This window comes from Camellia sinensis, chromosome 8, assembly GCF_055761805.1.
Source record: "Camellia sinensis isolate YWXY chromosome 8, ASM5576180v1, whole genome shotgun sequence".
Taxonomy (NCBI): Eukaryota; Viridiplantae; Streptophyta; class Magnoliopsida; order Ericales; family Theaceae; genus Camellia; species Camellia sinensis.
In genome coordinates, this window is record NC_138968.1 from 7,505,007 (window position 1) to 7,577,095 (window position 72,089).

Here is a 72,089-nt window from a genome sequence, read left to right on the forward strand (position 1 = left end):
TGTGCGCTTCCTCAAAAAAAAAAGAAAAAAAATAAAAATAAAGTATTACAGTCAATGACTTAAAAAAAGTATTACAATCACTGTATGCCTTATCCAAAGAAAGAAAGTTTGAAACTTTAAAATATCACGATCACTGCATGTCTCATCCGCATATTACAATCACAGCATGATTCATCCACATAAAGTATTACAATCTGTGATTCTTAAAATATAATAACAATTCAAACCACCAGAACCATAAACAGAGCAGTAGTAGAGATTGTATGTCTCTGTATTGTTATATCTACATATGTTTTTGAAAACAAAAACTAACCAGCATATATCATATTTTCTATTTATTATTTTTAGAGCTAGATTTAAAAATCAAAAAATATAGATAAATAATACATTTATTTTTTTCAATTCAAAAAATATATTCAAGTTGAAAACTTTTTTTCAACAGAATATTTAAACTCTTTTTCAATTGAAAATACAAACATAATATTTAAACAAATTGAAAATACAAAGTCTTATAAATTACTAGGAATGCTCGCGATTTGGCGGTTTGGCGGTTCGGTTGCGGCCAAAGAAATCTCAAATCCGCCATCCGTCCGCCAAATTGGCGGATTGGAGAAAATCAATCCGCAACCGTCCGCTCGTCATCACGCATCCGTCCAAAATGCGACGGATCGGTTCGGTTCGGTCGGTTTTGACGGATCGATATATCCGCTGCTCACCCCTAAAGCCAGGGTCCTTCCCAGTACTCACGCTGACAAGCATGATTTCATTCATTAAAAGATTTAGCATGCTTTTCTTTCTCTCATAATGATCAGAATTTTGCAAAACTCGAGGAATTCCTTCCTCTTCGTTTTTATCACCGCACTGTTAAAAGGGGTTTTTGAAAAACTTAGGTTAATGCAATGAGTTTGGCGCACAAGAGAGCAGGCGAGATGTACTGTTAGCCCATTCAAATCCTCTGGCACTTGTATTGAAAGTAAGCACGAAAGTGAGATAGCAACAGCTGTTTCATTCAGATTCGTTGGTGTAACCGGCCCCTCGGCAGAAACAGACTAAAAACAAAAACAGATAATTACAAGACAAAATGGTGTTCGGGACAACAACCCCAGAATCACCTGGTATTCTATACAAAGGGGACTGACTCAATACAACAAGACAGACCCTTAAGCGAAAAGACTGACTCAAAACAAAGAGACAGACTCAAAACAAAAGACTGACTCGACACCCAAGCCAGGATTTACAAAACTCGGTTTCACCGATGCTCAAAAATGCGTGCCAGACGCCACATCCAAAACATACTGAATGCCGCCCGCAGGTGGTTCACTTTACATACTCGCAGTATCTGAGCCCTCAAAATCCAACAACTGGGTGGTAACGGACTTGGCTGAGGTGGGTGGGAGGATAACCTTGTTATCAATCAAATCTTGCACCTCATGACGGAGGCGGGAGCAATTGTCGGTTGGATGGCCTGTCTGCTGGTGGTATGCGCAGTACTGAGCAGCATCATGCGTGGCTGGGAGATTCTTTGGGAGTGGCCGAGGCTCCAAGGGTTTAAGGTGCCCCTTCTCGGCAAGGATCTAGAGTGCCTTGGACAGAGGCATGTAGAGAGCATGAAAGGCCCTGCGCCCTCGGGGCAGGTACTTCGGAGTCTGAGCACTTTTACTAGCCGCACAGGCAAAAGGGTCGGCAGGCGCCACCTTAGCTTTCTGATCTTTCCCAGGTGCAGGGGCGGGAATAGGAGGAACTATTCTGGCATGACGGGGCCCAGCCCGATTTTCTGACTGACTTGAACTACCCTCAGGTGGAGTGGGGAAAGCATCCTCCACAGTTTTTGCCACAACTGCGGATATCTGTTGCTTGTTCATCTCCCCGACTTTCAAAGCCTCGACTGCCCACAGCAGTTGTTCAATGGGATCGGCGTCTACCATTGCTTTGTCCTTTCTTTTGGCCTCAGCCTGATCGAGGGTTCGGGTTGATGTTGGCAAGTCATTGCCATAGCTGGAGGCCATCTCCGGTTGACTGAGTTCGATCACAATTCGCCCCAACAGCGGGGGCTCCTGGGGTACAAAACTCCCGACATATGGTGCGGCTGGAGGTGAAGCTGACATTCCGTAGGCAAGATCCGCCACAGACCTCTGGAGATCACCTATCATCCCCATGAGTTCAAAGGTGGTGGGCTCACGAGCCTGATACAACTGGGGGGCCCAGACCGGGTGCACAACAGGCGACCTGGGTGGATGTGGCATATCCACGTTGGTCTCACTTTGCAGAGTGATCCCTTGATCCAATGCAGTCGTCATAACCATGAACTCTTCTGAATTCTGCGTCGCCATAAGTCCTGCCTCAGCAAGGGGGAACACTGGCTATTCTGTATCAACTCTCCGACTCTCTGAACTGAAAGGAAAAACAAGCAGCATTTCAGCTCCAAACGGATCAAACACAGGTGTAGCCGAACAACTGTACCCCACTACTAATCACTATTCCCCAGAATTACTGTCCCCAAAACTGAATCCGGATACCCGCAGATAACTGATTCTCAACAACACTGATACTAGTGCCCTCAGGCCCGATACTCAAACTTGCAAACTGATATGTACGTTCCAATAGAGATACACTCTAAAAGCACATAGCAAGTAAAAAGAGCCAAAACACTCCTATGTTGGGGTAGGGTTTCCCTGTCCTATTTTGTCAGGAGCTAGGGTTTCACTACGCACGCAGCGGTTTCAAACAACCTATAATCGGGTAAGCAGCCTGTCCTAACTTGGAATGGTCACTATGGATCCGAATATGCACTAGGTCGAATGGTCAAAAAGGGTGCCCCGGTAAAACCGGGGTTTATGTTCCCATACTGTCAGAGCCCATAGCCGGTCAGCCTTATGGTCATGCCTTGACAAGACAAGCCTCCGGCAAACCGTTCAGGAATGGCAGATGGCAAACACTGTGTTCCTAGGCGCACCAATGCACATGAAATGCAAAGAAACACATAAGCGAAATCAAAACAGGATATCACGAGTTCGAGTCAAGCTCTCTAAATTTTCCCAGCAGAGTCGCCAGAAACTGTAGCAAGTCCGCGAAGGGGACCCCGTGCTACAGTTTGGACTCGATTTGTGTCACGGTTCTTAATCTGAACCAAAGAGTCCAAATTTGGCAAATCGTTTTGAGAAACAGATTTTTGAAAAGTAGTGCCAAACATGGACAGCTTTGCCAGATATAGAGTCGCCACCTAAATATTTAAAATGGGAGAATTTAGGAAACCCTGACTCGGTGCCAAAGGCCACGTGTCCGTCATCACCGGAGTTGACTCGGCTCGGGAGCTTGGTTACGATCGGGGAAGGTCAGCTATGAGCACCCCCTTTCGCCCGGTCCGAAGACCGGCCTCTACTAACCATGATATCCGATTTTGAAAATGTTATGTATTCTTATTCTAGTTATTAGCCTAGAATTACTATGTTATGCGCGCAACAAACAAGTATAGACTAGATTGCCTGATTTGGAAATAAGCATCGCATATCCATTTGTTTTGAAAAACGCTTTGGAATTTGCTACTCGCAAGTAGGCTAAAACACGAATTTCAATGAGTTTTCCCAACTCAAACAATCCAACCTTCACCCACAGGCATTCAAACAGTTTATCTCACGTAAGCATCTAGCCACATGGTAAGCATGCTGTCATGATAGCATTCACACTCATGTAACATGCTAAAGCGAAAACACTTACATCGTACTCCGTGTCAAAACAATAAACTAGTTAGCAAACATGCATGTCCTAGCTCATGTTAAATTGCCTAATGCAACACATACAGGGTGCAATCAAAGTAGGCTCGGCTAACCTAAACATGGCATATGAAATGCGATCAATTGATGCACGTATTCAATTTGGAATTGAAATACAAATGCAGTTAGCGTGATGTACCGAGCCTGGTGCATGTAATACGAATGCATGAATGCACGCATGCATAGCATAAGGTATGCTAATCTTAAAAATACCCTAGTCTACCATCATAAGCGGGTAAATAAAAGGGAAGAAAGACGTGAGGTTGGAAGACATACACACACTCACGCACACTTATTACATAATTGCCCTCGCTCGGAGGGACCGAATAAATAATACAAATTAATTAACTACGCAAGCTAATTAAATATTACAAATTGCCTAATCAACTAAGCAAATTAACTAAAGCTAGAAAAACAGTAAGCCGCCTCGGGAGGAGAGCCTGATGCAATGAATGTTCGATCCCACTCGGAAATGCACCGCCATGCATAGGCTGCCTCTGTTTTCCTTCCTTCACTCCTCTGGAGGTTGTCAAAACCTCAGGACTGCTTCCCTGGACATTGGGGAACACCACCGACTGAATGGAATTGCCACCGGCAGTGGCATGTGGCCACCGGCCATTAATGAAGCTATCGGCAGAGAAGGGATTACCGGTCGGCACTTGGCACTGCCGGTCGGCAGAGTGTTCCTGCAGAATCTGCAATTGACAGCAACAGAGGGCAAGGCAAAGCATGGCAGCACAATTCAAGGCATATATGCAACAATCATGTCCCTTATCATAGTAATGACTCAAAAGGGCATGTGTCTCGATTCTCGGACCACCAATCACGCATTTCCATGCGTGATGGCCCAAGTGATCAAGTATGCAACTTTCATGTCAAATGAAATGCAAGCCAAACAAACAAACAAGGCCCAATTCCTATCACCAAGTCAAGGAATAAGGCATGCATGCAAGATGCAATGCAACCTAGACTTACAAGCTAAGGATGCAACATGGCATGGCAAGGTACTTATGCAAGCATACAAGCACACATGTGGCAATGCAAATGGATGGAAAGATGGACTTAGACATGATTTAGGCAGCTCTAATAAGGCCCAAAACAGTGGCTAAAGTGACCAAAACAAGGGACCAAAATACACATACACGCATGCACATGTTAAGGGCCAACACTTAGGCACAAATTGGACAACTCTCAAGCACACTTGAACGAGGCATAACAATGGACAATGAGCATACAACATAAGCTCTGAAAATCATGAATTAGAGGTGCCAAACCAACTAATTAACACAAGCAATGCATGTTAGCATGATCAAAAACTCAAGGCAAGCTAAAGAGAGTATTGGACCACACTTAACAGAACCAAACATGGCAAGAAAGGAATGACCAAAATCAGAGGTTTAGCATATTAAAACAAAGCTAAGAGCACAATGACATGGCATCCTAGGGGCCTAATCAAGATGGCATACATGAAGGCATGAATATGAGGCATGAGATGACAACCCTACAAGGCATTAAAGGGACATCAAATGCGAGCATATAAGCACATCATGAGGTCTGAAATAACATGTTAAGTGGTCCCAAACCACCGAAACAAAGCAAGGATAGCATGCTAGAAGGGACAAAGCTTAAGGTATACAAGAGGGATTACATGGTAGCTATACAAAGCAAAGCATGAACGACTCAAATGACTTAAAACAGTCCCTTAGCACATCAAAACATGCATATAAGCTTCACAAAGCTTGGCCAAAACACAAAAGCATGGTAGTCTAAATGCTATGCATGTATTGAGGCAAATCATGGCATTACAAGGTAGGTATGCTAAGCATGCATGGAGTAGCAAAACCAACACAAAACAGAGGTATATTATGACATACTAAGCATGGAAAACAACCGAGACATGATCAATACACACTCTAACATGATGCTCTCTCAAGAGGCAAAAAATGGTCCATTTCAAGGACAACAAGGGAAGGGGGTGGCCCTCCCCTTTTGGAGACTTCAAGGCACCATCTTCACCACTGAAATCTCTCAAGATTTCAGTGGTGAAGAGGCCCAAACACCAAAGTCTCGAAACTTGCACAAAATAGCACAAAATGAGGCCTTTCAAGGCCTAAGAGGGGTCAAACACCTCCAAACCACAAAACACTCTTAATAAACAACCAAGAGGGCTAAAAAACAGAACTTTTTTGTATTATACACTAAGCTCAAAAACGATTTTAAGACAGGTAGAAATACAATGCAAGATTGGGGTAAAAAGGGGTAAGATTCTTACCCTTGAAGACCTCTTCAACAATGATGCTCCAACGGCCCTCCTTGGCTTGAAACCAGCTCCAAAACTTCAAAACAAACCCCTTAGAACCTCAGTAGCTAAGTGAAGGTGAAACACTATGTGTTTGTGTGCAATAGTAAGACATAAACACACTTTAACACACACAAGAGGGAAAAAGAGAGAGATAATGTGTATCAAACCCTAACCCTAGAACTCAAACCCTAACAATGGCTGTCTAAGCTCTCTCAAGTGTCTCAAGTGTCTAACCTTTGCAACAAGAGAGAGCCCCTCTCTTTATAGAACTTCTTGTCTTGTAAAGCTTACAAGACAAGCTTCCAAAGAGGGAGATCCCTCCATACACGTGTATGGAGGGGAGAAAAAAGCAAGACAGTTGTCTTAAAATATCTGCAAAAGCAGATGCACAGTAGTCGGCCGGCCAAAAATGCCATTTTGGCAAAAAAGAGTGCCGGCCGGCACTAAATAATGCCGACCGGCAATATACATTGCCGGTGGCATCAAAAACCAGCCGGTGACCTCTAGCCACTGTCGGTGGTGTGTGGGGATGTCTCAAAAGGCATTCCCTGCCCCTCCAAGGCAAAATGCAAGTGTTTGGTGCAAAACCAGACACTAAACGGTCAAGATCGGAGATCCTGAGGCAAGGCGCATAGCCGAGACCTCCGAGAACTCCAAACGAACACAAACATGGATGATCACCGGGTGTTCAAACGGTGACGTCCAAGTCTTGAGGACGGTAAAAAATGGGGTGTCTACAGGCTTGGGCAGGCAACCTCGGGTTACAATTCGGGCCTGGACAGATCTCAGCATAACTTAGGCTGGGTTTGGACAACCTCCTAACCCATTCGAACCCCTCCGAGTTGCACCCCTAGCTAAAAGTGACATATAACACCTTTTCAAATCTATCTAAAAGAAGTTTGTACTTTATTTACATACTAGCATATGCTCGTGGTGTAAATAATGTTGGGATTATCGGAACAATCTTCTGTGTAAAATAAATAAGTTGAAACCAAATCAAACAAATAAAATAAATTACATACAAAATTTATTTACCAAACTGAATAAGTAAAAAATTAGACCAAGTCGAGTATGTGATACTCTGTCCTTAAGATAGATTCGCCCCGCTCCAGTGCTTACAGTTAAATGGCGTCTATCTCTCAGGATACAATGATCTACATAGACTGTAGTAGCACTCCAAACAATTTGTACGATGAACCAAACCTGTGTTCTATACTCTCAGAATTTTTTCTTAAATAACTAATATGAAGAACAATACAAACAGAGTGCAAAATCAGAGAGAGAATAAATTTTCTGAATGTGAAAAACTGCTGGAAATGATCTCGATTTATAAGCAACTTGGTGACCTTCAGATCTGTCTGAACAAGTACAGATTGAAGTGAACAAGTTCAGAATTCAAACTGAACAGGTATGAATCTATTTGAAACCAGCTTTGAATCTGTTGGAAACTGCTGGCAATTTTAAAACTGTCTAGGAAGAATTGAATCTATCCAGTGCAAAATATGTTGAAAAGCTTATTTAAATCTGCTAGAAAATGGACTGAAAAATGGCACTGTTTGGACAGAAAAACTTGGTGCAAAAATTAAATTAATTTCGTTTAGAAATTCAAATAATTTTGTCCAAAAAATTAAAGTCTGAACCCAACCCACAACTTGCACTTGGCCTGGCCGACCAGATAGACGGACGGGCGGCGGCAGCGGCGCACGCATGTGTGGTGGTTTGAGCCAAGGCTCACTTTGTCCATAACTTCTTCCTTCTACAAACTTGGTGTGTCCCTTGAGGCCCAACCCAAGTGTGTCCAGCTAGAGCTTATATACATACACAAACTCTTTTAAAGTTTCAATATGGGACAACCATATAAAGGAAACCCACATTTACCTCTTCAACTTCCCTTTTCACGAACCCGAAAACGACGTCAAGTTCTCATTCACTTATAAATGGTTTTGACGAACCGCCTTCACCATGTGACTTGCCATGCGGCAAGAAACACGTCACTTTTTTGGACCCATCCTAAAAGACGTGAGGGCCCCACTCAAATTTGGGCTCAAAGTTGGCCTAAAATAAGCCTATAAAACCATACTTTTCTAACAATCCCCCACATGAATGGAATTTGATGGAGAGAAAATGCAACCACATGATCTAATTACAGAGAGTACAAAAATTAAAAATATTCTGCAAATGATAAGTAGTTTTTGGCTTTAAACCTTTCCTTATGAGACATTATCTGATTTACTAGCTAAGCAGTGAACATGATATCTTGAACTGTTTAGCCATTGTGTAAACCAAGACAATAGAACTCACATAGTATATTGCTAGACACAGTTTGGTTTTCACTATTATTTTCATTTTGGCCTTGAATAACTTGGTCTTTCACGAGTGCTCTAGAGAATTATAGCCTTTCATAAATTTCATAGAACCGGCCCAGTTCACACTTATATAGGTGATTCTTATGAAAAGTATCCTGTCATATTCCATCAGGTATTCCTAGATATAAGAATCATTAAAAGTACTACTTAACCTAAAACGCTGCAGATATCACTATTTCATCATAGAAATGGGTAGGAGATTAACTCCCTAGTGATCCTTATGAGTCATACTGTCACGACCCAAACCCGCCCCTATGGGTTTAGCACCGTAACCGGCTGGTAATCCGAGATTACCGAAGGCCTGCTTAACAGTAGAACAGTAATACAGAGTACAGGGGCTGGCAGAAACCAATACAGTAATTAAAGTTGTCCAATGAGCTGTGACAGTCTGCATGCAAAAGGCTTTTCATATATGTATACAGTCAGTACCAAACAGTATGCACAATACTTACAATCTTTCAGGACAGGGACTTAATCCCTATGTAAATAGTACAGTTCAAAAACATTCAGCCTATACAGTATTACAGAATAGTGACAGTTGGGTGAAACTAAGACACCCCAAAAGCAACCTAAGCTTGATCACACTTGGAACCTCGCAGTGAGGCACAATGGTTGGCTGACAAAACAAGAGCCTGCCTGACGCCCCTAGCAACGGTTCGGTGCCTGAACACCTACATATATATATATATATATGAGCAGTGAGCTAAAGCCCAGTGAATAACATATGTGTAAAGAGGTTAAGAATGAATGTCCTTTCAGTATTAAAAACAGTCAATTAAACAGTATATCAGTCATTCAGTTTATGGCTCATATTTCATGCCAACAGTCATTCAGAAACTATAATAGTCATATGTGGTACATCCAATAGCAAAACAGTACAGTAGGTCTTATAGACCGAACAGTCAGTTGATGGCCATCATATCAGTAAACAGTAGTGGTTCCAACATGGGAACCGACAGAGATCTCTATGACAGTAGCAGTACAGTACATAACAGTAGGTTGCTATGGATGCCACGAATACAGTTCACAAATAGGACATCATTCATTCAGTAACAGTATCATTTCAGAAAATAGTACAGTTCAGTTGTTCAGAAGATAATCATTATTGAATATATCTTTACAATATTGTTACTCACAGAGTTCTGGGCTATAGATAAGTTAGAGCGTCTCCGGAATGCCAACCCTACACAGTTACAAATTGAACATACACTAAGCTACACAGTTGAAAAAAATAATAACTTAATCCCTAATTTGCCTCGGTGTGGTTCTACATCAATATCCTCACTAAGATGCCTTAAACTAGGCCTAGGAATGCCTAGAATGAAATGAGGATGCAAAGATGCGCTTTAAAAACATTTTCAGAATTTTCAGAAAACAGAGGTCCCGCTCGAGCGTGACTATCTCCGCTCGAGCGGACATGCAACAAAAGGGTTCCGCTCGAGCGTATACTTACCCGCTCGAGCGGACTGTAAAACAGTCAAAAGTGCTGGATGTGTGAAAATCACGCTCGATAGGCGCTCTACACCCGCTCGAGCGTGAGACACAAGATCCTGCTCGAGCGTCCAATACCCCGCTTGAGCGGACTGCAAACACAACTAAAGTGCTGGATGCACAAATTTCATGCTCGAGCGCCAGTCACCCCGCTCGAGCGTGAGTCCAAAATCTGGAATTTCCAGATTTGAACCTCAAGCTCAAAATCAACTTCAAATGTATCAAATTCGATCCTTTTGGGCTAATTTTCTGGAAAACACTTCAAAACTCATAACATTACATGTTTCAAAGATCCATTTGAGAAATCGAAGCTCAAAGGTAGGTCAATTAAACCCAATTTCAAACCAAATTTCATGAACATGACCTCAATGCAACATGCATGAGTTAAATCAACTTTAAAGCTTCAAATACATGCTCAAGTGAGTCAATTTCTTCAAAGACAAGATGAATTCATGGATTCTAACACAAACATGAACATGCATGCAGGATTCCCATGAAATCCAACCTCCAACTCAACAATGTAAACATGCATGCATGATTTGAGCTACAATACAACATACTAGAGCCAATTCTAGACTTAGCTCTCTAAACTACCATGATCCATGCTAGATACAACTTAGATACACAATTAAGAGAGTGATTTCTCTACCTTATGTCTTCAATTCAAGTGTAGAAGCACAAACATGCAATCAACCTTCAATTTCCTCAAATCACCAAGCTAAAATTGTTGAACTCAAGTTTCCTCACTCTCTCTATCTCTAGTCGGCTAAGGACTCAAGGAATGGCTGAGGAAATGATGCTAAACAATGTATAATTCAAGTCTCAACATATGGTATGAAGTGGGCCACTAAGTGGTAAAGTTGTAAATAATGCAACTTGTGTAATTTAACTTATTTTAATCTATTTAATCATACCAAATCACATTTCAAATAAATGTGCCATAAAATCACATAAATTATGATTAACACATATCACTAATCAATTTCAGATTCGGCCGCCGATAAGGCCTTCAATTTGCAGTTTAAACACATAACATAAACAGATAATTTACCAGTCAAACAGAGAGAAATGCAATTAAACTCATATACTCAATCAATCAGTTCAGACTTTCAGTCAATCAGTTAATTAACATGCTTAGTCTCAATTTAGCAGTAAACAGTGATGAGGGTTGTCACACATACATAACTCGATTGTCCCTTTGAACCTAGATCTTGGGATCTTCAATCAACTAGGTTGGGTTGTCGTTCTGGTAACTCTTATTTGATAAGCTTAAGTCTCATTTCCCTCGATGAATTCTCAACTAACTCTATTGTGAACCCTTTGGTTAGTGGATCCACTATGTTGTCTTTAGACTTCACATATTCAATGGAAATAATTCTATTAGAGAGTAGTTGTCTCACGGTGTTATGTCGATGACGAATGTGTCGTGACTTACCGTTATACATATGATTCTGTGCTCTACCTATTGCTGATTGATTATCATAATGTATGCATATAGCAGACACCAGTTTTGGCCACATTGGAATATCTTTAAGGAAGTGTTGAAACCATGCTACTTCTTCCCTAGCTTTATCTAAAGCTATGAATTCTGATTCCATAGTAGACCTAGCAACGCAAGTTTGTTTGGAAGATTTTCAAAATACAACTGCCCCACCAAAAGTGGAGACATACCCATTGGTGGATTTTGAGTTTCTAGTATCCAATATCTAGTTTGCATCACAGTATCCTTCAAGTACTGCTGGATGTCTAGTATAATTAAGCCCAATGTTATGAGTAAATAGAGATATCTTAGAACCCTTATAATTGTTTTCCAGTGTTCTACTCCTGAATTACTCGTATATCTACTTAATTTACTTACTGCATAGGCTATATCCGGACGAGTGCAATTCATCAAGTACATTAAGCTTCCAGTAATCTAGCATACTCTAATTAAGAAATACTTTCCTGTACATTTTTAGAAAGAAACAAATTAATATCCACAGGTGTTCTAGCAAGATGATCATCTTCTTTGCTGAATTTGTCAAGTAGTTTCTCAATGTAATGTGATTGTGACAAAGTATATTCTTCTAATGTTTTGGTAATTTTAATACCAAGTATTACATAAGGAATCCCCATGTCTTTCATGTCAAAATGTTTATTCAACATTTTCTTGGCAATTTTAATCATGTTATTATTACTACCTATGATTTGCATATCATCCACATAAAGACATACTATTACATAATCTTTGTTTGTATTTTTAATATAAACACATTTGTCATATTCATTAATTTAAAAACCATTTGACATAATTGCCTTTTCAAACTTCTCATGCCATTGCTTTGGCGCTTGTTTTAAACCATATAATGATTTAACCAATTTACACACTTTTTTTTTTCCTGGAATAGAAAAACCTTTTGGTTGCTTCATGTAAATTTCTTCATCTAACTCACCATTTAAGAAAGCAGTTTTCACATCCGTTTGATGAATTTCTAGATTGTACAAAGATGCAATAGCAATTAGCATTCTAATGGATGTTATTCTAGTAACTAGTGAGTATGTGTCAAAGTAATCAAGACCTTCTTTTTTTCTATATCCTTTGACCACAAGTCTTGCCTTGTATTTAGGGCTGCAAACGAGCCGAGCCGAGCCGAGCTTTAATATGTTTGGGTTTGTTTATTAAGATTTTAACGAGCTCGAGCTCGAGTTGAATAAAAATTTAACAAACCGAGCTCGAGTCGAGTTGGCTTAGGCTAGACTCGAGCTCGAGCATGTTCACGAGCCTTAACGAGCCAAAAAATTTATAAATTCATACATGCATGTGAGACTAAAGTTACAATTAAAACTTTGATTATACAATTATATATACAATTTATGTAAACATACTAAAAAAAAGTCCATATTTTACTAAAATAATAATATCTACTACCACTATTATATAAATGTATTATCTATAGTTAACTATTATTTACATTTATATTTTTTAAATATATAAATAGCATATTTCTCTTATTTTTTATACATATTTTTATATTATTTAATAAATAAATAATAAATATTAAACGAGCTAGCTAACGAGCCGAGCTTTAGAATGTTTGGGCTTGTTTATTAAAAATTTAACGAGCTCGAGCTCGAATGCAAAAAAAAAAAAAAAAAAAAAAAAATTAACAAATCGAGTTCGAACGAGCTCTTACCGAGCCGAACTCGAGCCTGTTCACGAACAGCTCTGTTCATTTGCAACCCTACTTGTATTTATCAATTGATCCATCTGTTTTTATTTTTTATTGAAAATCCACTTGTATCCAAGAGGTTTACAACCTGGTGGCAAATCCACCAATTCCCAAGTATGATTTTGCAGGATGGATTTAACTTCACTATTAACAGCCTCTTTCCATAAAGGAGCCTCAGGACTGGACATAGCTTCTTTAAAAATTAAAGGCTCATTTTCTGACAAAAATGTTAGAAAATCTGGGCCAAAAGATTTTGAGATTCTAGCACGTTCACTGCGCGCTTGTATTTGAGGTAGTTCTTGAATTCCTTCCAGCCTTGTGGTAATTTCTCAATTAAGATTGCAACTTGGAAGGATTCACTGAGAGACATGCCTTCTACATGGATGTCATGCAGAATAAGTTGGAGATCTTAAACTTGGTTGTTCATAGTCTTAGAATCAACCATCACAAAATCCAAGAATTTGCCAACTATGAATTTCTTCGAGCCAACATCTTATGTATTATACTTTTTCTCCAAAGACTCCTAAAGTTCTTTTGCTATCTTGATAGGACTATAGACATTGTATAATGTGTTGTCAAGTCCGTTCAAGATGTAGTTCCGGTAAAGAAAATCAGCATGTTTTTAGGCATTAACCGCAGCAACCACTTGCCAGTCGATTTCATCCTCTTTCAAAGTATGAGCATTTTCAAGGAGAAAACGAGCCAGGTTCAGAGTAGTAAGATAGAACAACATTTTCTGTTGCCATCTTTTAAATCAGTTCTTAAGAATTTCTCTGTCTTTTCACCGTGGTTGATTGGCACAGTCACAACAGGAGGAGGGGTTGAAGCAATTGCAGCCACCATACCAGTACTTGTTTGAGCATTAATTTCAGTAGCCATGAATTTTAAATTATAAAACAAAATTATAATTAGAACTTTATACTACACAGAAAATTAAACCATAAACACAAAATTCAAATTCTGTAAAAATAAAAGAAACAAGAATTGTAACTTTTATTTCCAATTAATTTGAAAATAAAATTTTATTTAAACAAATTAATTCCACACAAAAATTATTTTTGTAACACTTCAAAAATTAAAATACTAAAAAACAAAATTTTAATTAATGAAAACTCAGAAATTATTTCTGAAAACCAAAATTAATTTCTAACCAACTTCACAAATAAATATTCTGAATTGTTAATGACTACCAGTATATTACTACTAGTTGTCAAAGAAAATAAATAGTATATTACTACTATTTGTGTTTTCCAACCAGAATATTATTTTGAATAAGCACAGAAAATAATTTCTGTAAGAAGAAGAAAGAAAGAAAAGGAAACAAACGAAAAGTTCTGTATAAACAGAATAATTCGAATTTGTCTTAAGATTGTTGAAACAATCTTCTGTGTAAAATAAATAAGTTGAAACCAAATCAAACAAATAAATTAAATTACTTACAGAATTTATTTACCAAACTGAATAAGTAAAAAAATTAGATCAAGTCGAGTGTGTGACACTTTCCCAATGAGACAAATTCGCCCCGCTCCAGTGCTTACGATTAAATAGCATTTATCTCCCAAGATATAATGATCTACACAGATTGTAGTAGCACTCCAAACAATCTGTATAGCGAACCAAACCTGTGTTTTATACTCTCAGAATTTTTTCCTAAATAACTAATATGAAGAACAATGCAAACAGAGTGCAAAACTGGGAGAGAATAAATTTTCTAAATGTGAAAAATTGTGGGAAATGATCTCTATTTATAGGCAACTTGGTGACCTTCAGATCTGTCTGAATGAGTACAAATTGAAGTAAACAGGTTCAGAGTTCAAACTGAATAGGTTTGAATCTGTTTGAAACCAGTTTTGAATTTGTTGGAAACTACTGGCAGTTTTAAAACTGCCTGGGAAGAACTGAATCTGTCCGGTGCAAAATAGGTTGAAAAACCTATTTAAATCTGCTGGAAAATGGACTGAAAAAGGGCACTGTTTGGACAGAAAAATTAGGCGTAAAAATTAAATTAATTTCATTTAGAAATTCAAATAATTTTTCCGCAAGAATTCAAATAAATTTTGTCCAAAAAATTAAAGTCCGGACCCAATCCACAACCCGTACCCGCGCCCGGGCTGAGCTGGCCAGCCAATCAGACGGACGGACGAACGCACATGTGTAGTGGTTTGAGCCAAGGCTTACTTTGTCCAAAACTCATTTCTTTTACAAACTTGGGGGACCCCTTGCGTCCAACCCAAGTGTGTCTACCCAGAACTTATATACATACACAAACTCTCTTAAAGTTTCAATGTGGGACAACCATATAAAGGAAACCCACATTTACCTCTTCAACTTCCCTTTTCACGAACTCGAAAATGATGTCAAGTTCCTATTCACTCATAAATGGTTTTGACGAACCGTTTTCATCGTGTGACTTGCCATGCAGCAAGGAACACGTCATCTTTTTAGACCCACCCTAAAAGACGTGTGGGCCCCACTCAAATTTGGGCTCAAAGTTGGCACAAAATAAGCCTATAAAACTGTACTTTTCCAACAGGTTCCAACATGGATTAGAATATAATTGTAATCCCAACACTATTTAATAAATTATCAATTATCTTGAAAAGAAAACGTATAGAAAATGGAGTATACTTTCAAAGCAAGAGAGAGAAATAGAGAAGTGTGTGTGAATGTGTCTTTTTTTTTACCTTCCCAAGAAAACATGTGTCAACACTGGGTATTGTCGGTTCACTGTCCTTCATTGACCCGACGACTAACTTTGCCAAACCCTTTGCTTCGTTTGGAAACTTGGATTGGTTTTAAAGTTTTTTTGATATTTTTGGTTATTTTGGTGTTGGGATTACAATTATATTCTAATCCCAACATTATTTACACTGTGCCTTCAGGTACGGGTATATGCTAGGTAAGCTAGATAAGTCCAGCATAATTGAGGGACATTCAACCTTAGACCCCGTTTGGGGTGAGCTAAATAAGCCATCTTTTTGACTTATTTTGGCTAAATAATCAAAAAAGTCAAAAACATGTTTGTCATTAACTAAAAAAAGCTAAAAAGCCACTAAATTTTTGCACTCACAAAAAAATAACTTTTTTGAGCAACTTTCCAAAATGTCAATAAAAAAGCTAATGCGAAACTACTTCAAAATGAAAAAAAAAAAAAAAAAAACAACTCTTAACTTCTAGGGTTGCACACAGAAAATTCAACAACTAATTTTGCAATATGGGCTACCAAAATCAGCCAGTAAAAATTACCAATAATATAAGAGGTCTACAAACTCATTGACTGACTTAATAACAGGCATTAGTAGCCACAATAGCAATCAAGCAGCCCTATATGAATTAGATGTTTGACAGTACAAATGTTAAACATATGTTCCATATCTCCAATAAGCCATAACCAAGTAATGTGGATGTAACATGCAAAGAATGGTACATTGGAACCAAAGTTGCAAAACGAGAGAACTGAAGGCCAAATGCAATTAGAATGCGAGTTACAATAATTAGTCAATTGAAGCGGACACAAAAAAACAATAGGAATATGTAGGGAGAATCACCTAACTGGATGGCCATGTTTAATTATTCCTAATTTTGCTATCGTAATTCTTTCCAAAGAACCCCCAAGTGCAGCCAGATGTTGGGCACCAACCGTAGTTATGACTGAAGCAGCATGCCCAGAGCTAGAAATAATGTTTGTTGCATCCCGTGCTCCACCCAATCTAGCTTGTTCAATTGGGAAAAAAAAAATATTAGTCAAAGTATGCCTCACTTTCACTATTTATGCACATGAAAAGAGAAAAATAAAACTAATTTTGATTTAACAGACGAAACACCATAGACCAACCCCAGGTTCTCAAGATTTACATTTTGCTAGTTACAGAAAAATGTGCATTACACTCAGAAGAGTCATGTAAGAAAGTCAAATTGCTTTAAAGATGTATCGCGAAAGACGTTAACCTCAATAATTGCAATATCAACTATCTCTTGAGCAAATAAGTTGAATGCTATAGCAGTGAAAACCTGGAATTCAATTACAAGTGTAAAAGAAATTAAAAAAATGAAAGCAATTATGCAAATAAGGTTATTGGCGGTGGCGGTGGCGGTGGCGGTGGCGGTGGTGGTGGCAGAGGCGTGGTGTGGTGGCATTAATAAGATTTTAGTCTGGAAGTCACGGTGTCTCCAACAACCAAAAGACTACACCAAACTATTGTGTTTTTCTATTACCATTGTTGTCTCTAGTTCTCTTGCAATAATGGCAGAGACCCATTTGAGAAAATAGTGCACACACACACACACACACACACACCCACACACACATACACAGAGGAACATATAGGCGACGATGAACAGAGTAACAGAGTAAGTCCAGAATCATATGCTTCTGAGGGCCATCATTCCAACTGCTTCTTTGCTACAACTAACTATTTGGTTTGCTCATAGGATACCTTCAATAAAAAACAGCCTTGGTTGTAATTAATTGTAGAGAATGGAATTCTAAAAATGATATAAATAAGTTGAATTAATACCTTACAAGCTTCTTAAAAATGATAACAACCTTCTTAAAAACAATTGCATTAATAGCTGAATTACCAAAAAAACTTAATTAACTGGTAAAAAATGGTAAAAATTAGAACAGGAAAAATACAAAAGTTGAAAACAAATTATTTAAAATCTAAAAACACCCAATAAAATAATAACAAAAAGGCAAAGTTGTAAACAGCAACTTAAAAATTAGAACCCAATAAATAAATAAATACATAAACTGAATAAATAAATAAATAAATAAAGAACTAAAAAACAGATGAATTAAAAGCTTAAAACAACTTAAAAATTAGAATATAAACAAAACTTGAAAAACACTCAAAGTGTTTGCTCATTAAAACAATCATTAAAAACAAAATCACGAACAAAAAATCAATTTTACTTGGAACATTGATCTGAATGAAAGGAAATTTCTCTGCATTACACAATCATTAAAAACTCTAAAATAAACTCCCAAAAGAATCAAATCAGTAACAGTATGAAGCCCAATCTAAATGACCCATAAACAATCTAAAATAACCCTAAAAATGTACAATGAAGATAGCGAGTTTTGGTGTTGAACGATTGAAGCCATTATCAGAACCTTGAAGCCATTATCAGAAATAAAGACGACATTGGGGTTTGAATTGCAACAAGGGAAATTCCAAAGACAAAAACAGAGAGAGAGAATAGAAGAGGCGGAAACAATTCTCAAGCGGGAAAAAAAACTAAAACAATTCTCAATTTTACCTTACGAGTGCGAGTTCTTCTTATCTCCGATCTGTCCCTCCACCCTCAATCTCCCTAGCGTTGATCTACTTCACTTCACCCTTTTGAGCCCTAATTTGCCTCTCACAATCGAATCAACTTCACAAATCATCATACACAGAACCTATTTCCTCCAAATGTGAATCGACTACCCTAAAGGCACGGTATAAATAATGTTAGGATCAAGATTATCCACTTATGAATTCATACTCTCTATTTAACTGTCCCCCTACTCACCCTCACTTTAAATACCCCCCTTCCTTCCATTATTACCACTGCTTGGTTTATATTTGTATATATACATTCGAGAAAAAAAAAAGAAAAAAAGAAAAAAAAAGAGAAGACAAAATTATGTCATGACTTGCTGGTATGCAATTATGAGTGTGAGCTGGTATGCATGTGCATATATTCACCATACAAACTCTTGTCATGAACCTCAAAATATATTTTTCAAAGTAAACAATTCATATATTTTTCAAAGACCTCTATTCCCATATATTCACCATATAAACTCTCGTCATGAACCTCAGAAGACACTCTTGCATATATTTATCAAAGTAAACAATTCATCATAACCACTTAAAATCAAAATCACAATTTTCCATTACAAATCGCACTAGATCTAAGCCGGCTCTATTAACCCACACTAATTCAATCCAATAATCACCAGTTGACCAAAAATTCAAGGCGTAAAAACAAAACCCCAAAAAAAAAGAACTAACTGGTGAGACGGTGACCCACAAAGAACTGAAAAACTGAAGAAAAATCAATAAAGATAATGTAAAATACCTCTATTTTGGGGTTTGAATTGCAGCAAAGGAAACACAAAAACAGACACAACCACAAAAAAAAAAAAAAAAAACAGAGAGAGAAGAAAAGAGGTAGAAATTGAGTGTACCTAGCAAAGAGAGCAGTGATGATGAGCAGCGGTAGTGGTGGACAAATGCGGAGTTGGATAGGTGTCGATAATGAGCAATGGCAGCGTTGGACAGTCACGGAGTCGGATGGGTGTTGGCGACAGTGATGATGAGCAGCGGCGGTAGTGGTGAGCGGTGTCGAGAGAGAAAGGTTTTTTTTGCAATGATCGTAGGTGATCGACGTCGAGAGAGAGAGGAGTATCGGATGATGGTCGTGGGCACCGGTTGGTAAATTATGAAGAAGGGAAAAAGGTAAGAACGGTGGCTTATTGTCGAATTCGCTCCGCCGTTTCTTTTGTTTCCACCAATGATCGTAAAGATCAGGTTCTTTTGATTTTGAACATAAAATGTGTAGAGACGGAGTTGAAGAGACGTAGGATAGAGAGAGAGAGAGAGAGAGAGTAGAGAGTGTTTGGGCGGGAAAAAAATTGATCTCAACCGTTAGATATTGATTAGGAATCATCTCAACCATTCAAATCAAATGTGTCTTTGATACATTTTCAAAAACATTCCCGCTTTATTATTGTGGGGAAGTGGTTTGGAAATACTCTTTTGATCCACTGGGACGCTCGAGATCCTCAACTGACGACCTGAAAAAAAACAAGCACTCCGGTCGGGGGTGTCGGAATTAGCACTCCGACGGTTAAGTCAGTGTATACTCTCTTAGTTACTTGTGTTTTAAGTTAAGTACAATAATTCTCACATACATCTCTCTGGATGATATTCTTCTATTTATATCTTTTCTTTCTTGGGCTTCAAGGTTGGGCCCACCTTCAATTCGTCGTATAACTATTTACTCGGCTCCTTTTGTTGCAAGCCGCCTTTCACTCGGCCCCTTACTCAACTGGTTATTTGGCCGAATAGGGTACCTCTGGATTTGTGTATAAGACGGGGCCAAATGCGATATATGAATTTTGACTCTTCAAATCCAATTATTCGGCCTCTTTACTTCTCCTGATATTCGGCCCCCACAATTACATAGATTATATGATATGTGATATATATATATATATATATATATTGGAGTTCACAATGTATATATATTGTGGAGATCACAATTATAGGGGTTGTAAGATTGGGTCATCATGACAGTAAAGAACAACATGGGTGATGGAGGTTTACCGGAAGTGGAATAAAATTGGAAGATCGCTTGAAGTGGGATTGGATTTGGTGTGTGATGACAACATGAGATGAGAGAGAATGGGTTAAGTGGTCAAGGAAGGAGGTTGGCAGTGATGGGGTGGTTAGTTAGGGTTAGGGTTAGGTTTGTTTGGATAGTTTGGAAATTAAGTGATGGGTGGTTAGTTTGGGTTAGGTTTGTTTGGATAGTTTGGAAATTAAGGTCTTTGATATAGAAGATGAAGATAAAAAGTATTTTGATATTTTTATTTTTGAATAAGAATGTAATTAATTTTTTTTTAATTAAGTACATGGAATAAAAGGAATTGATGTATAGAAATAAAGGAAAAAGATTGGGAGTTCTAAATATAGAGTTTTAAAGGAGCTCTAATGAGCTCGCCCCACTTATGATGTAATGTTTGTGCCTTTTTTTTTTGCTTTGCCACATTACTAAAGCTCAAATTAGAGCTCTAGATTTAAAGCTCTGTATCATTTCTCAAAAATAAAAGTTCCCCATAAAATAGCTTGAATCTAGTCCAATGACTGTTAAAACCCACGAGCGTGACCTTAAATTTTAGGGCTAGGTCAGACTGGGCTTACATATATAACATAGGGCGAATTACACTAATGGTATTTATGGTTTGGAACTTGTGTCGTTTTGGTCTTTGACCTTTCAATTGTGATACATTTGATTCAGAATTTTGAATCTTATTATAAAAAAGAACAATTGAAAACACCGTTGCTCCATTTTAAGGGCAAAATCGTAAATTTGATAAAATATAAAATTGTTTGACAAAAATAAATGTCAAAAAATTATTTTTTAATTTTTAAAAATTATTTCTATCTACCAAAGAGAAAATTATATAAAAATGATATATATTTTTATTTTTTTACCAAATTAATTTTTTAGTATGTATTTGAATGATAATCATGTGATGGATGTTGTTTTTTTAATATTTTTGGATGGTTATCATGTAATAGACAGTTGTATTTGTTTTTAACATATATTTTTTTTGATAATTATCATGTAATGAATGATTATTAGACTTTTAATATATAATCAATATGTTTAATGTATGAAATGTTTTAGTTTTGAATTTTTTGATTTAATGGATTGGTTTAATAATGACATTAAAATTGTCGCAATGTTTGACTTTAAAAAAAAATAGAAACTAATTTAACAAAAATAAATATAAAAAAAAATATTTTAAAAAATTATCTCTACCCTCTCAAAAGATAAAATTATATAAAAATGATGTGTTTTAAATTTTTTTTCAACAATTTAATTTTTAGTTTATTAGAAAAAAAAATTTAAAAATAGTTTCTAAAAATCAAACCAAACCAAACAAAACTTTATAATCAAGAAAGTTGTAACATGATTCATTAAAAAAAAATGTCATTTTAGATTTCAAATAATATACAAGTTAACCAGCACAAAATAAGTTATATGATGATTTTGGCCTTAAAATGGACCGTGTGTAAATGAAACATCTTTGATTGTCATTGTTTAGAGCAAGATTTAAAATTTAAGATCAAATCCATCACAGTTGAAAAGTTAAAAGATCAAAGTCATACAATCTCAAAACTATTGTGACTGTTTGTGTAATTATGTACACGTTTTTTATGTCAGGGCTTCACATCTTATATAGAAAAATTATTGATTGGTTTAAGAGTGTCACATGGTCATGTCCCGCATTAATCACAATACCATACCTCTCATCTTCCCCAATCACCTAACATAAATTCATGAGTCTCACCTCTTTATAAAATCACAACATTATTAGAACATCACGCGACGGTGTCCCAAGACCAAATAATAACTTCTCTGTTACACGATAGAACCGTCCCTATTAAACCATCTCCAACGTAACACCTATTATTTTATCTAATTTAAATTTGATAAAAAAACGTATTTTTTGCTACTTTGATTGTTTTATCAGATAAGTATTAAATTAAGAATATGATAAATGTTTCACCAGAATAATTGGGACCTTTAAACATTTAACTGTTCATAATTGTTGAAGCTATAGATTATTTTTATTACCGAACGGCTAGCCGGTTGTCTTCGAAATGATTAGTTCCTTACAAAATTTTGTAAAAAAATTTACACTAATTAATCAATCGGCCGAATATCTGTCCAATTAACTGATATTTTTTATAAAAATTTAAAATTCTCTATTAAAACACGTAATACCAAATAGAATTTTTACTCAAATATCTACTCAACTTTAATAAAAAAATACAACATTGAAATGCCCTTGCGTCGCTCTCCATCTCCCTCCCCAAACCCCCAAGGAAAGAGCTTGACATTTTTTTTAGCGAAGAAGTCACTCACTATTACCAATACCAAACCTCTCCCACTAAGTTTCTCTCTTCTTATTAGTATTCCTGATCTTTGCCGCCGCCACTGCCACTGCCACTGCAATTGATTTCTGGTTTACTGCAATTTATTGGTTTCGATGTCGGTTAGTATCTCTATTTGAATTTCTATTAATTTCCCCTACACCACAATTTTATTTTCTTATGTTTTTTGGTGGGGATTGAAAACCCAATCATATGCATATGTATATGTATTCAACGGTTTGAAAGCATTTAATTAATTATAATTTCAGTTTTTGGGGTTTTTGTAAGCAGAGTGATTATCGTGTTGTACATCTACTAGGTTTTATTACTCAGAGTTTCTTATTCTCTATCTCGTAGTAGTAGTAGATCTGTTTTTGATTGGACGTTTTCCACTCGATTATCTCATGGGTACTGTTATGTTATGGTGTCCAACCAACACAAAATGTGTGTAAGTAAAAGGCGTAAACATAAAACATGACAGCAAAAGAAAGACGCAAGTACAAGGTGGAAGTTGCACACTTAAGAAAAGTCCTTATCTCATAGTTTTGTTTTGTTTTGTTTGTGCCTCTTAGCTTTCTTTCATCAACTGCTTTGCGTGTTTCTTATCTTATGTGTTCTTCTTGTATTGTTAGTTACTGTTTCATATTTACAATAAATTACAATGCTTTAAGGAAAGCTTTACTAGTGGTATGCTTAAAGTTAAAACAATTACTTTAAATTACTCCTCCCTCGCTATTATCACTTCTTATTTATGACCTGTCTCTGGAAATTCCATTTTTTGCAGCAAAATAATGTAACTCATCAAATTTGAAATACATAGATTCCTAGTGTATGTTTTAAGTTCATAAAATAAATTACCATCACGTTCTGCATATTAGCATCTCATCATTCTTTGCTTTTGTTTGTCATCGTGGTTCACAGATTAGTGAGCATGTGTTTCGTAACAACTTTCTTGATTGTTTCATTCACACATAAGTTAGTTTTCTTCCTCTTTGTAAACGTGTGTGTGTGTATGTTAACATAACGAAGGTGATTACATGGATTTTGTTAAATTTGTGAAGCTTTAGTGTTGGACATGTGACACTTGGATTAATGTATGTGGGATGTGTCCAACATGCCTAGTTGAGCATGCACCCGACAATATATATATATATATATTTATAGTAGAGTTTGTTATCATTAATTCATAATTATCGAGAATGCTTGTTGCTGGGAGCCTAGTATGTACCTTTTTTTTTATGAAAGGGTATGCTTTTCTGTTGGAGAATTCAATTCAAAGTCATGTTAATAACTTGAGGGTGGAACAAATCTTTATGTTGAGTTCGTGATAATATTTGACATTTGAGTAATGTTCATCCATCTTTTGGTTTCACATGTTGTGTTACATTTGTTTTAGTCATTGAACTTGAATGTAATCATCAGAAAGAAGATGAGGATTATGGTTAGCCTAGAACTTCTGAAACACAATTGCTTTTTGTTTCATATACATGATGTGCTTATTTGTGTTTGCAAGCTGTGTTTTTAAATGTCAATGGATTTTGCAATTATGTATAACAACACTGTTAAAATAATTGATTTTTTCTTTCTTACCCACGGTTTTGGATTGGTTCCCTATCATTGCAGGTAAGGACTGTGAAAATCAGCAATGTCTCCTTAGGGGCGACTGAGCAAGACGTAAAGGAGTTCTTTTCCTTTTCTGGTGAAATTGAATATGTGGAAATGCATAGGTTAGTTCAAGTGAGCATATGGAGTTGAGCAATCTTTCTGTAGCAGTCATGGAATTGCAAATTCTACCCCATCCCCCTGCACCTACCATTCTCCTGCACCTTTCTTTTTTCTTCTGGGCAACCTAGTCAAATGATAGTGAATCCTATGGATATCAGTTTCGTACGGTTTTATTTGATGTTATTTTTATTCTATTATAATTTATATATATTTTTTGCAGTGAGAATGAGCGGTCTCAGACTGCATATGTTACCTTCAGGGATCCTCAAGGTGCAGAGACTGCAGTTCTTCTTTCGGTACATTCTCTTCTCTAGGCATTTGGAATTATTTTATCTGTTCTTGGTTTTTATTTTTAAGTCGTATTAGTTAGAGAACATTTGTTTTTATAAAAGATTGTCCTATTCTAACATTCCTATCATTAATTTTATGTTGTTTTCTATAGGCTATTTTTTATGTACCTAATCTTTAGGTGTGTTTGTACATTAGAGCATTTTGTTAAGACAATTTTTTAATGTTCTTCAAGTTTAAGTACTTGGCACGGGATGTTGTAGTAATAAAGAATATGAATTTCTTTAAGTTAACTAGGCATATATAACTTGAGAGAGCAAAATGAAGGAAAAAGATTCATGTAGCCAAGGGTAGATCTATTAAAGGACAAGTCCCCAATTTGAAACGTTTCATTTTTATGTTGTTTTGTATTGTGTTTATTATATTGGTCCACTAATATGTTGAAATTGCTCCCACTGATCGAATCAAATTCCAAATCCAAATCCACATTGACCTCTTGTTCAATTTCAGATCTAATGCCAAAAACGAATCGGGCCTCACATAGTTGATGTTGATACAGTTACGCTTATGTTTCGCACAGGTTTTCTGTGTATCAAATATCAATGCAGAATTTATTTGGGCCTTACACGTCTATATAAGATATCACCTCTCTCATACCACTTGTCAGATTTTCGGGACCAATATTTCTTCTGCAGTTGAGTCATGTATTTAGATTCTGTAGTTTAGAAATGTATAGAAGAAAGTTTTCATATGTTGATCATCGTTTTCCGGCTGTGCTTTAGTTATTTGTAGATCGAGGCTTCTAGTTGTTGCTTTAGTTGAAAAATGACTTGTTTGTGCCTTGCCCTTTATGTTTATTATACATTTCAAGTTCCTTTCATATATTGTAAAGCCGTTTGGGTGTTTGTCAGGGAGCAACAATAGTTGATCAGTCTGTTGCCATAGCTTTTGCACCGGATTACAAGTTGCCACCAGCTGCTTCAGCAACACCTATTGTATGATCTAGTCCATGTTCTTCAATTTTATATTCTAAATGCTTAGTTTCTTGTATGACCAAATTGTTCAACCCGTATAGGCAGCAGAGAACAAAAATGCTGGTGCTGCTGGGTCTGCTGTCCAAAAGGCAGAAGATGTTGTCAGTGGCATGTTGGCCAAGGGCTTCATTTTGGGCAAAGATGCACTCAACAAAGCGAAGGCCCTTGACGAGAAGCACCAGTTTACTTCCACTGCCACAGCCAAAGTTGTTTCTCTGGACCAGAAGATCGGTCTTACTGATAAGATCAACATGGGCACCACTATTGTGAATGACAAAGTGAAGGAAATGGACCAGAAGTTTCATGTTTCTGAAAAGACCAAGTCTGCTTTTGCAGCTGCCGAACAAACGGTTAGTACTGCTGGATCTGCCATAATGAAGAACCGCTATATTTTGACCGGGGCTTCGTGGGTCACTGGTGCTTTCAATAGGGTCGCCAAGGCTGCCGAAGAAGTGGGGCAAAAAACAAAGGAAAAGATGGCAGAGGAAGAACAGGGAAGACATTTGTCAGAGGGTTATGCTCAGATTCATGACCCAGGATCCCCAAAATCTGGTTCAAGTGAGCAATCTTCCAAGCCCATGCCTGCACAGGGCTTGATCCTTTGATTTGCTAAATCTTGTGTAGATATATGCAAAATCTAGTTTGAATCTTGGGAGTTCTAGTGATTAAATGCCCTTTTAAGCCTGTTGGATACTAGTAAATTATATTGTTGGGGATTGTTTGCATTGATGAAACTTCTTTGTCAAATATTATGCATCTGGATCTATACAGTATGCAACACAGTTCTATCTGTCGTCTTCAACTTTTGGCATCTATGTAGTATGTGCAGCTTCAACTTTTGGCGTCTATACAGTATGTTATGCAACTCGGGCTCGAGCTTGGGCAGATTTTTTTACACTTCGGGCTAAACTTGAACAGATTCTTTGCCCGGCCGGACCTGTTTGAGTTGCAGCCCGACAACTACATACTACTATACTAGTCTGCTGAGGGAAGTTTTTTGGCAGTGGCGGGATATTGTTCCAACATCTTTTAAAGGTCATGCAATCAGGCGAGGCTTGTCCTAAATGTAAGGGGCTCATAATGATTGCGTGGCTCCTAGGAGAATTAGGCAATGCTTCAAAAAGCACCAAATAATTTTTTCTTTATTGGACTCTTATCGTTGATTCATTGATTTATGTGAAACTGTTGCACACTTTAAAGTGGTGCATACCATCTACACTCTAATTTCTAGTTATATTTATTTATTTATAAAAAATGAATATGGATTGTTGGTTGTAGCCATTTTAATTCATAACTAACAACATTTTGTCTCAAAATGAAAACTATTTTGTCATAATCAAAACCACATTTTTATTTTTTATTTCTTATCTTGAAAGAATTAATCAGTGCATCATGGACCCAATATTTGTATCTTGAGCCAGGTTGTCCTTTAGGTTGGGACTTGACTTCTACTAAAGAAAACAAGGAGAAAAATCTTCATCAACATTGAAGAATCTTCTAGCTAAGAATGACTAGAGGATAACATCTACATTGACAACAAGAAAAATATTTTCCAAGTAGTTATGTATTCTCCTTCATAAAAAATAATGGGGTAAATATGTGATGTCCATATTCAAGCCAACTAGGTTTGATTAGGTACCAACATGGCTAAGTTTGAGCTTCATGTCCAAGATGACCAGGATAATTAAGAATAAAAAATGTTGGGACTCCCATGACCCTCAAAATGATATGAACTAATCATGTGTTTTTATTTTTTTTGTTTTTTTTTTTTCTTTTCTTCCTGAACCAATCACAGGTGAGTGGGGGAATTGTGAGGGTTGTGTTTTTTGGAAGCCTATAACATTGTTGATTAAGGATATAGGTCAAATTAAAGGTAAGATATAACACTCATCTAATCTCTTGATTTGTTTAAAATAACCTAAAAAATCTAATCAATCAAATTGATCGAGCATTTTCAAATAGATTTAATATTCTCAAGAAGACAACTCAAGATTCCTCAAATGTTACATTCTAAGTTAGGCCTAGTTTGGCATACTAGGAAAAATTTAAAAAGTCAAAAAGTTATTAAAAATGTTAAAAAGTTATCACTATTCACAAATTAAAAATATATAAAAAATTAATTTACACAATATTTTAATACAAAAAGTAACGAGTTGACAGGTACTGAATATATGTCAAAAAGTAGTCAGTCAAAGAACAAAAAAGAAAATTACATATATATATATATATATGTATATATTCATTAAGTTGGAGGGTAATGTTTGGCTCGTGGGGGCCTACCACGGGTCCCTTTTTAAAAATCCGAACCGTTCAATATGTAGAACTTGTCGAGTACTATGGCCCCGTTTGGTGTAGCTGTTAAAACAACTTATAAATTATAGCATGACAGATTATAGATTATGACTTTAATCAGAAGTTGTTAATCTGTTTGGTGTAGCTGTCGAATTATAGATTTAAGTTGCTGAGTAGTGTTTGTTAAATAAGCTGTGAAATAGCTTTTTCAATTAATTTTTATTTTTTGTTTGTCTACATTTCTCATAAAAAATAATAATAATAATCTATAATCCATTTGAGTCTTTTTCTATTTTTAAAAAAATAAAAAATAAAAAAATTTAAGAGTATAACCATAAATTAACATGTCCACAGCAGAAGCTGAATAGCAGAAGCAAGGGGTGAGCAGCTTCTCAGAATCAGCTTTTTTTAGTTAAAATAAGCTGTTAGAATCAGAAACTGTTTGAAATAAGTTTAACCAAACAGTCCAAAATAACTTTTTCAAAGCTAAAAGCCATAAGTTGGCTCTGAAAAGCTGAAACAAACACCCCCTATATATGCTTATGAAAAATCACGTTGATCGGATATCGCTAACTACATGATCAAATCAGTTTTGTAAAAAAAAAAGGATGGTGTTATAGGTAACGGTTGAAAAAAAACTAATCCGATCAGATAGCTATCGATGTCCGATCAATGTGATTTTTTTTTAAGTATATAGTATTTGACGAGTTCTACACATTGAACGATTTTGATTAGCAAAACGGGACCCGTGGTGGGCCCTCACAGGCCAAACAACACTTCCAATTCAATGCCCGAAAAGCATGGAACCATCTCCTAGCCTATACATATCCCACGCGGTCCCTTAATTCATTCAACCGTACAACCTATTATATCCCAATCTTATCCTATACACTAATCTATTCAATTTTAAAAAGTTAAAAAGTTATCCCAAACAACTATTTTTTTTCTTTAACTTTTTAATCTAAAAAATCAAAAAATACAATTATTTAAGACACTCCAAACAACCCCTTAATCTCAAATAATGACCAAAAAATATGGTTCATCTGAGTATCATAATGGTTCTTGAAAGAGAATCTTTTTAATCATATAAGAGATTTAGCATAAAAAAAAAGAGAAGAAGAGGCCATAAAATAAATAATATTAAGGCTTTATTTGGAATGTGTTAAAATAGTACCTATTATTTTAACAAATTACTTCATTTGAATTATAATCATTTTATTTGAATCATATCATTTTTTTATTATGTCACTTTCAAATTTAATTTATATTTTACATTTTTTACATAAAAACTAAAAAAATATACTAATCTAACACACACGTAAAACGCCTAAAAATCCCAAACATCATCTTCGATTAACGTGGTATCCAAAGATTGTTAACTTGACGTATACAATGATTCGATGGTGACAGAGCTTCGTCGTGTGTTATTATTAACTTATTATTATATTGATGGCTCCCCTTCTTTAATTTCAGGAGTGGAGGTAGACAAATTTAAACTCTAAAAAATTAAGAAATGGATCAAGCATTCAAGAAACCGACCTTAGCTCAGTTGGTAGAGCGGAGGACTGTAGTTGTAAACAGCATATCCTTAGGTCGCTGGTTCGAATCCGGCAGGTCGGATTTTTGTTTTATTTCTTCCCAATTTTTTTTTTTTTCTACTTTAGAATTCTTCATGAAGCGCTGACCTTTAATTTTTTTGTCTTTTATATCAAAGACAACTCCAAGAGTTAATTTTTTTTTTTCTTTTTTTTTTTCAACTTGCTATTTATCACAATTATTAATTTGATATATTTTCCCAAATACCTACAGAAACTATTCTTCTCATTATTCAAAACTTGCAAAGTCCAATTATTATTATGGGTAAATTACACTTTTACCCCTTAAATTATACGCGCTATTTCTATTTGGTCCTTTAACTATTGCTTGTGTTTCTTTAATCCCTAAACTTTAATCATTTGTGTTTGCCATCCAAATCATCAACGGAATAGCGTTGCACGTGCATTCCATGTAATACGAAAGGCTGATACGAAGGTCAAAATAGACATTTCCTCCTCAACCACATGAGCCATACACGTGAGGCGCATTGGGGTAACAAAAATGGGGGGTTTGTGATTTTCAGATCATCGATTCAATCTTCATAACTTCAATTGAGTCTTTAGAATGTCGATTGAGGCTAGGGTTTGTGGTTTTCTTGAAAAATCGAAGGGTTTTGCAACATTATTGGTGTTGATTGAGGCCGGATGGCCATGGTGAAGTATGTACGATGTCAAGATAATTTTATACCGAAATGTAAGTATAATTTTTGTAATTTTTTGTTAAGATTTTTGCATGGTTATGATTTTTTGAGCATTTTCGGTCAATTTTGTATATTTTTGGTTAATTTTTTATTTGTTGAATCTTTCTTGTTTACTGTATTGTTTTGAAGAAGTGAGTTTTGAAGTGTATGTACTGTTTCAAAAAGTGAAGTCTTATTGTACGTGTTTGTCTGATTGTCCCCTGTCTTTTAGTGTGTTTTTTTTTAGTGTTCCTCAATTTTTTGTCTGATTGTCCCTTGTATTTTTTGTCTGATTGTCCCCATGCATTTGCATATGTTTCTCAATTTTTTGACAAGATAACATAGGCCCTAAGATACACAAGGTGTTGGAGAAAAATAAGACAAATGCAGTTGCATACATTCCAGCATTTACAGGAGATAAAAAATTTGAAGTAAGAGGAATGCATGGTGATCAGTTTATAGTGGATCTTAAAAAGGAGACATGTTCTTGCACAAGATGGGAGTTGACAGGAATCCCTTGTGCACATGCAATATCTGTCATTTGGACATCAATGGAATATGTCCATTATTGTTACAAAAAAGATTCATTTTTGAAGGCTTACACACACATGATATGCCCAATGAATGGTGCTAAGATGTGGAAGCAATCAGGAAAAAAACCAATGTTTTCCCTAGAATACCTTAAACAGCCTGGAAGGCCAAGGAAAGCAAGAAGGAGGGAACCAGATGAGGGACCTAAAGGTCAAAAGCCTACAAAGCTAAGGAGATTTAAAAAGAATTTGAGTTGCAGAAAATGTGGACAGAAGGGCCACAACACCAGGACTTGTAAATCAGAGCTTTAACCCTCTGTAAGTAAAGCCCACAACATTTGTTTGTTTTCATTCACTTGGTGATCACTAACTATGATAAATCTTGTGCTTTGCAGCAAGATAATATAACAGCAGGTGAAAGAGATGTTGGAACTTTTGCAAGTCAAGGGCCAATGCCCAGGAGGCCACCACCTGTTGCTGCTGCCAATTTTGCAAATCAAGGGCCAATGCTAAGGAGGCCACTACTTGCTACTGTAATTTTTGCAAGTCAACCTCCAATGCCAAGGAGGCCACCACCTGCTGCTATAACTTTTGCAAGTCAACTTCCAATGCCTATGAGACCAACACCACCTTTTGATGCAACCTCTATCACTCAAGCCTCAAGACAGAAAAGGGTAGCACCAACCAAAGGAGGCATATCCAAGAAGAGAGGGTGAACACAGTAGTAGAAATGTAGGATTGCTTTTGTGTTTGTAATGACAATGAACTTCATGTCAACTATTTAATAATGCAAGATTTTTTTTTTTTTTTTTTTTTTTGGGTATTTGTAATGACAATGAACTTAAAATTTTTATGAATGGAAATGATGACAATGTTTATCTTTAAATAGGGGGAGGGGGGCTGCACTGCTATTCTGTTTGTTTGTTTGTTATTTATTTATTTATTTTTATGTTTTTTGCGTGTTTGTTTTTTGTTGGTAAACACAATCAACCATTATAGAAGATTTGGACACACAATTTTCCATACAAAACCTTCCATTCATTACATATCCAATAAGTTATATAGCAAACCTAGAGTATCTTCTACAGCAATAACACCAAGATGATAAGCCAAGACACAACCAAACAAACCCAGAGTATCTTCTCCTTTCTTTTCATCTCTGATATTTGCTCTTCCATCTTAGTAATCCTTCGTAGGAGTACTGGTATAATTTGCTTTAACCGGCTACACATAGGTACATTAAACCACTGGAAAAATCCACATCTTCCCCTATTGAGCCCATATCCGTTGCAGTATAAGAATCGTCTTCCCGAGTTCAAGTTTGTCCAAGATGTCTTCAGTACAGCAACTCTGTCACATGAGCAATGCATTGCATCTATCTGGTATATTGTTCTTCCTTTTTCTACTCTTCTTCCTCTTTCTCTTCTCTGTCTTCTTGATGCTCAGTTTTTTTTTTTTTTTTTTTTTTTTTTTTTTTTTTCCATACACAGCCATGTATATATATATGGATATATATTAGAGGACTGGTAGGAACATTCCCTTCAATTTTATTTGTGTAAAATGTCTCTTTTGCCCTCCACTAACATTATTTCGTTTATGATTTGGACGGCAAACACAAATTGGACTCGACAAACACAAATTACAAACACAAATTATTAAAGTTTAGGGACTAAAGAAACACAAGCAATAGTTAAGGGACCAAATAAAAAAAGTGCATATAGTTTAAAGGGTAAAAGCGTAATTTACCCTATTATTATTATTATTTTAATGCTTTTTTGGTTGTTTGGACATCAATTGCCTCAACAATAGCACATTCAGAATCTAGCATCTTTGCTCATGCATCTTTGCTTTAAAACGCCATTGCATCATCTCTTCTACTCTCAAAAAAAGAGAAAGAGCCCCTCTACACCTCTATAAGAAATTCGGGGTTCAATTTCTTCCACTGCTTACCGGTCCCTCTCCCTCTCCCTCTCTCTCTCTCATATTCAAACTTGTACATATTTATAATTTCTTTCCATTGTACCCAAAAAAACAAGAAGATATAACTTTTGTGTTGGGTTTCTTAAAAACAAGAAAGAGTCATACCATGACCCCACATCTTGAACATACAAATCAAACAATACTAAGCTGAGCAGCCAAATTGGGATAAGACAATTGGCCCAGCCATATCCCACATATATGTGATGAACTGCAAACAAAGTCACCTTCCAAGCTCTGCCACCTCCTTAGTCTAATTCAAAGCTTACAAGCCTAACCCAGCTCAATAACTCAACCTGATCATATCCCAGATAGAGTACAAAAGTCACAGTTGCATTCATGGTGCAAAAACAACTCAAAAGATGTCACCAGGTTGAGAGACAATGGAGCATCATTACAAAGCAACAAACCAATCACTTGGTTTAATTTGCAAATTAAACGGTGATGTGATTCAGTTTCACTATCACCAATCATATTCAACTCAAAAAGAATAATTCCATCATTGATAATGGGTCTATATAGAAAAAATTTCATCATCATCATCATCACCAACGAGATCCTCTGCCCATTCTCCAATCAAGTGAGTAGATTTTGCAACACTCTCAGCCATAAAACTGAGATCTCAGAACTCTACCATGTAATGTAACGCTCGTACCAGTCAGATAGATACCAACCCTAATGAATCAGTCCCTACAAAAGCTTCAGTCCACCTGTTACATCATCAACCATTTCAGCAGGTCCTGCACATGCATGAGCATGAGAATTAGTCCAATGAACTTTGGGAGACAAAAATAAATAAACTAATTAATAAACGTGACAGGATGCGTGTGCTGAGGAGAAAAAGTTTTTGTTGTGACAAAAACTGTAAGTATGCTATGCAATAAGTTCTCCACATGAAAAATTCCCATCTCAATCACACATGGGTGGGGAGGGAGATGGGGGAACAAGTAGAGATGAACTTACCAATAATGGCCATTACGGTCCTTGAATCTGAAAGAAAAGAAAAGAATGAGTAACATAGTTAGGCAAATGTCAATTGGGATAATATGCAAGAAAGAATTGTAAGTTTTGTTGCAACTTGCAAGTATCGAATGAAAAAGACTTGGCAGACAATGTGAGGGTATCACAGAACATAGTTGACACAAAATTGAGAAAAAAAAATTGTACATTGCTTGAAAGCTAATCCAAAAAGTTCTTTATTAGGCCTGCTTATAAGGGGCCAGAGAGCACACAGTGTTCTACACATTACCATAATTTTACTTTCTGGGTGTCTAACACGGATATTTAATTTATTTTGAAGAGTCCTCATAACATAGAGTGTCAGCTCTACAAGTCTATCCCTATAATACCACATTTGAAAGCATGTGGCATGCCACGCTCTTGTTCCTGCTCCTATTCTCATTCCACATCCCAAAACGATCCACATTACAGGTAACATAGCTTATAACATTCAAGTGGATCCAGATGTGTTTGTTTTTCAAATTTTTTGGATGACTTGATTGGTTAGGGGGTGTTTTCACCTTTCTTGAGGGTTTATTTTTTTGTATTCCTTCGCATAAGCTTGATGCTGCAAATCAATAATATTGCATTTTATTTATCCAAAAAAAAAAAAAAAAAGCAAAGCCTATGTAGAAGGAAAGAGCTTAATTTTCCGAGTGGCTTTAGTCTGGCTGATTCTAGCAGACCAGGAACGGTTTTGTACAGGTTCCAGTTTTTGCCGGTTTTGTCCGGTTTTTAGTGCAAAATGATTTAGGGGTGCGTTCAGACCAGAACAAGGGCCAGTTGATGGTTTAACTGGTTGAACTGGCTGGTCTGGTCCAATTTTTTAAATATTGCCACACTCCACATCAACATACATCAATCAATACAAAGCCTATGTGCCGAAATCCAGCTTTAGCTCTCCACATAATTCATGAAAACTAGCCAACTATGGTTGCTAAAAGCATATTCCAATGAAGGCTCTAAGCAAGTCCCAAAATCCACAAATTTCAATACATTCCAGAAAACCTTGGAACTTATAATCAATGCAAAAAATAGTTATCTACCACATCAAAAAACAACAAAGAAAAGTTACAACGAAGGGAATTAATTTACGACTCACTCGGTGCAATTTGTGTCCTCCCTGCATCAATTGTGACGTGGGTTGGTATGTTCAGTGATTTTGCCTTTTCCTGTCAAAGTAAAGAAGAATTTGCCAAAAGGATGAGAAGATGAGATAAAATAATGCACAGGCAATGAAACTACAATAAAAGTGAAAGGGGAAAGGCTTAACAGTGTAATTAAAGGAAAAGTATTTTTTTGCTCAGCCAAAATTAGTTTATATCCATCACAATGATCTAAATCATACTAACTTGCAGAACTAGCAAATCTTCCTCGCTTTCAATTTTCACAACCACCTTAACCTGCCCACACATCTCCCACCTGCATATGGACATAATCGGATCAGAAAGAATAGGTTGACACAGAACACATGTACATAGTCAGGGCTCAACACAAAATAAGTCCTAAATAAATTTTGAAAAGTACCTGTTTAAAGCTTTTGGTGCACGATGAAGCAGCTTTTTATAGAGACCCAAAGTTGCATGACTAAAAACCAAGGTAAATTTGTCAATAACAGATAAGAAGAACATGCAAAACCAACCACAAGGAGAATGCAAATAAAACAAAATAAACCAGAGTGTGAAAGGTTTTCTGCAATTGCAATAAAATAAAGTGCAAAGCAGAACTGCACAGCAATTAATGAGTCAGATACCAACATCTCATACCCTTAAATTTTTTTTCTTATAAGATTGTAATGTCTTTCTAAATATGACACCAAAAGGGGTGGTACCTTTGTACAAAAAGAGGAGCGGAAAAGTTCCAACACAAAAAGTTGACCTCGGCTAAGAAATCTACAAGAGAATCCTTTACACAAAAAATGAAAAGTATGACAGGCTCATCTTAACTTTTGAATCCCTAAATCAAGAAAGGAAAAAAAAAAAAAAATTGAATCCCTAACTTCTACTATCAAAAGTAGGTATATTCCTCTCCCTCCATAGGCACCACATGAGGCATTATTGAGTCACCATCCAAGCTTTCTTCTTTGTTTTCCACCCACAACCATTTCCCAACACTCCAAAAATAGAAAGTAATAAATCCCATAACTTTTTGCCTACGACAATTGAGAAGTGGATGATTCATCGTCTCTTCCGTCACACACAGCCTCCAGCTCCCATACCAATTTCCAATGCTAGTAAAACTCAGATAATTTGCCAACAAAGCATTTTGGTAAATTGCAAAGTTGAACAAATCTGGGAAGGCTACTGAAATAGGAAAGTCTCTACACCAAATATCATGCCAAAACTGAATCTTGCTGCCATCCCTTCCTCAAATCTTACAAACTTCGCAAATTTTGGTCATCCTTTCCCAATAGCTTTCCACACCCCAACCCCTTATAGTTGACGACTTTCCTTGGAAGTCCATCCACTATAATCCACTCAAGCTTACAATCAATCACCCTTCTCCACAACAGATTCTCCTCAACAGCATACCTCTAGAGAGCCACTCACCCATCAATGCTTGCCTTCTAATACATTATTTTTTAATATCATATTGAAAGGTTTTGTAGCTATTACAAACCACTTCATATGTTATTCTATGCCTTATTCAAGAGACCTTTAACATTACAAGTGGAATGAGCAGGCTCAATGCACATTTAAATAAGGGGCAAAGAAGAATTTGATCTTGCACATTCTAAACGTCTATGTTCAATGACAAGTCTTCAATTTCTCTTGGCCACGATATTTATGCCTTAATTACTTTTTATTTTACTAATATGCCTGAGCTCAAACAAGGGCACACTATGAATATGTTGGTATTTTTTACAACAAAATTCATAATCATCTGCTCAGCAAAACTCCTCTGCAAATAAATGAGTTTATTACCAATCAAATATTTTGTCTCTTATATTGAAAGAGGATGTTAAGATACCCATAGATTGGCTCTTCACTTTTGCTAATGAAGTCGTAAAAGCATCTTAACATACGAACTAGACTATTCTATTCACTATGCCGGCATGAAACCTAACAAACCATATTATTAGGTCATAGTTGAAAATGCTACACTTCAAAATTTACAGAACAATATACCTGCCCGCTAGTTTTTATTTATTTATTAGATGTCCAATCCAAGAGCAAAAGCAAAGCATAATTGATGTTTGAGACTGCAGAACAAGTTGCTACCTGCATTGGGCAGCAATCTTTCCTTTCCCCATCTTTAAGTCATTCCTCACAACCAAAACCTACATTAAATAAGAATAAAGCGAAATTCAAGTCAATTCTCCTGGCCGCCATATATATATTACTAGCAATCTTCACACACAATACGTGCGCAACTCCAAAAAATAAATAAATTATAAGAATAATGGCAAAAAGAAAATGCACATATAGTCTGTGTTGCTCAAGTGGTTAGAGCTCTCATTATTAAATCCATGGTCATGTGTTTGAGACTTGTCCTCCTCGTTGCATAAATTTTACAAAAACTCAAAATATAGGGGTATTTTGGAAAAACCCAAAATATAAGACACATTTGTGTCAACACCACCAGCACCTTCACTTACAAAAACTCCAAATACAGGGGTATTTTGGAAAAACCCAAAAATATAAGACACATTTGAGTCAACACCACCAGCAGCCTTCACTTTATAATAGACTACCGGCCGCACACGCAATGCGTGTGCAATTCAAAAAACTATAATAGTATAAGAATAATGATAAAGAAAAATACACATTATTTGTTGGTCAAGTGGTAAGGACTTGTTTTGCCAAACTCATGATTTTGGTTTCAAGTCTTATCCTCTTCTTTTTTACATAAATATCAACTACAGGAGAATTTTAGGAAAACCTAAAATATGAGACAATAATGTGTCAACACCACCAGCAGCTTTCACTTTATATATTAGAATAAATATGTGTGTCTGTGTGTGTGTGTGTGTGTGTGTGTGGTGTACACACATAGAGATAATGTTAGAGCAAAGAGACGTGAAACCATTTTGAAATCTTCAAGAATGTCAGCCAGCTTTTCAATCTCAAGGGGTTCTTTGGACCGATTCTTCTTGTTTACATCCACAACTGAGGTCTCTTTAGCTACCCTGGTTGAAACAAAATTTCGAGCAAGATGTCGTGCACTCATGAGGTATCCCAGAGCAAAACAGCCTGCCCCTACTAGAAGAGCATTGATCCATGTCATATCCATCATCTCCAAACGCAAACACACCCTACATTGTTATCAAGTCACCGCTAGATCAAGCCACAAATAGAACAAAATTCTTAGAAACACCAATCTAAAACCCACATCAACAGGGCATAATTTAAATCATCATAATTTCATGGGCAAAATCACGGACATGGGACACAGTGATCTCAAAAAAAAAAAAATGGGGACACAAGTAGGACAAAAACAAGGCAACAAAAATTATATTTTTATTTGCTATGCAGATTAAGGGGTTGTTTGGGGTGTCCTAAATAAGTGCATTTTTTGTCTTTTTGGACTAAAAAATTGAGAAAAAAAATATGGATGTTTGGGTTAACTTTTTGACTTTTTATGGAAAAATGTGTATTAAAAAATTGAATAAATTAGTGTGTAGGGAAAAATTAGGATTGAGAGTTGTGCAGCCGTAATTTTTGACTTTTGGTGAATAGTGATAACTTTTTAACTTTTTCGCAAGTTGCCAAACTTGGCCTAATACTACATCCACAAACAATCAAAAATTAACACTACTTCAATATTAAATTTTTTTTTTTTTTAAAAAAAAAAAAAAAAAAAACCTTAAGTTAACTCTTGTCGTTTATGTCTTTTTTATTGATGGTCTATTAATTATTTAAATCTAAAAAAAAAAAAGTAATGAACGTTTAACATCTAACATCCATCAAAAGCACTAAAGAATAGTAGGAAAAAATCTAGTTGGCATGTTAGGAGTGTGTCCACTGAAAACAAATTAATTAAATAAAAGGACATGCCACATGGCATATCCCATACATATCCACACCATGTTCCAATGTTTGACACAACTACGGCATTTGTTTTGAAGTGTCGGTAATTCATAGTTCATGAGTTATACAAATAAGGAAACATCATTTACTAATAAATAACTAACTAAATACAAATTTTTCATAATCTAAGAAGAAAGACAACCGTATCAAGGTTCTTTTAGTACTGTAAAATCAAAGTAAGTGAAGGAGGGAATCCAGTTTGGAAAAACCATAGGCACTTTCATTCCACATCTAGAAATTCAATTGCTTTTTTCATTTCAGATATTACTTTTAACTTTTCCAGCAATATGACTTAGACAACCCTCATGAAAAAATGTCATATTGTAACTCATCTCCATTAATTTTTTCCAGTATTGCGACTGCAAATTTTTTATTCATGATCCTCTACAAAGTGACACTTGTTTAACCCTCATAACTTAGATAGTTAACATGTCTTTTCATAAGTTTGTTCAGCGTCAATTTTTTTATTTTAATGAATTTTACAAAGAAAAGATAATTCACATATCTCGACAGAATAAGAAAATTGAGATTTCTAGATGAAAAATCAATTTAAGCTCGAAAGCTAATTTTAAAGGAAAAAACATCACAAGCACTAGAAAATGGAGAGAACAATTCAACATAAAATGAAAACCAAATATGTGTTCACTAGTTTGATCTAGACCCACTGGCCGAATATTTAGCAGCCAATATATCATCATTTACCATTACATAAGCCAATGATATGCTTTTGTGGCAACTAAACCACCTAGCACATTGTATGACGATCATTCAGAACTTATATATATATATATATATTTACTATTAATTTTAAAAACTAGCATGCCCAAATTTTGTTTGTTTTTATATGAATTATCCATATGCTTCAATGCCCTCTTGCATTGACGATAAAACGTTAGTATTAAAGAAGGGCTAATGAAAGAAGAGGAAAATAATTATAAAAAGAAAAAGAAAAAAGACAAAAAGAGGACTTTCTTGGCAATCAAACGTTGGAACTGTTTCTAGGAATTTATGCAATGTAAAAAGTAACTATGAATACAACAATTAGGGCTTCAGGACTTGTGAGCAATCAGACAAGCAAATTAATTGTAAAAACCCCCGTCTCCAATAGAACAAAGACTAAAGTCAAACGATGGATCAGAACAAATCGTAAAGTGAAATACAAGTAGCGATGTTTTGTTTAAAAAAAAAAAAAAAAGGTTTTGTAGCAAGAACAAGTACCTGCAATCGGATCGGAGGCTATAGAAACAGCATTTGTAGAGTGATCGGCCGTATATCTATATCGAACGCTTCTCAACTCTCAAATGTAGACTAGACTAGAGACAATTCTCTGATTCGATACTGCTATAACTATACTATTCAATAATAATCAAAGCTATATAAGGGTGGGAAGCCCCAGTCTTCAGTTTGCTCCAATCAGACTCTGATTGCCCTTTTCATTGTTATTTTTCCATCGTTTGTTAATTTCACCTCTTTTTCTTCCTTTTTTTTTTTTTTTTTTTTTCTTATTTTTTCTTATTCATTTTTTAAAGGGTAAAAATACCACTTCTTTGAGCTCTTACAGTATGTTTGAGAACCTAGGACAGAAAAGAAAAAAAAAATGATTACGAGAAAAGAAAAGAGAATAATGTTGTGTTTGGTCAAGGGATTTGAGGAGGAATTTAAAAAGAAAAATGAAAAAGATAGTTGAAATGTGAATAAAATATACTTATATTTTACATAATTTCATACACCTTTTTCTTTTTTCTTTTCAAATCATTTTCTAAATCCTTCAACCAAACACAGCGTAAATCATGATTGTGATTTCTCTCCTTTTTATTTGGATAAGTAAAAAATAAAATAAAATAAAATAATTATGATTTTTTTCCGTACTTATTTGGTTAGATTTCATAAGAAAAAAGAAAAGAAAAAAAAAGAAATTAATCTATGTTATATTACCAAAGTATTTTATATTTTGTCAATCATTTTATTTCTTTTATTTTTACAGAGACAAAATTGGTATTATGAAAATATAAAAATCTAGTGGTTTCTTTTCTCTTCCAATCTCTCCACTTTTAGGAAAATTGAAAATAAGGGTTATAAGATAAATGAGTTTCCATCCGTTTCTTTCTGTTTTTCCCTATTTCTCTCAACTTAAGTTATCCAAACAAAGAAAAGAAATACATATCTCTTCATTTCTTTTTTTTTCTCTCTAAAACATTCAATCCAAACATACAAAGTATATGTTATTATTTATTACCTTGGTCCGAAATGAATATGTAGAAATATTTTTTTCAAAAAATATAGTAAAATGAGGTGAAGGAAAAGGAAATTATTTTTTCTCTCGTGTTCACTTGTTAAGAAAATACAAATTATTTTTTACAAAAATTTGTGTTTTTTGTAGGATTAATTTTGAGAAAAAATATATTCTAGTGAAAAAGTAAGAGATGTACGTTCCATTTTGTACTAACATAAAACACAAATGTTAGAGTAATTGGAAGTGATTGTCGAAGGAAATTACGGTTAAGCCTTAATATTGGGCCTCTATAGTCTATACGGTGGTGACTTCAAAATTTTTTGTCAATGATTTCAATTAAAAATTTAAATTCCATAACGAGTGATATTATTAGTATTCTTTTTTAATTAAAAAAAAACACACACAATATTTTGTACTCATATGCAAGTTTTTGCACAAATATCAAACCTACCCCTCAGAAGGAGAAAAAAATGTTCAGATTTAAGAGAAACAATAAAAGAAATTAACAAAAATTTGGCTTTATTGCAATTTTTCCTACCAAATAAAAAGTAGAGTGCTTTTCGGGAGTATGAACAAGCCAACTTTTCGTAAATTCTATATCATATTTATTTTCAATAAATCAACAAAAAAAATTAAAATTCTTAAGTCAAACAATAGAAATGAGAAATGCTATTTCTCATCGAATTTATTTTGCCTCACCTTTTGTAGATCCTATATCATATTTATTTTCAATAAATTAACAAAATAATTTTAAATTCTTAAGTCAAACAAAAGAAAATGAGAAATGCCATTTCTCATGGGATTTATTTCGCCTCTTATGTATATAATAAAATAAAAATTATGTATATGTGTAAGACTTATTATATTTAACAATTAGTGAAAACTACATAGAATGTGAAGAGTTTCAGTGATAAAATGTTATAGTGATATACAACTATGCAACAAAATTTAATATATTACTATTTTTTAAACAAAAAAGCTTCCTAACATATAGTTGGGATGTTCCGCTCAAGCTATGTTGTAATTTTGGCCTGACTTCATACTGTAATATCTTTTCTAGTATTATTAAAAAAAATCTTTGCTGATAAAAAAAAAATATAAATAACCAACCACAAAAAATATAAATAGAATAATTTGAGTGAAATTATTATTTTTATGGTGACTTTTTTTTTTTTTTTTTGGTTATGTAATATGGTGACTTTAGCGTATGATGTATATGGTTTTTTTTTTGGGTTGGTATTTTGATTAGTTCTATATTTTTAAACTTATTAAAATGGAAAAATAAGTAAATAATTAAAAAGTAATAGTTTTTGTGATATATTTAAAGTAGTGGAGTTCAGATAATGAGGTTGAAAGCTATGGGTTCATAGCTGTCATTTTTTTTTAGCATTGTTGTTTAAGATAGAAAATTAGATTTAGGTCAAGTTTGGCATATATAAAATAATTCATCTTTTTATCTTTTTATCTTTTTTTTCATCATATCACCTTTCTACTTTTCTGCACATCTTTCGTAAAAAAATAAAAAGTGCACTTATTTAGGTCATCCCAAACAACCCCTTAATTTTTAAACCTAATAATATAGTAATCAATTATGATATTAAAGGTAACAATCTCTCTCTCATATCTTCCATAATTATCAACTAATAATATTATTTATACATCATTAAATTTATAAAATGAATTTAAAAAGTAAATATATATATATATATATATATTAGATTGATGGGTTCAAAGCTGATGATATAGTAATGATGGTAGGACAGGTTGGTCAGATCCACGCTCTTCAAGCCTAATGTCCGAATGACCAAACCCACTAGAGAACCTACACAAGAGTTCAACGGGGAACGGGGAGTCCCCGAGCGAACCTTCCGACGAACAAGTTAGAGAGAGAGAGTGGAGTATGTAGATAGATTAGAGATAGAAAAGCTTAACCTTCTTCTTGTCTTCAACGTTTGCTTATATCCTTTGGTAATCATTTCGTTGTCCTGTCTAACCTGTCACCTTGGCCAAAAGTCTATGTTGTAGCTTACCTTGCTCATGGTGAGGGCGTGCTGTCCCAACGGAGAGGTGTTGTCGTAATAAATGCAGTGAGGGGCTGCATTAATGGCGATGTGCAATGGCAATAACTTTGCAGATCTTTGTCTGCTAATGTGGCTTGCCCTTTACTTGCCATGTGTCTAAATATCATTGGTCCTTCATGCCCTGTTGACTTCCAGATGGTGCTGGGCCTTATCAGTTGGGTTATGTATTGGGCCCTAAGTAGTGGGCTTGAGTTGTTCATGGTGGGCTGTAGCTTTTATGGGCCTACCCATGTCAGTAGTCCCCCATTCCCGAGTGCAGCTTTAGTCCAACGAAGGGAATAATGAAGAAAATGAGGGTGGTTAGAGATCTGCAGGAGGGGGGCCGACCAATAGAAGTGATCGAGCGTAGGGGCTGATCAGGAGGAGAGCCGACCGCGGGGGGTCGCTGAGTGAAGGGACCGACCACGAGGAGGGCCGACGGCGAATGGTAGCCGAATGGAGGGATCGACCATGAGGGGGGCCGACCGCGAAGGGTAGCCGAATGGGGTGACTGACCGTGAGGGGGGCTGACTACGAAGGGTAGCTGAGTGGAGTGGCCGACCATAAGGAGGACCGACCGCGAAGGATAATCAAGTGGAGTGGCCGACCATGAGGAGGGCCGACCGCGAGGGGTAACCGAGTGGAGGGACCGACCATGAGGTGGGCCAACTGCGAAGGGGGAAGTGGCAGGAGTGGGGCTCGAGAGGCGACAGGTCACGTGGTGACTTGAAGTGGAAAAGACAGGGTAGGGCTAGGGTGCAGTGAATCGTAGTCATACATGTGGCATCATCTCGTGGTGGGGGAGGTTAGGCGTTGGGCCAGAGGTGAAACGATAGGTCATAATGGGTGTTGAAAAGACAGTTTTGGCGGATGGTTGAAAATTTTTCAAACTAGCGGTAATTAATTATGACCCCTGGAGTACAGGCAAGCCTTGGGCTTTTGGGATTATACGTTTTACCTACCTTTTTTCAAAAAATCAAAACATTCCAAGTGTAGACTCCTTCGTTGCAAGTGATACACCCTTGCGACATTTTTTGAACTTTCTTGCGCCTACATCCGAAGCCATTTGCAGACACACGACAAAAATGGCCTAAGAAGAAGCTAGAACTACCAAGGTTGATCCACTAGGAGACGATGATGGGGTGGAGTTGGCAGAACAGTACAAGATGGAGAGGCAAATGGAGAGAGTAGGGGGGTCGGCGGGACCGCCGCGTTCGTTGACATTGATGGCGGCTCCGAAGCCAATCAACCAGGCTGAGCCAGATCACTGGCATACGAAGGCTGACAAGTCAACCGTTACGGCGGAGGAGTTGGAGGGTATACGAAAAAAATACCAGGTGCCTGACAAAATAGAGTTGATGTTACCGATAGCAACAGAGAGGCCATCCGACGCTCGGCATGGGGAGTTTGTCTTGTACGAAGAGGCGTTGCAGGAAGGGTTGAGGTTGCCGCTTCCCCAGGTGGTAGTGGATGTCCTCCACCGACTGGAAGTGGAGCCAGGCCAATTGATGCCCAACGCATGGAAGATTGTACTGGCCTGTGCGAGTGCGTGGCCGAAGGCGAACGAGGGAGCGACCATGACGGTGGACGAGTTTTTTGCCTGCTATAAGGCCTCGGGCCAGCAAGAAACTTGGGTCACTTTGCAGGCGGTGACAGGAAGGGGTTTGGTGGCGAGGTTACCGTCATCAATTAAAGGATGGAGGCCGCGGTGGTTCTATGTATCTGCGAACAGCAGAGTTGGAGTACGTACGGTGTGGAGGGTACCCACCAAGTCTATGGAGCCAAAGCTGGGGGCTGCAGCGGAGGAGATGGTGAAAAAGGTGAAGGCATAGAGGGAGAAGAAGGGCGTCAGATGGGATGACCTCGTTCAGCCGTCAGCTTTGTTCGTCGCAGGATTGGGCCCTCAACCGACCGGTGGGGATCTGGCACCGGCAGAGCTTGAGGCGAAAAGGAAAGCGCAAGAGGCGAAGGACCGAACTATTTTTGCCAGGGCCCAAAAATTCAAGGAGGTACAGTTAGGCCCACCACCAAAACCGGTCGCGAGGGAGAGAATCCAACGGCGCCCCAAGCCACTGGGGGAAAAAGACTTGGGCAGTTTTGAGCCACGACCGCCCCCCGTGGATCTGGTGAAGGAAAGGGCAAACAGGGAGGCAGAGGCTTTGAAGAAGAAGAAGAAGAAGAAAATGAGGGTTCGCCTTAAGGGGGCTTCAAGTGAGCCTGGGTTGAAGAGGGTGAGGGTTGGGGAGAAGGTTACCTCCATGGTGGAGGAGTCTACCGCAACAAGGGAGAAAGGAGTGGAAGTGACCCCAGAAAGTGTAGTTGTCCCAGACATGGAAGGGGACAAAGGCCAAGGAGGCCAGTTGGAAGAAGAGCACCTAAGTGCCATGCCTAAAGTGCCAGTGAAGAGTGGGTCACTTGGTCCTAAGAAAGTGATGGAGCAGCAGCCAAAGGGGGGCCCTGCGCCCCACGGAGAAGGGGCCAGGCTGATGACTACTATCTACCACGCTCGTGCAGTGGCTGGGCGGCTGGAGGGAGAAGAAGGCCCAGCTAGGGCGGCTACAGATCGCCTTGTGGGGATTGTGGACGACACAGCGGTGCGCTTGGTGGCCAGGCTTAATGAGGCTGAGCTGCTGAGGGGGTTGTGCACCGCCCAAATGGAGGTAACCACCTTAGCAGGAGCTCTGCCGAGAAAGGCGGCGGTGGCTGGAAAGACCAAGTTAGAGGAGGCGAAGGCCCAACTTGCAAGTTTAAGGAGTGAAACTGCGGGGTGGAGGAGGACCGCACGGAGCATTTGTTCAAGGGGGTTAGAAGAGGCTGACAAGGCCAAGAAGATGGAGGTCCTGACGATCGTGCAGCGCAATGTTGCCGCGCGAGCCCATGCTGAGCTGGTCGCGGTCAAATTAGAGCTAGAAGACGAACGCCGCAAGGTAGTGTCGCTCGAGTTCCAGCTGGCTGGCGAGCAAAAGAAGCTGGGGGATGCTCAAAATGCCCGCACGGTCACCACCGAGCGGTTTGAAGAGGCTATGACCAGCAATGAAGAGTTGCGTGCCCAGCAGATCAAAGAAAAAGAGGAAGCAGACTTGAAGATTGCTGGGCTGTAGAAGGAGCTGGAAGACGAGCGCGCCAAGGCCATAGAGGAGAATGCGAGATTGGAGAGGGAGTTAAAGGAGGAAAAAACCAAGGCCGCCTCTGAAAGGGCGGCATACCCCGATCTGTATGTCACAACAGTGGAGCAATTCAAGGGGTCTGCTGAATTTCAAATGGCGGTCGATGCCGCGGTTGCCAGCAACTTGGCAAGGGAGGTGTCTGGGGGGCAGTACTGAAGTAGAAGTTATTGAGAGCTTCCAGCGGTCGGACTTCTACAAATACGAAATGGCTGAGTTCTGGGACAGTGGCTGGAAGATGTTTAAGCGGAAGGTAGAAGAACTGTTCCCAGACTTAGACCTGAGTGGTGTACGGATTGATGAAGATGATGTGGCCCAGACCCCCCTAGATGAGGGCGTTGAAGAAGAAGACCTCGTTTCAAGTGAGGAAGAGTGATTGGTGTGAGTTATACAAGTTTTTGGTTTTTTTTTTTTTTTTTTGGATTGCTGTAAAGGACGGATGTACAAATTTGTGAATAAATAAAATTTGAGTTGTGTTTTCATTCCATTGTTTTTGCTTGCGCATCTGAAATGAATGAGAATGGCGACTTGTATAAGGTTTATGTATAAATTATTGTGAAGTGTAAAATGTAAAGTGAAGTTTAACTTGTAAGAAAAATTCAATGCAGAGTGAGTGTGAGAAGAAACTCAATGCAGAGTGAATTTTAACTTGTAAAAAAAATTCAATGCAGAGTGAATATTAACTTGTAAGAAAAATTCAATACAGAGTGAGTGTGAGAAAAACTCAATGCTCTCAATGCAGAGTGAATATTAACTTGTAAGAAAAATTCAATGCAGAGTGAATGTGAGGAGAAACTCAATGTAGAGTGAATTTTAACTTGTAAGAAAAATTCAATGCAGAGTGAGTGTGAGAAAATATAGCCACTGTGCTTATGATCGTGAAGTCGCAATGGTGGCTTCGGCCTGGCTAGGGCTTTAAGTGACTCGGTCTGGCCGAGCTCTTCATGTTCAGTCTAGCTGAGGCGTTTTGTGCTCAGTCTGGCTGAGACTTTAGGTGACTCGGGCCGGCCGAGCTCTTCATACTCAGTCTGGCTGAGGTTTCTCGTGCTCAGTTTAGCTGAGGCTTTAGGTGACTCGGTCTGGCCGAGCTCTTCATGCTCAGTCTGGCTGAGACTGCAATCAAAGCGTTATTGGAATACCACAGATAATTAAGATATAAGCTTGCTGTTATACAAAGTGTAGCTCGTGGGGTCACAAATTTACACTATATGAGGAGAAAATGAGAACATAGATTGTCAAAAAAGAACATACAACATTTTGGACGATACAAAAATATAAATTTTATTAAAAATAGCGCTTCAAATGTTCAGCGTTCCAAGGGTGGGGGAGGTCTCGACCTTCCATGTCCTGAAGTCGGTAAGTGTCCGGTCGTGGTCTGGCTTTCACAACGTAAGGTCCTTCCCATTTGGCTGCCAGTTTGCCTTCAATCGAATTTTTGGTGGCAAGAGTTACTTTTCGCAAAACAAGGTCCACCACGACGAACTCCCTCAGTCTGACTCTGCGGTTGTAATGTGTTCTCATTTTCTGTTGGTATGAGGCCTGTCTGACTGCAGTTGTTTCTCGGAGCTCTTCAATCAGGTCTAGGTCTGCCTGATGCAGCTCTTCAGTTAGTTTTGGATTCAGATGTAGAACCCTTGGGGTAGGAAGACCGATCTCCACTGGGATGACTGCCTCTGCGTCGTATGTTAAGCGAAAGGGGTCTCCTCCGTGGGAGTCCGAGCTGTAGTGCGGTAAGCCCAAAGTACATTCGGCAACTCCTCAGCCCAGGGTCCCTTGGCAGCTTCCAGCTTAATTTTGATAATCTTGAGAAGAGAACGATTGGTGACCTCAACTTGGCCATTGGCTTGGGGATGGTCTGGGGAGGAGAAACATGGCTGGATTTGGAGCTTTGCACAGAATTTCCTGAATTTGGCATTGTCAAACTATTTGCCATTGTCGGAGATGATGGCTTGAGGGATGCCAAATCTGTAGACGATTGACTATCAGATGAATCTGGTTATGTTCCGCTCGGTAATGGTGGCAAGGGGTTCTACTTCGACCAATTTGGTGAAGTAATCGATGGCGACAATGGCAAATTTGGTTTGGCCTCGTCCAGTGGGCAGTGGGCCAACCAGGTTGATCCCTCATTTGGCGAAGGGGTAGGGACTGCAGTGGGTAATCAATTATGTGGGAGAGGCGTGGGGGATGTTGGCAAAACTTTGGCACTACGTTGGCACTTGTCACATTTGAGCACAAAATATGTCGCGTCTTGATTGAGAGTGGGCCAGAAATAACCAGTGCGAAGTATTTTGTGGGCTAGGGACTTACCGCCCGAATGATTGCCACATATACCCTCATGGACCTCTCTCATGACGTAGGTCGCTTGAGCAGGATTGAGGCATCTCAGGTATGGGCGTGAGAAGTCCCTTTTGTACAAGAGTCCGCTAACAAGAGTGTAATTAGCCGACCGGGCTCTGATTTTGGCGGCTTGCTGTTTGTCGCCTGGAAGTGCCCCTGTTGTTAGATACAGAAAGATGTCTGCGGCCCAAGGGATGGGTTCATTTTGGAGGAACTGGACTTCTGGCTGGTTGGGGAAAATGGCAGGGTGGGCTAGGTAGTCGAGGCGGACACCATGGCTGAGATCGGACTGGTCTGCAGAAACCAACTGAGCCATCTCGTCCGCCTTAGAGTTTTCCGCTCGAGAGATGTGCTTGATGTGGAAGGTATTGAAAAGACGAACAATTGGGAGTGTTATGTCCCTGTAAGCCCGCATTGTGTCCTCATTGGCATCGAATTCTCCCGTAATTTGTCCGACAATGAGTTGAGAGTCGCTGAACACCCGGATGTGGCTGACACCAATATCCCAGGCTAGGTGGAGACCTACTATCAATGCCTCATACTCAGCCTCATTGTTGCTGGCCTCGAACAAGAAACGGAGAGCACATTTGAAATAACCACCCTCAGGGGCGGTGAGGATGAGACCAGCCCCGCTGCCTTCCTTGCGGGATAATCCGTCGACGTTGAGAGTCCAAGAGTGAGGGTCTTCTGGGTCGGTAGGGGTTGGTGGGGGTGGAGGGGCCGTGGTTGGGGTAGGTTTAGTGAACTCCAGGATGAAATCGACGACAGCTTCCCCCTTAATCGCCATTCGAGGCCCGTAGGAGATGTCAAACTGGCTGAGTTCCACTGACCACTGCAAGAGTCTGCCAGAGAGTTCTGGTTGCTGCATTACCTTCTTCAAGGATTGGTCGGTGAGGACCACTATGGAATGGGCTTGGAAACAAGAACAGAGTCGTCTAGAGGCGGTAACCAAGGCCAGGGACAATTTTTCTAACAGTGGGTAATTCTGCTCTGCTCCCCTGAAAGCCCTACTGATGTAGTAGACCGGCCATTGGACAGAGCCATCTTCCCTAATAAGAGCGGCACTGACTGCGATGCTTGACACAGCTAAATAGAGGAAGAGGGGTTCGCCCGTAATTGCTTGAGAAAGGATGGGGGGTTGGCTATGCACTGCTTCAACTGCTGAAAAGCCTTTTCGGGCTCGGTCGTCCATTCAAAAGTTTGCCGAAGAACTTTGAAGAAGGGGAGGCACTTATCCGTTGCGCAGGAAATGAAGCGGTTGAGGGCGGTAACTCGGCCAGTGAGTCTCTGAACTTCCTTAACCGTTCTGGGTGACTGCATTTCAATCAAGGCCTTGATCTTTTCAGGGTTTGCTTTAATGCGTCGCTGACTGACCATGAAACCCAAGAACTTCCCAAATCCTACGCCAAAGGGGCACTTCTCCGGGTTAAGCTTCATTTGGTACTTCCGTAGGATGGCGAATGTTTCTCGCAGGTCGGTCAGATGGTCAGCGGAGAGTTTGCTCTTAACTAGCATGTCGTCAACATATACTTCCATATTTCGACCGATCTGATGATGGAAAACGGCGTTGACCAACCGTTGGTAGGTGGCCCCAACATTTTTCAATCCAAATGGCATCACACGGTAATGGTAGGTGCCTCGGTCAGTAATGAATGAGATGTGTTCCCGATCAGATGGGTGCATCAGAATTTGGTTGTACCTAGAGAAGGCATCCATGAAGCTAAGCATTTTGTGACAGGCCGTGGCGTCGACCAGCAGATCTATGCGGGAAAGAGGATAACTGTCTTTGGGGCAAGCTCGGTTGAGGTCTGAGTAGTCGACATAAAGTCGTCATTTACCATTATTCTTGCGGATCAGGACCACGTTTGACAACCATTTAGGGTAGTCCACGTTCTTGATGAATTGTGCCTCAAGGAGTTTGTCCACCTCTGCAGCGATGAGAGTATTGCGCTCCGGATGAAAAATGCACTGCTTCTGGCGGTAAGGTCGGAAATGGGGTTCAATGTTGAGGCGATGGGTTATGAATGAGGGGTCAATACCCGGCATGTCTGAGTGGGTCCAGACGAATACATCGTTGTACTCGATCAGGAGGGAAGTAGGGTCGGCCTTTACTGGGGGGGACAGTTGGCTGCCGATTTTGGCAGTTTTCGTCGGGTTGGTGGGGTCGATGGGAACCTCAACGAGCTCCTCCACAGGTTCCCTTCTGACTAGCTCGTCCTCATCTCAGACGTCAAGTCCTTCAATGATCATGGCTTCCTTCAGCTTGACTTCTTTGAGTGAGGCGACATAGCATTCCCTGGCCACGGTCTTCTCTTCTCTTACAGTCCCGACCCCTAGATCGGTGGGAAACTTAATGGCAAGGTGATAAGTTGATGTGATAGCTTGAAAGGCATTTAGGGCAGTGCGCCCAAGGATGATGTTGTAGGCGGATGAGCAGTCGACAACAAGGAAGGTGAGCAACTTTGTAGTTTGCCGTGGGTACTCGCCGATTGTGATGGGAAGATCGATGGAGCCGATCGAGGTCACCCGGTTGCCAGTGAAACCGACCAAAGGGGTTTGGAGAGGAGACAAACTTTCCTCCCCAATTTTGAGCTGGCGAAAGTAGTTAAGAAAGATGATGTCTGAAGAACTGCCATTGTCAATGAGAACTCGTCTGACCTTGTAGTTGGAGAGAAGGGTGGAAATGACGAGATGGTCATCATAAGGGTAGCGGATGCCTGTACAGTCGGCGTCTATGAAGGTGATAGGCTCGGTCTACTGCTTGGGCTATTTGGAGGGTCCGACCGTGGCAACTACTTTGTCTGAGCCCTGCCTTATCTTTCTGAATTCTACCCTTTAAGCCGAGTGGGATGGTTCCCCACAAGCAAGGCCGCTTGAAATGACTCTGATTTCTCCAACAGGTGGGGGGGTTACCCGGCGGCCGAGGTTGCTGTGGAGGGTGATCATGGCCTTGGTTAGGTTGGGCTGGCTGTCGGGAGGGGGTGCGCCGGCGGTTGTTTCTGAGGGGCTCAGTTCTTTGCCTCTGCTGAGGCCGGGTGTCCGTGAACCGGCTAAAACGTCCCTGGCGTATTAAAGTCTCGACCTGATCTTTGAGGTTAATGCACTCATCGGTGTTATCGCCATGGTCCTGGTGAAAACGACAATATTTGGACTAGTCTTCCAATTGAAAGGGGTTCGTGAAGGTTGGGGCCATTTGAGGGGGTAGTCCCGCTAGATCTGGTTGAGGACTTGCTCCATGGGGGAGTTGAAGGGTGTGTATCGCTCGAACCGACCGGGCGGTCGGGCTGGTGCCGACCGGTCGGCTCGGGGGGGTTGGTCTGTATAATGTGGTGTTTGGTTATTGTACTGGGTATTTCTGGGTTCTAGGTCTTTTTGCTTTTCTCGGGAGGTCAGGTTTTTTGTTGTGGGGTCTTGGTGAGCGGCTAGGGAATCTTCTGCATTCATGTATTTTTGGGCTTTGGAGAGTAGGGCTGCCATGGAGGTGGGGTGGTTTTTAGAGAGGGAGAAGAGGAAATCAAACGACCGTAGTCCAGCCATGAAAGCCGCAAGGATGACCTTATCATCGTTTTTCGCCACCTACAGGGCTTCGGTGTTGAAGCGGGTAACGAAACTGCGCAGGGACTCCCCCTCGGTCTGGCGGATGTTGAGGAGTTGGGTTGCCGGACGGCATTGGCGCTAGGCTCCAATAAAATGGCTAAGGAAGGAGTCACTGAGATGCTGGAAAATAGAGACGGAGTTTGCTGGTAACTGGCTAAACCACAGTCGAGCTGACCCCTTCAGTGTCACAGGGAAAGCAGATACATGATCTCATCAGGGAATGCATGAGGATCATGAGGGTTCTGTAGGTCTCCAGATAGTCGACTAGGTCCGTCGTACCATCAAAAGAGTCGATGGTGGGCATTTTGAACTTAGGGGGTAGAGGTTTGTCCCGGATGGAGGTGACAAATGATGAGTTTGCTGTAGTAGAGGGTTTATGCTGGATGTTCTACATGACCCCTTGGAGTTGGAGCTTCATGGCTCGGAGTTCTGCATCCCAAAGAGGAATGTTATCATCACCGGAAGGTAGCGAGGGTTGGACGCTACTGGCCTCCCCTTCAGGGGCTGGTGCCAGGAGCGATGGATGCGAGGGCGGGGTGGTGGATTCATATTAGGAGGAGGAGGTTGCAAGCCTTTCAAGTTGGGTGGATAGGGCTGCGGGATAGTATGGCTCGGGGCTCATTCTTGGTTGGGCGAAATATCTGGAGGTGGTGGAGGGGGCATAGGAAGGTTTCTTTGGAGTAGAGCATTTATCAGGGCTTGGTTTTGCTCGGCCATGCGGTTGATGCTGTTAGTAAGCTCGATGAAATACTGTGGTGGGTTATTTGGATTGGGGGGGGTTGGCTTGGTGGTCAGCGGCATTTTGGTGAGAAGCCATGGATCTAGTCGTGACCATACACTTTGATGGGTATCAAGATAGGGTTATTGGGACAGGGTCTCCGGCGACAATGAACACAACTGGCGCAAGGAGCAAAGCGTTCCCACAGACGGCGCTAACTGATGATACAGTAATGATGGTAGGACGAGTTGGATTGATCTACGCTCTTCAAGCCTAATGTCCGAATGACCAAGCCCACCAAAGAACCTGCACAAGAGTTCAACGGGAAACGAGGAGTCTTCCAGCGAACCCTCCGACGAACAAGTTAGAGAGAGAGAGTGGAGTATGTAGATAGATTAGAGATAGAAAAGCTTAACCTTCTTCTTGTCTTCAACGTTTGCTTATATCCTTTGGTAATCATTTCGTTGTCCCTTCTGACCTGTCACCTTGGCCAAAAGTCTATGCTGTAGCTTACCTTGCTCAGGGTGAGGGCGTGCTGTCCCGACGGAGAGGCGTTGTCGTAATAAATGCAGTGAGGGGCTGCATTAATGGCGATGTGTAATGGCAATAACTTTGCAGATCTTTGTTTGCTGATGTGGCTTGCCCTTTACCTACCATGTGTCTGAATATCATCAGTCCTTCATGCCCTGTTGACTTCCAGATGGTGCTGGGCCTTATCAGTTGGGTTATGTATTGGGCCCTAAGTGGTGGGCATGAGTTGTTCATGGTGGGCTATAGCCTTTATGGGCCTACCCATGTCAAAAGCTATCTTTAAGTGTGTCAATAGTATTAACATTTCCCTAAAATTTCAAAATTTATGTAGTAATTTTATTTATTTATTTATTTTTCGGTCTTCCAGTGGGTGTAAGTGACACCACCTGTAATAAGAAAAAAATTATAATTTACTGCAATTTTACGAACTTTATTACCATTCACAATATAATCACAAGCTTAATAAAAAAAAAATAAAGTTATTTATTACAATTTTACAAATAAAATTGTTTAAATTATTATTTATAACTATATACAATAACACTTGTAAGTAAGGATATGCAAAATATGCAATAAACCAAAAAAGCGAATCAAACCGACCACTTTAAATTGGGTTGTTTAGATTTTTTGTAGTAGATTTGTTTGGTTATGGGTTTTCAAATCATTAACTCGGTTATTATGTAAAATTCTATTTATATATTGACAGATAATTAATCTATCACAATGGATTTGAATATATTTAATAAAATTTCACATAAAAATTTATTTTTTTTATTTGTGTTATATTTAAATGTTAAAGAGTTGTTTATTATTGATTAATTCACCTTTTTTTTCTCCCCCTTCTTTTTTGTGTGCGCACATGTATAATGAAAACATAGTTCCGACTTGACCTTTATTAGGTTGGGTTTGGCTCGTTTGGAAAGTTAGCTATTTTAGATGATCTCTAATATAGTTTTTTAAAATTGTTATCAAATTTAAATTTGATGAAAAATAGTTTCAAAACCTGCTCCAATGATTTCATCAAATACATATCAAATTCAGGATTTCACTTTTTCTTTCATCAAATTGAGGACTAAGATCATCTCCAACGCTTCATCAAACTTGGCATCAAATTTGAATTTTGGTGAAAAAGTCACTTTTTGGTGCTCCAATGGTTTCAGCAAATTGGTATCAAATTGAAAAAATATCAAACCTTTCACCAAACTGAGGACGGGTCGCTCCTTTCACCAAATTACTGTGCAGAGCCGTTACAGCAAAAGTTTTACACATGGTGGTTAGGGGTGCAACTCGGGCGGGTTCGGTCGGGTTGGGGGTCTGCCCAAGCCTGACTCGAATTGTATTTGGCAGTGCCCAAGCCCGCCCAAGCCCAACCATGAACTCGAGCATTGTTGCCCAAGCTCTGCCCAAGCTTTGTATTTTGAACTCAGGTTAGCCCGAATTGCCCGAGTCCAGAAACCTGTAGGTAGATCTAAAGGTAGACATAAAAGATGTTAATCTAATGGTAGAAGACTAACCAATAAAAAATAAAAAATAAAAATTAAGACTAACTCTTTTACTTAATTTATATATATTATATAATTTATTAAATTATATATATTATGTATTATATATTATATAATTTATATAATATATTAAATTCAATTCGGGTTCGGGTTGCTCGGGTTGGCCATTGGTTCTACCCAAGCCCGGCCCGAATTGCAATTCGGGCATCAAAAATCTGCCAAAGCCTGTCCAGATTACAAGATATAGTTGCCCAAGCCCTAAAAAAACTCGGGCTAGGCTCGGGTTGCTTAGGTTGAGCCCGCCCGAGTTGCACCCCTAATGATGGTCAACCACCTGGTCGATCACCCGGTGGACCAGCTCATGCAAATGGTTCAAAAATTGGTCTGCGAACCGGTTCAAAAAAAATTTGAACCAACGTTTAGGTAGGTTCAAACAGTTCAAAAAGGTAAAAAAAAAAAAATTTGCCTTACCGGTCGACCAACCGGTTGACCCACGGGACGATTCTTCTTTTTGATGCACCGTTGGAGCAACTAATATCAGATCGAGAAAATGAATCATTTTTTACTCAAATTTGGTAAAAAAAATACAGAACCGTTGGAGATGCTCTAATGTGTCTTTTATCAAATCACTGTTCATTGTCGTTAGATTCTCACCATCGAATGTCCATCCGGATGTCCCCAGATGTCCTCTCGGCCGTCCCCCGAATGATCACCTCAAGACAAAAATTTGTAAAAAAATGACACTAATTGATCGACCGGTGGTTTGATGAAACTCTAAAACCCTTCATTGGAGCACTTGATGTTAAGGAAACTTTTACTCAAAGTTGGTGGAAAAATTGATGCATCATTGGAGATGCTCTTAGTAGGCTATTTTAGTTTTTAGCTATTTTAGTCGGCTAAAATATTTATGTTTAGGAAGAAAGTTGAATTTTTTTGTAGTTAGAGATGATATTTGTGAGGAAAAAAAAAATGATTATGGATTTGATGTGACATTTTATCATATTAATTATTTTAATTTATTTTATCTTTTTGTAAATTTTAATTAAAAAAAAAAAAACTTAAAATTAACTTCCCAAACGCAGCTGGTGTATGATTGATTTGATCATGATTCAAAAAAAATTTGAAACCAATCACGTTTGTGTTAAATCTAAATTTTCAATCCGAATTAAAGTGATCCACTAATACATCTATTTGTAAGTAAATAGTTAATAACTTGGCATTATGGTTTCGGATGTAGATTGACTTTTTAGTTTTTTAACTATTTTATTTTGGGGTTAAAAAGTTTTATTTAGGATGAATTTTTTGATTTTTTTAATTTTTGTGAAAGAAAAAATAAAATAATTATAGTTTAAATGTGATATTTTGTCTTATTAATTTTTTAATCTATTTTGTCTTTTTATGACTATTGTAGCCAAAAAGGCAACCCAACCAATATGCCAAACGAATGCATAAGGAATTAGCGGTTGATACACATAATGTATGTGTAGGTGAAATAAATAAAAATAAAATAAAATATTTATTATATTTTGTGTTTAACTCAATGGTAAGAGCATTCTTCATCAAATTTATAGTCTAAAGTTTGAGTCTCATTCTCTTCTCCATTTTTTTAATTTTTTTTAAAAATAGATAATTAGCCATTTGACATAAGGAGATCCTTTGGCAAGTAGCTTTTTTAGCTAAAAAGTCAAAAAATTATTAAAAAAATTAAAAAGCCAACAACTAATACCAAAAAGTTAAAAATTCTCTTTTCCCTCTACTTTTTATATATCTTTTTGTAAAAATTTAAAAAGTCATCCTAAATATATTAATTTTTTTTACATCACATTTAATTAAAAAATTAAATAATTACTAAAAAATTCTCTTCCCAAACGAGGCCAATCTCACGACACCCAAGTAGGTGTTCACTGATGGGGTCTAATAGATATTTTATTTATTTTCTTTTTTGTTCACCCAGTACCCCTGGCAATTCTTATATTCCCATCCAGCTCAACCGTTGGGTCCAGAAGATTTGGTTTGGAAAATGGTTTGTTTCCCTGCCCTCCTAAATATATTAAACTTTCATTCTTATGATCTAAGAAATCAAATTAAAGTGAAATTGTTTAGGCCATCATTGGGCTTCTTGGTTCTTTATATATGGGAAAATTACTGTACACAATTACATATTCAAGTTGCTGTTTGCTGGATTAGTTTTGTAGTACCTGCACTGAAAGTTTCATTGGTGTTCCATTGCCTGCCAGACTTACAGTCAGTGCAGATGGAATAATGAAAGTTTCTGCTTTTCAAACCAAAAAAAAAAAAGAAGGAAAATATTAAAAGAAGACAAGTTCACGCGACATTGTGTTTCAGTATTTATTTATATGCAAATGAAATATGAATTCTCCTTTGATCTTTGCTGGTGTGAACAGATGGCTGGTAAGTTGAACATAAAGCTTCACACCAGGAGATCACAGCGTGTGGTGAAAGAATCTTGAAGCCTGTGCACATGTGATTGCAGGCGTGCCAACTTCACAAGCCCAGGTTCATCGTCTAAATCGTTCACCAAGAATTGTTCTCAATCAGTATATTATTTTATTTGGTTTGTCAGGTTGCTCATCCAAATCACACGCTACAATGGAAGACTATGAATTAGTTCAGTCTTTGTGGTGTATTTTATATATGTATTGCATTTTTAAAAAAAAGCAAAAAGAAAAATTGTGGATTTTATATGCAGGGGGTTCAAGATTAGAGGGATGATTAGAGAGGCAAAACTATGCTAATGGTCCACTGATGATGGAAGTGGCTTGAGAATCAGCAACTATCTGGGAATTGGAGAGTGTGTAGCTGGGTGAGGGTGAAGCAAGTGGCTCAAGAAGAAATGTATGGCAGTACCAAATTGGGCAGCATCTCCCCCAAATCCCCAAAATTCCTCCTTTGAACCTTGGGAAATGGGTCCTATTTATAAGCTTTTCCTTGGTGCCAAGAAGACACCAAGTGGCCAAATAGAGAAAAGACATGTGTCCCAGAGGATCACATAGAATATTCTGTCTTGAGCCACCAGGCTGAAGGTGCCACGTGTTTCTCTACATGTACTGTGTACTATCTGTTTGCCTCTGCAACTACCTTTTTTGAACCTCGACAAGTGCAATTGCGGTGGGAGTGTTTGGCACTGCAACTCCGTTTTGAGCCTTAGCAAATGCAGTTGCGGCGGGAGTGCTTGTCTCTACACTTGCTGTCACGACCCAAACCAGCCCCTATGGGTTTAGTATCGTAACCGGCCAGTAATCCGTGATTACCAAAGGCCTACTTAACAGTAAAGACAGTAATACAGAGTAAAGGGGCTGGCGGAAACCAAAACAGTAAATAAAAGATGTCCAATGAGCTGTGATAGTCTGAATGCAAAAAGACTTTTTATAAACATGCCACATTGATAACCAAAACATATGTACATGCGATATATACACAAACATCCATGTCAGGGACCAAATCCCTAACTAACTGTACAATCAAGTCTTATTCATCTATTACAAAACAGAAACAGAAGGGTGAATCTAAACACCCCAAAATAGTCGTGGCCTGAACGGACTTGGAACCTCGAGGTGAGGCACGGTGGTTGGCTTGACAAAACAAGAGCTAACCCGACGCTCTTAGCTTCGGTCTGGTGCCTGGACACCTACATATATATACAAACAGTGAGGTAAAACCCAGTGAATAACAGTTATGTAAAGAGGTTAAGAATGAATGTCATTTCTGTAATTAAACAGTCATATCAGTCACTTAGAAACCATAGCAGTCATATGTGGTACATCACATAGCAAAACAGTACAGTAGGTCTTAACAGACCGAACAGTCAGTTGATGGCCATCATAACAGTAAATAGTAGTAGTTCCAAACATGGGAACCGACAGAGATCTCTGTGACAGTAGCAGTAACAGTACAGTAACAGTAAATTGCTATGGATGCCACAGATACAGTTTACAAATAGGACAAACATTCATTCATTAAACAATAACGTTTCGGTAAGTAGAACAATTGATCATTCAGAAAATAATCATAATTGAACATATCTTTGCAACATTATTACTCACAGAGCACTGGGCCATAGACAAGCTAATGAGCATCCTCGGATGCCAACCCTACAGTTGCAGAACGAACACACACTCGGGATTAATAACTTAGCCCCTATTTATACTTGGTGTGGTTCTATAACATTATCCTCATTAAGATGTCTTAAACTTGGCCTAGGAATGCCAATGATGGAATGAGGATGCAAAAATGCACTTTAAAACACTTTTCAAATTTTTGCTAAAACAGGGGTCTCGCTCGAGCGTGACTTTCTTCGCTCGAGCGAGCTTACCAAAACAGAGGGGTCGCTCGAGCGTAAACTCTTTCGCTCGAGCGGTCTGTAAAAATGCAAAAGTACTGGTTGTTGAAAATCTCCGCTCAACGCTCGCTTGAGCGTGAAACACAGTCCTCGCTCGAGCGTAGGTTCCTTCGCTCAAGCATGCGCCTGCACACGCAGAAACCTGAGAGCTTGCAATCTACGCTCGAACCAGCATTCCTTCGTTCGAGCGGGGCTCTGAACAAAAGATGGTCGCTCGAGCGTGGAATCCTTCGCTCGAGCGAGGAAGCCAAATTCTGGATTTTCCAGATTTGCCTTCAAAACTCAAACCAAGCATTCAACACATCAAAACTCAACCTTTTGGGCCTATTTTCTGGAAAACACTTGAAAACTCATACTACAACATGTTTTGAAGATCAATTTTGTAAAATCAAGCCCAAAGGTAAGCCAATTGAACACAATTCCAAATGTAAACATGAAGAACAATGCAAAACCATACATGCATGAGTTCCCATGAACTCTAATGTTCCAAAACATGATCAAATGCAAGATTTAGCTCAAAATCATGGTGAATTTATAGGCTACAACTAAAATATGGACATGCATGTGAGGATTTCATGAAGAACAACTTCAAATTTCAAGAACATGTACATGCATGCATGAATTAGCTACTCAAATCAACTCTTTAAGTCAATTCTTGACTCTAATCACCAAATTTCCATGAACCATGCAAGATACAACTTAAATTCACAACTAAGAAGGTGGATTCTTTACCTTAAGTCTTGAATTCCAAATGTGCTAGCTCAATTTTGCAATTTCTCTTCAATTCCTCTAAGTCTCCAAGCAAATCTCAATGAAATCAACTCCTAACTCCCTCTCTCTCCCTCGGTTGGTCTTCAAATGAGATGAGGAATGATATATCTAAGTATATGAATTAAGCCTCAATATGCTAATGAAAGTGGCCCACTAAATGGCTCAACATGTAGATAACTCAACTAATATAATTTAACATTATTTAATCTAATTTAACCATCCCAAATCAAATTTTAATTAAACCTACCATAAAATCACATAAATTCCAATTAGCATATAACATTAATCAATTTAAGATTTGGTCGCCGATAAGGCTTCCAATTCGCAGTTCGAAATCAGGACATGAACAGATTCATTCAGAAATCAAACATATAGAAATGCATTCAAAACAATACACTCATGCAATCAGTTCAGGAATTCATTCTCTTCAGTTACTTATCATGCTTAATCACAGATTAGTACTAATTAGAGGTGAGGGTTGTCACCGTCTCCCCTCCTTAAAAAGAGTTTGGTCCTCCAAACTCGGATTACCTTCATTTTGGAAGAATACTAGATTCAAGGAAAACAATTCAGGATATCTCTTCATCATATCGTCTTCCCTTTCCCAAGTGGCATAAACGTCACCATGGTTTTGCCAATCAACTTTCACTAGCGGGATTTCTTTGTTTCTCAACTTCTTGATTCGTCGGTTTACAGTATGAATGGGCCGTTCTTCATAAGTGTAGTCATCACTTAACACTACACGGGTAGGCTCAATAACATGGAAGGGATCTCGAAGATAATCCCTCAAAATTGAAATATGGAAGACATTATGCATATGCTCCATTTCGGGAGGAAGCGCTACTTGATACGCCACCGGATTAATCTTTTCAATGATTTCATACGGTCTAACATACCTCGGTGCTAGCTTATCCTTAACTCCAAAACGGGTATGGCCTTATTGATCACCCACTTCATATTTTCTGTCTCACTTTCGGACATCCGCATAACTTTTCTATCGGCTTTGTGCGGTTTTCAATCTTTGTTGAATCAGTTTCACTTTTTCTGTGGTTTCATGCACAATCTCGGGCCCAAGTAAAGGCCCATCTCCAACTTCTGCCCAGCAAATAGGAGATCAACATTTTCTGCCATACAAAGCCTCGAAAGGCGCCATACCAATGCTCAAGTGAAAACTGTTGTTGTAGGCAAACTCAGCTAAAGGTAAATGGCTTTCCCAATTTCCTTGGAAATCAAGAACACACATCCACAGTAAATCTTCCAGAGTCTAAATGGTTCTTTCTGACTGGCCATCTGTCTGAGGATGATATGCACTACTCAGTCTCAGTTCGGTACCTAATGCAGTTTGCAGACTTTGCCAAAATCTCGATGTGAACTTCGAGTCCCCATCAGAAACAATGGACACAAGCACTCTATGCAATCTAACAATCTCATCAATATAAATTGTAGCCAATTTGTCCGCATTATAAATTGTTTTGACAGGTAAGAAGTGAGCAGATTTAGTCAATCTATCAACAATAAACCAAATTGAGTCCATACCTTTACTGGAGCAGGTAACCTAACAATGAAATCCATAGTGATATGTTCCCATTTCCACTCCGGTATGGGCAAGGGCTGAAGTAAGCCTGCGGGTCGTTGATGTTCAGCCTTAACTTGTTGGCAAAGTAGACATTTCGACACGAAGTCGGCAATCTCTTTTTTCATTCCCAGCCACCAGAAATTCAGTTTCAAGTCTTGATACATTTTTGTATTTCCTGGGTGGATGGAAAGTTTTGAATTGTGGCCTTCCTATAAAATTCGCCCTTTCAGTTCAGAATCATTCTGTACACACAACCTTCCCTGAAACTTCAACACACTGTTTTCAAATTTAAAGTCCGGCCTTGGTTTGGATTCCCATTCATCAATGATTTTCTTCAGAAGGTCATCCTGCTGTTGTTTCTCTTTAATCTCCTCAATAAGTGCCGGTTGAGCAGAAATAACAGCCAATGTCTCACCTTGTTCACGCAAAACAATCTCAACTTCAAATTTGTCAAGATCACACAATAGTTCTTTCTGTTTGGTGAGTAGACAGGCTAAATTCCCAATTGATTTCTGACTCAGTGCATCGGCAACGGTGTTAGCTTTCCCTAGATGGTATAAAATTTGCAAGTCATAGTCTTTTATCAGTTCAAACTATCTCCGCTGTCTCATGTTTAACTCTTTCTGGGTAAAGAAATATTTCAAGCTCTTGTGATCTGTGTACACTTCACATGTTGCCCTATAAAGGTAGTGACGCCAAATTTTCAACACAAACACTACTGCAACAAGTTCCAAGTGATGAGTCGGGTAATTCTTTTCGTGCGGTCTCAGTTGCCGGGAGGCATACGCAATAACTTTACCATTCTGCATTAACACACATCCCAAACCCTTGCAAGAAGCATCACTAAAAATAGTAAATCCATCTGTACCTGAGGGTAGGGTGAGAATCAGTGTAGTCACAAGTCGAGTCTTTAGTTCTTGAAAAGCTGATTCTCTTTGATCAGTCCAGTCAAATGATATTCCCTTTTGAGTCAACTGAGTCAATGGTAAGACAATCTTGGAAAAATCTTTTACAAACCTTTTGTAGTACCCAGCTAAGCTTAAGAAACTTCGAACTTCAGTAACATTAGTCGGTCTAGGCCAATTCACTGCTGCTTTAATTTTTTGCGAATCAACTGAAATGCCATCCTTATTAATCACATGTCCCAAAAACATAACATTATCAAGTCAAAATTCACATTTTGTTAGTTTCGCATACAGTTTCTGTTCTCTTAAGGTCTGCAATGCAATTCTCAGATGATGTTCATGTTCCTCTTCACTCTTGGAATAAATCAGAATGTCATCTATAAAAACAACTACAAATTCGTCGAAGAATGGTTTAAAATTCTGTTCATAAGGTCCATAAATGCAACAGGTGCATTAATAACTCCGAAAGGCATAACAAGAAATTCATAATGTCCGTACCTCGTTCGGAAAACAGTATTTTCAATGTCCTCTGGTTTGACTTTCAACTGGTGGTATCCGGATCTAAGGTTAATTTTAGAGAAAACCTGGGCACCCTATAGCTGGTCAAACAATTCATCAATACGAGGCAATGGATATTTGTTTTTCACTGTTACCTTGTTCAGTTCACGGTAGTCAGTGCAGAGTCTCAGTGAGCCGTCTTTCTTTTTCACAAAAAGAACTAGTGCGCCCCACGATGAAGTATTGGGCCTGATGAACTTCTTATCTAATAATTCTTGCAGCTGAAGTTTCAATTCTTTCAATTCGGTAGGTGCCATCCTGTACGGAGCTTTGGAGACTGGCTGTGTACCCGGTAATACTTCAACAGTGAACTCAATCTCCCTATCAATCAAACCCCCTGGCAAATCATCTGGAAAAACATCTGAGAATTCTCTGACTATAGGAATACTGTCCACATTAGTTTGAGTATCAGTAGGTACAGTCAACATACAACATAGGTACCCTTTACATTCCTTGTTAATCAATTTAAAAGCTTTCATGGACGAAATCAAATATGGGGGAGGTACTACACCAATTCCGTTAAACACAAATTCAGGCAATCCAGGTAGACGGAAAACAACTTGTTTTGTTACACAATGTAATACCCCTGTTCCGTAATGTCCTAATTGGTCCTTATTATGAATGTGATTATGTGTTTTGACATGATTGTGTGCACCATTATGTGAAAATATGTGGTTTTGAATTTCTATCTGTTCACCGTAGGAATATCTGTTTGATTATCTGCTTTGGAAATTAAATTGAAGGCCTTATCGGCCACAGAACCCGAAATTGATTGCGCCATTGTGATTGACATAATTTTTAGAACCTACAGTGAAATTTAATTAAAAAATTGATTCGGGTCAGATTAAATTGATTAGATAATGAATTAGCGCCATATTGTTTATTATTATTAAACTTGACTAGTGGGTTTATACATAAGGGCCATTACACTTCAATTCCTTCTTTTTTTTTAACACTTTGGCTGATATTGAACTCAAATACAGAGAGGGAGGGTCGGCCTTAGAGAGAGAAGGAAGAGAGTTGTGTGGTTTTGGCTCGAGACTTGGGAATCTTGAAGATTAAGTCCAAGAATTGACTAGAGTTGGAAGATTAAGGCTCCTAGGTAAGTAACCAACCAATGATTCATGGATTTTTGTTTGTAATTTGTATATTCAAGGTTGAATGATGCTAAGGAATATGAAATGAGTTGGTCTTGAAGAATTAGGAGTCAATGTATACATGCATGTAGGAGATTGCCATGGATTGCATGTTTAAGCTTGAAATTGTATGAGCTAGCATGTATAATGTTGAATATGGAGGTTTGGGCGTTAATCTTTACATACATGTATAATTTTCATGGATTCCACAATAATAGGTGTCACTTGCATGTTTGATTTTTGAAGAAATGAAGCCTATGTGAAGTTTGAAACACATGGGTTTTTGCTCATGATAAAGAAATGAGAGTTGATTAAGAATTATATGTTGATTTTGAATAAATTGATGTAATAACCTTACACTCTCATGCAATATAATGTGCTAATATGCTTTTGGGACCAAAATCATGAATTGAGACTTTTGAACATCGAATTTGAACTTCAAGAACAGTTCTGGAATTCCCAGAAAGTTTGATTACCGCTCGAGCGGGAAAACCGCCGCTCGAGCGTGAATTCCGTGCTCCCAGCACTTTTTGTAGACATGGTGTCTGCTCGAGCGGGGGAGTTCACGCTCGAGCGTGGAGCCATATAGAGAGGCCTTCCGCTCGAGCGTCAGAGTTCGCGATCGAGCGTAATTTTGAGGCATCCAGTACTTTTGCAAGCCTTAAGGGTCCGCTCGAGCGGGGAAGTCCACGCTCGAGCGGGGACCCTGTTTTCTGAAATTTTGAAAATGCATTCTGTGTTCTGTTTTCCGTTCCCTTTCACTTCTAAACACTCTTAGGCATACATTGAGCATTGTAATTGAATTAAAGAGATAATAATGAAGCCTAAAGAGGAAAATGTGAATTTTGAACGGATTGAATTGTTAGCGACCCTTTTATGTTCATGGCATGTGTAGGGTCGAGTTCCAAGACGAACAAATCAACCGATCACTGTGAGTAATATCTGACATATGTTATTGTCCAATTGCTACTTCTATGTAAGTTTTGTAAAGTTCATTAATTTGAATGGTGGACACAGTTTGATATGAAAGGCCTATGAGCCAGTTTGATATGAAAGGCCTATGAGCTAGTTTGGAACGAAAGGCCTATGAGCCAGTTTGATATGAAAGGCCTATGAGCCAATTTGATATGAAAGACCTATGTGCTAGTTTGATATGAACGGCCTATGAGCCAATTTGGAATGAAAGGCCTATGAGCCAGTTTGGAACAAAAGGCCTTTGAGCCAGTTTGAAATAAAAGGCCTTCGAGCCAGTTTGATATGATAAAAGTTTGAAAAGGCCTAAGAGCCAGTTTAACATGAATGAATTGGGCCCAAGGCCGTCTGTTGTATAACGTTGCAATGCATTTCCTTTACTTGATATTATTCACTGGGCTTTCGCTCACGCTCATTCATGTGTTTGTAGGTGAGCCAATGGAGGTCCAGACCCAACCCCAGTGAAGCTTAAGTGGATCAACATAGGCTTTGGAAAGTCAACCCTTGTGTCTCACGTACGAGACCCATCTTCGCCCCTTTTGTTCTGTAATTATATTTTGTCATGTTGGCGAAGTTTTGTATATGTCTGTACATAGTTACCTAGGGTTGACTTACTTTTGGATGATCCTGTTGTACAGAATTTATGCTACTGTTTTGAGTTGTGAGTTATTAATGTCTATGCGTATGGTTTGTTTTGACGTGCCATGTAAGCACAACTTTAAGGACAAAGTTTTTAAAATTGCTTCTTTTTGGCCCCCATCAACTCTGTTAAATACGTTTGGTTTAGCTTGAGGCCGCAGGTAATCTCATGATTACTGGCCGGTTATGTCCTTAACCCATGAGGGTGGGTTCGGGTCATGACACAGTCTATGGTAGCATGGTATTTTGTTAACCAGTCCATCTCCAAAATTACATCGAAATGATCAATGTTCAATGGCAGTAAATCAATATACAAATGCACATCTCCAATAACAATCTCACATGCAGGATACACATAAGCACAAGTCATGGATCCCCCAGCGGGTGAAGATACAGCTAACAAATAATTCAAGGGTTCAAGTGGTTTATTTAATTTTCAAGAAAAAGTATGCGAGACAAATGAATGTGTAGACCCCGAATCAATCAGAACATAAGCATTTTGGGCACAGATTGAGAGTGTACCTGACACAACTGTCTCAGTATTCTGCACATCTCCCGGCACAAGTGTGTAGACACCCCATTTTTGACCGCCCTTAAGACTTGGGCACCACTGATGGTTTGCTCGGTGTTGAGAGATGTGCAGGGCAAAGATTCAATTTCTTCGGCAAGGAGAGAGGCAAATCCTTCAAAACACTTTGTTTAGGGGTTTGGAGTTGAAGAAAAGAGGAAAGGAGAGGAGAAAACTGGTCTGGGAAAAGTTCGGCATGAATCCGGGTAGAAGCAAGTCGAGCAGCCCTCGCTGAATCGGGCTTATCTGTCTGTACGCTTGGAGTTTAGCTATGGGGCCACCACCGTCGGAAAGCTTACTTCCGGGGCTTCATTTTGCACTCAAGAATCTCCTAGAGCCAAGTCCGGGTGGGGGAGATATGATCAGTTGAAGTCGGGCATCATCCCGGTTGGATCGAATCTGCGCGGCTTCACGGAAAAGGGCATAACTTTTTGCACAGAAGGAATTTTAATGCAAGGTTTGCGCCATTGGAAAGATAACTTCCGGGGCTTCAATCTGGACATCCACCGGCATTTTTTTGACCTCACCGGCCACCCATCGGCACTATGTTTGTGCCGACTGGCAATTTATTGTGCCGACCGGCCATTTATTGTGCCGACCGGCAATTTAAAGTAGCCGACCGGCATATTTTTGCTAGCCGACGACCTTCCGGAGCATTCTACAGATAGAATGTATGCCAGCTGTGCCAGCTGGAGGGCACAGACAGGATCCTCCATACACGTGTATGGAGGATATGCACTCTTGTTAGCTTCCTCAAGAAGCTTTGCACTTGGTTTTGGCTCTATAAAGGAAGCCCTCTTCTTCCTTATGCTAGGTTAGAGGAAAAACCAGCTGAGGCACCATTATACATACAAACCTATATCTATACATTCAACCCTCCTCTTCCAAGCTCAAAAAAGTCCATTATCCTTGGCCATTTACACACCAACTCATAGCACAAGGCTTCCATCATCCATTCCAGAAGCTTGAGGCTGATTTTCAGAGCTAGGAGTGCTGCAACTCAAGCCAAGAGGCTGTCAAGACTTGGTCTACAAGGGTGAGCTCCTTTTTTTTCTCTTTTCTAGCCTTTTCTTGATCAATACATAAGCCATAGTTTCTTGCATCTTTGGGCTCCGACCCAAACTTCAAACCATCATATTTTGAGGTCCTCTTCATGTTTGATTGAGGACCTCTTGCTGTTTGAGGATAGTAGCTAGCACTTCCTTCTTTATCTCTCCTTTAGGCCCTAATCTTGCATGCTATTTTTGGCCTATGTGTAATCTGTTTTTGGGCATGTAGTAAACTGTATATAGGCTTATTTTGAGCCCTTCTTCAACATTGAAGAAGGGCTCAACACTTTTTGGGACTTCCATGTTGTACTCCCCTTTATATCCTCCTTTTGGTCCCATTTTTGTATGTCTTGGCAGCCCCTGATGTTGCTGTTTTTGGACCTTGCTCCGAACTAAAAGTGGCTTTATTTTGACCTCCTGAACATGTTTTATTTAGGGTCTTTGGCTGTTTGATGAATATTTTATGTACTTCATGTTATAGCCCTTTTGTGGCCTTAATCTTGCATAAATTGTTTGCCATGCTTGTATCTGTTTTTGAGCCTTGCCATGAACTGTAAATGTGCATATTTTGGGCCCCTCTTCAATGTTGTTGAAGGGCCCTAACCCATTTGGGGTTATTAGCTGTGAGTTGCTTCATAACCTCATGTTTAGGGCCATTTTTGCATGCCATTGTTGCCCTATCTTTGCTTGTTGTTTGGCCATGACTTGTACTAGAAAAATGCTTATTTTGAAGCTGTTTTGCTTCTGTCTTCATGCTCCATGTCCATATTGTGCATGCTTTGTATAGCTGTAAGCCATTTCGGGTGCCTAATTTCGCATTTCGGGAGGAATTCCATGCATCGGGCGTACTTTCGCCTCATTTCGGGGCTGTTTTGCCCCTCATTTTGCTGCTGAAATCCCATTGGCATGTTTGCATATCATTTCCATGCCATTGCATTGCGTATGCCATTGCCTCGGTTTGCGTGCCCGTGTGCACGCATTTCGAGGCACTCCATTTTCATTCATCGGCCTCTTATGTGAGTGTGGCTGAGGCTCTCTCATGTTAGTATAAGTCCATGTTGCATTCTATATGCCATTTTAGCCATTGCATTGCATATGCCATTGCCTCGGTTTGCTTGCCCGTGCGCACGCATTTCGAGGCACTTTATATTCTTCCATTGGCCACTGTTTTGGGCCTAACTAGAGCTGCCTAATTCATGTTTAAGACCATCCTTGGCTTATTTGCATGCATCATCTTGCATGTTTGCTTGTATCGGCATGTTGCATCCTTAGCTCGTATGCCTAAGTTGCATTGCATCTTGCATGCATCACCTTGCCTCTTGAGATGAGTATGATAGAGGTTAGGCCTCCTTGTGTGTTTATTTGGTTTGCATGCTTACCTTGCATGTTTGCTTGTAAGCTTTGCATGATTACATTGCATTGTTCATGTTGCATGATAGCTAACATGCTTAGGTTGCATTGCATCAACATGCATTCCTTGTCCCTTGATTTGGGTGATAGGGATTGGGAGTTTGTTTGATTGATTTGCATTGCATTTGAAATCAAAGTTGCATACTTGGTTCTTTGGGCCATCATGCATGGAAATGCGTGATTGGTGGTCCGAAAACCGAGGCACATGTCCCTTCGAGTCATTACAATGATAAGAGACATGGTTGGTGCATATATGCCTTGAAATGTGCTGCCATGCTTTGCCTTGTCCTCTGTTGCTGTGGGTTGCAGGTTCTGCAGGAATACTCTGCCGACCGGCAGTGTAAGGTGCCGGCCGGCAACCTTTTCTCTGCCGACAGATTCAATTTTGTGCCGATGGACATATACCAGTGCCGGTGGTGATTCCACTCAGCCGGTGGTACTCCCCAGTGCCTAGGGATGCAACCCTGAGGTTTTGACAGTCTCCAGAGGAGTGAAAGAAGGAAAACAGAGGCAGCTTGCGCATGGCGGCGCGCTTCCCGAGGCGTTTTCCTGTTTCAATTAATTTATTTAATTTGTTAATTAAATTAGTTAATTTGTAATATTAATTAGCTTGCGTAGTTAATTAATTTGTAATATTTATTCGGTCCCTCCGAGCGAGGGCAAGTCTGTAATAAGTGTGGGTGCGTGTGTGTATGTCTTCCAACCCCCACTTCTTTCTTCCCTTTTACTTACCTGCTTTAATGGTTAGTATTAGGGCACGTTTAATTTAGCATACCTCATGCTATACATGTGTGCATCCATGCATTTGTATTGCATGCATTAGGCTCGGTACATCACGCTAATTGCATCAATACTTCAATTCCCAAACTGAATACGTGATAATTGTGCATTTTCACATGACATGTTTAGGATAGCCGAGCCTATTCTAACAACACTTTGTATGCGATGCATTAGGCACTTAACATGGACTTGGATCATGCATGTTTGCTAACAAGTTCTTTGTTTTGGCACGGAGTACGATGTAAGTATTTCCGCTTTAGCATCTCGCATGTGTGTGAATGTTAACATGACAGTATGCTTGCCATGCGGCTAGATGCTTATGTGTTAAACTATTTTGAATGCCTGTGGGTGAAGGTTGGATTGTTTGAGTTGGAAGAACTCATTGAAATCCGTGTTTTAGCCTACTTGCGAGTAGCAAATTCCAAAGCATTTTCAAAACGAACGGATATGCAATGTCTCTTTCCAAGTTAGGCAATCTAGTCTATACTTGTTTGCTGTGCGCATAACATAGTAATTCTAGGCTAATAAATGGAATAAGAACACATAAACGTTTTCAAAACAGAATATCACGGTTAGTAGAGGCCGGTCTTTGGACCGGGCGAAAGGGGGTGCTCATAGCTGACCTTCCCCGATCGTACCCAAGCTCTCGAGCCGAGACAACTCCGGTGATGACGGACATGTGGCCTTCGGCACCGAGTCAGGGTTTCCTAAATTTCCCCATTTTAAAAATATTTAGGTGGCGACTCTGTATCTGGCAAAGCAGTCCATGTTTGGCACTACTTTTTCAAAAATCTGTTTCTCAAAACGATTTGCCAGATTTGGACTCTTTGGTTCAGATTAAGAACCGTGACACAAATCGAGTCCGAACTGTAGCACGAGGCCCACGCGGGCGCTGTTACAGTTTCTGGCGACTCCGCTGGGGATTTTAGAGAGCTTGACTCGAACTCATGATATCCTGTTTTGATTTTATTTATGTGTTTCTTTGCATTGCATGTGCATTGGTGCGCCTAGGAACACAGTGTTTGCCATCTGCCATTCCTGAACGGTTTGCCGGAGGCTTGTCTTGTCAAGGCATGTCCATAAGGCTGACCGGCTATGGGCTCTGACAGCATGGGAACACAAACCCCGGTTTTTTCCGGGGCACCCTTTTTGACCATTCGACCTAGTGCATATTCGGAATCCATAGTGACCATTCCAAGCTAGGACAGGTTGCTTACCCGATTATAGGTTGTTTGAAACTGCTGTGTGCATAGTGAAACCCTAGTTCCTGACAAAATAGGACAGGGAAACCCTACCCCAACATAGGGGTGTTTTGGCTCTCTCTTACTTGCTATGTGCTTTCAGAGTGTATCTCTACAGGAATGCATATACCAGTTTACAAGTCTGGGCATCAGGCCTGTGGGCATCAGCATCAGTATTTGGGGAATCAGTTTTACCTGAGGGTATCAGTTTACAGGCAGATATTTAGGAAACAGTGATCAGTATTGGGTACATTCATCCTAGTATGCTCAAATCTGTTCCAGTGAAATTAGGCTGAGATGCTCTCTGTTTTCCCTTTTGCAAGGTAGTCCTGGAACCATAGCTTCAGAAGGCTCCGATATCTCCCGAGGTTCATCGGACTTGTGCTGATAGACTTTGTCAGGTCAGAGACTCAGTTCAAGGGTAATCAGGGCCAGAGCAGGCTAGTCAGGCACAGACCACCAGTACAACAGCTACCAGATCAGTGATCTTTGAGCAGTCGGGCTGAGATTTCCGAGCCTATTGCCGACACAGATATACCGGTTACTCAGTTAGATTAGAACAGTATGTCGAGTCTGGAAGAGATGGTGCGCCAACTCCAGGATAGTATGAAAGCCATGCAGCAAGACACTGTCCGTCAAGCAGAATTCGCCAAGCAACAGGCTGTGGTCATAGCCCAACAGGCAGAGACAATTGCCAGATTGGAGCAGCAAACTGGAGTATCTACTTCACACCAGGCTCCTCCCCCACCAAGAGTTCCCACACTCGGGGAGGCAACCCATGTCCAGGATGATACGGACATTCCAGTCGGGCCAGCTCCACCCCCGATTCTGCCTCAACTCTCCAAGGCACCCACTCCTATCAACCAATCAGATTCTCCCTTCGAGCCCGAGGTGGAGCCCGTGGCATTAAAAATGCACAAGCTTGAAAAGCTGTTCAAGAAATCTCAAGGTGCGAAGTCCATTCCGGACATTGGAGACGGATACATCGACGCAGCTGTGACGCTGCCAGATCGGTTTAAGATGCCACAAATCGAT

General features: G+C 38.9%; 2 protein-coding genes and 1 non-coding gene across 3 annotated transcripts; 2 read left to right on the forward strand and 1 right to left on the reverse strand.

Annotated features, from left to right (window-relative positions):
* Window positions 1-22,513: 22,513 nt before the first annotated feature.
* Window positions 22,514-26,646, forward strand: LOC114320394 (binding partner of ACD11 1). Its single transcript, XM_028267537.2, has 5 exons — window positions 22,514-22,919; window positions 24,421-24,524; window positions 24,743-24,818; window positions 25,722-25,805; window positions 25,886-26,646. Exons 1-5 carry the CDS (start codon window positions 22,914-22,916, stop codon window positions 26,447-26,449), a joined length of 834 nt encoding a protein of 277 aa, XP_028123338.1. The 5' UTR covers window positions 22,514-22,913; the 3' UTR covers window positions 26,450-26,646.
* Window positions 26,647-29,670: 3,024 nt separating this feature from the next.
* TRNAY-GUA (transfer RNA tyrosine (anticodon GUA)) lies at window positions 29,671-29,756 on the forward strand. The gene is given in 2 exon segments: window positions 29,671-29,707; window positions 29,721-29,756. It is a non-coding gene; the product is annotated as a tRNA-Tyr (tRNA).
* A 3,476-nt stretch (window positions 29,757-33,232) lies between these two features.
* Window positions 33,233-40,500, reverse strand: LOC114320259 (uncharacterized). The gene is made up of 8 exons (XM_028267424.2): window positions 40,166-40,500; window positions 37,944-38,172; window positions 37,139-37,197; window positions 35,445-35,504; window positions 35,270-35,339; window positions 35,020-35,089; window positions 33,882-33,908; window positions 33,233-33,658 (listed from the first exon to the last, which is right to left on the reverse strand). The coding sequence occupies exons 2-8, from the start codon at window positions 38,151-38,153 to the stop codon at window positions 33,609-33,611; spliced, it is 546 nt and encodes a 181-aa protein (XP_028123225.1). The 5' UTR covers window positions 38,154-38,172; window positions 40,166-40,500; the 3' UTR covers window positions 33,233-33,608.
* Between the last annotated feature and the right edge of the window lie 31,589 nt (window positions 40,501-72,089).

Bases quoted from the DNA above. Each gene is read 5' to 3' on its own strand.
- LOC114320394 (XM_028267537.2), top strand. The intron at 24,525-24,742 runs GTTAGTTCAAGT...TATTTTTTGCAG, and splicing joins GAATATGTGGAAATGCATAG to TGAGAATGAGCGGTCTCAGA. The intron at 25,806-25,885 runs GTATGATCTAGT...CAACCCGTATAG, and splicing joins CTGCTTCAGCAACACCTATT to GCAGCAGAGAACAAAAATGC.
- LOC114320259 (XM_028267424.2), bottom strand. From the start codon at position 38,153: ATGATGGATATGACATGGATCAATGCTCTTCTAGTAGGGGCAGGCTGT. The intron at 35,505-37,138 runs GTAGCAACTTGT...CTTGGTTTTTAG, and splicing joins AAGATTGCTGCCCAATGCAG to TCATGCAACTTTGGGTCTCT. The intron at 35,090-35,269 runs GTTAGTATGATT...TTACTTTGACAG, and splicing joins AAGATTTGCTAGTTCTGCAA to GAAAAGGCAAAATCACTGAA.